This window comes from Pongo pygmaeus, chromosome 3 (assembly GCF_028885625.2).
Source record: "Pongo pygmaeus isolate AG05252 chromosome 3, NHGRI_mPonPyg2-v2.0_pri, whole genome shotgun sequence".
NCBI lineage: Eukaryota > Metazoa > Chordata > Mammalia > Primates > Hominidae > Pongo > Pongo pygmaeus.
The window spans coordinates 85,746,663-85,818,751 of NC_072376.2; the positions used below are offsets into that span (position 1 = coordinate 85,746,663).

The window sequence follows — 72,089 nt, forward strand, 5'->3', positions numbered from 1 at the left end:
GAAGTCCACGGTAGTTACCAGCTGGCTGCTGCTTATGTTCACTCAATGCCCTAGGGCTGTATAATCAGCAGATAGGAAGCCAGCCAGGCTTGTGTCCTTCCCTTCATGGTGGTGAGCTGCCCCAGGCCCTGGGTGAGTCCAGAGATGCTGTCTAGGAGCCAATGCCTGGGGTCAAAAACCTTAGAAATCTACCTGATGCTTTTTATTCTGTAGCTAAGCTGGCATTCAAATAATGAGACAGTGTCCATCCCTCTCCTCCTTCCACTTTCCACAGGCAAAGGAGTATCTCCCTGTGGTCACCAGCACCGCAGGCCTACAGGGGTTAATGCCAGGCTACCACTGATGTTCATTTAAGGCCCAAGCCCTCTTCTGTCAGCTTGTGGTAATGCTGCCAGGCTCATGACTCACCATTCAGGGCAGTGGGCTCCCTCCTGGTCCAGAACCAGTCCAGAAATGCTGTCCAAGTGTTAAGGCCTAAAACTGGGGACCCCACTAGCCTGCTTGATGTTCTACTCCACTGTGGCCAAGCTGGTACAAAACAGAGTCAGTCCCCTTTACTTTTCCTTCTGCTTTTCTCATGCAGAAGGAGTCTCTCACCATAACCAACACAGCTGGGAACATGCTGAGTCTCACCTGAAGCCAACACATTTCAGAGTCTCAACCAAACCCACGGCATACCACCTGAGTATCACTGCTGGTTATTCAGGGCCCAGGGACCCTTTAGTCAGCAGGTGATGAATCCTGCCATGACTGGGTTCTTCCCTTCTAGGCAGTGGGTTCACTTCTGGCCCAGGGTGTATCTAGAAATGTCATTAGGGTTTAGGGCTTGGAATGGGGGCCTCATGACTCTGCCTGGTGCTCAGTCCTACTGTGGGTGAGCTAGTATCCAAGATGCAAGTCAAAATTCTTTTGATTCTTCCCTCTCCTCTCCTCAAGCACAAGGAAGGAGTCACTTTAGCTGTTGCAAGCTGTGCTGCCTATGGTTGGGAGAAGAGTGTGCAAGCACTGCTTTAGCCACCCTGGCTGGTGTCTCATAAGGTTGTGTGCTGCCTAAATCCACTGCCTCTGACCCCAGCACAGCACTAGGGCTTGCCTAGAAGTTGCAATCCTTGTGGTCTAGACTGCATTTCATGTTTTTTTAGCGTCCCAGAGAACTTTAGCCCATGGTTCTGAGGCTTGCTGCAACTCAAATTCCAATGACTAAGACAGGCAATTTCCCTGTGGCTAGGGCTTGTCTAAATGCTCCCGCCATGGATAGAAATTGGATGAATTCAGTCTGGTTCTGCTTCCTACTGTGACAAGGTAGCACTGAGTTAAATGTAAAATCTCATAATCCTTGTGCTCTCCTTCCCCCAAGTGCACAGATTCTCCACACCATACGGCTGCTGGGGGATGGAGGATGGGTGGTTTCTGCAATTCAAGGCTGTCTTTCCTACCCTCTGAATGCCTCTTTCAGCGATACGAAATTAAAACCAGGTATTTTGATTGCTCAACTGATTTTTGGTTCTTATGAAGGTTTTTTCTTTTTTTATTTCTTTGTGTGTGTGTGTGTGTGTCTGTGTGTAAATCGTTGTTAAATTTGGTGTTCCTGTTTGATTGGTGGAGAAGAATGATTGATGGAGGCTTCTATTTGGCCATCTTGTTCTGCCCTTCCCAGCTAAGTCTTAGAAATTTTTCTATTTTGTGATCATATGTATTTAGGTTTTTACTTTTTTTGTCTTTTTTTTTCTCACAAATGTAATTATTTGTTTGTTTGCTTTTCCTAAGGGTCCAAATGGATCAAAAAGTACCAGTGTCTATGGGGAGGTTAAACGATCCCAGAAAATGTCAGTGTAGGATCTTTGATGAGATCTACACTTATTCTTATAAATCATCAAACATATCTAATATTCAAAATAAGAATCAACAAAATAAATTTTCAGGTGCGCACAAAGTTGCTCAAGAACACTGGCCACTCTACACTGAAATTGTCCTTTCTTACCCAGCAGAGAAATCTAATTACTGTAACCCTCAGAAAACCCACCGTAATTACCCCTCTCTCAACAAGCTTTCTGCTTCTCAAGAGCAGAAACAGAAACATGAAATCAAACAGCTTTCAAAGGGCTCAGGTAGATGTGATGGTCTGCCATACCAAGCTGGGAATTGTCTGCCAAGTTTCCACAGTGAACAAAACCCTAAAAGCAACTTGGAGTTTTTGTCTATGCCAATACTGAAAATGTTTGTTGCCAAACTGAATGAAATAAGCTTCTTAGTAAAGTTACCTTCATAAAGGTTTCACCTTTAATCTTTACCCTAAATATGTGATGCTGTATTGGCACCAATACAATATAATGCACTTAAATTAATTTGAGCTTCAAGTGATGATTTGTAATAGTACTTTTTTTCTTTGGAAATCTTTCTGCAAATGACATAAAGAACTGATGTGTATCATTTGGACTTGTTTTTATTTTTCCAGATATTTTTGTATAAAAGATAAAGTAAAACTAAGTGCTTAAAATAAATGAATTATTTTGATTAGAGAACTATAGAAAAAATTAATTATCATTATAATACCCTTTCCTTGAGTTTAAGTAATTATTTTTCCTCACTTCAGTGACTTCAACACGTTCATATGCATTAGTGAAAATTAAATCCAATAAACATTTGCTGACTACTAATGCATTCAATACACTGTGCTAGATACTACAAGGAATAATACAAATATGAATATGATTTCACCAGATCACTAATGCATTTATACAAGATATAAGCACATAAAGAATTATAATAAAAGGCAAATTTCAAAATTCTGGTGTCACAAGAGCAGAGCTAACTGAAACTGTGGTACACAGGAGCTTGAGATCACACATTGTTACAGAGACCAGGAAAGGTAATGGAAGAAGTGACCCTAACCAGGGACTAGAAAATGGGAATGTTTCAACAGAAGGAGATGTGCCAAAGTGTGCAGTGTTTCAGGAAAGGCTGAGTGATTTAGTTTGGCTGGTTTTAAGACAAAAATGACATAGCTGTGGGCAGTAAGACTTAGTAGAAGATAAGGCTACAATGGTGGTTGGGGAATATACTGAAGTTTAATTATAACATAGCTAATATTTATCACATTCTTATGTGCAAAGTGCCAGGCTTTACATGTGTTATTCTTGTAAATCCCCCAACTGTCCAATAAAGTAGGTACTACTATTCCACTTAAAAATGAGGACACATTTTAGAATGGCAGCTTCAGGAAGCATAGTTTAGGGGGAAGCCACAGATTATGGTGGTTAACTGTATGGCTTCTGGAGCCATAAGTTTAAATCCTACCTATTTCTTCTACTAAAAACCTTGGCAAATCTCCTAACTGCTCCATTGCTTACTTTCTTTATCTGTAGCATGAGATTGAAAGAGTAATTTCCTTATGGAATTGTAATGAATATTAAACATAGTGCCCAGCAAATAAGTTATTATTAGTTTGAACAATATGAAATCATTGCCTTTGTAGGTCAAATATTGGCAATTTCAAATGGCTCGATCTAATAGGTATTAGATGTTATTAATTTAGAAGACAAATGAATTTCATTGAAAGGTTTTGCCCTCTGTAACTACATCCTATTTCTTATTCTTTCCCATATATATGCCTCCACCTAATAGTTATACCTGCTATCTTTATCACTTCATCAATTGCATTGCAAGGGGCTTCTTTCCCCTTCAGTTTCAAAAACCAATCTAAATAGCCCTAAACCAAATTAAACAGTAACGACACCTAACTGAATATTTCATAGTAGAGCCAAGAGATAATAAAATATACCACTATATCAGGGAAAAACATATATATAATGTTTAATATTTTTTCAGCTATGGGACCAGACTTGTAATAAGTAATACATACATATGGGGAATTTTATAAAAATATTTCAGATAATTCCTTCACTCATCCATTTATTCTTTCATTCACTTATTTATTCAATCAATTTTTATTGAGCATATCCTACGCACAAGACACAATATTAGGTACAGAAAAGCTATAAAGATAAATGTGACACATTCTTTACCATTAATAATAATGTATATTATCTAAAATTTAATTTGAGCTAATATATAACTGACAATGAAATATTTGGACCACCTAAAACAAGGATAAATGATTCTGTGACAAGTTTATATTCTTGCATTATGCAAAAATGATTCTAAAATAAACTATTTTTTCCCAGAAATTGTATGAGCTATACATTGCTATGTAACAAATTGCCCCAAATTTAGCAGCATAGTACAACAAACACTTCTTATCTCATACAGTTTCTGAGGATAAGGAATCCAGAATGGTTTCCTTGGGTTTTCTGGCCGAAGGTCTCTCATGAAGTTGTGGTCAAGCTATTAGACAGGGCTGCAGTCATCTGTAGGCTTGACTGAGGCTGGAAGATCTACTTCTAAAATGGCTGTTGACAGGAGGCCTCAATTCCCTGCTGGCATTTGACAGAAGGTCTCAGTTCTTCATCATGTAGGTCTTTCCAGGGCTGCTCAGGACATGGCATTTGACTTCCCCCAGAGCAAGTGATCCAAGAGAGAGCAAGGAGGAAGCCACAGTGACTTTTATGACCTACTTCAAAGTCTCACAGTCTCTTCCATTTTCCTGTATTAAAAGTAAGTCCCTAATTGCTAAAAGAGTACATTTTTAAATGTTCTCACCACAAAGAAATTATAAGAGGTTATGGATATGTTAATTAGCTTGATTTAATAATTCCACAATGAATACATATATCATAATATAATATTGTACCTCATAAATACATACAATTATTATTTGTCAATTAAAAATAAAATAAAAAGAAGTAAGTCACTAAGTCCAGCCCATTTTCAAGATGAGGAAGATTAAGCTCCCTCTCTTCAAAGGAGGAGAATCAGACTTTATGGATATAAAACTACCACAGAAGTGATGTTAATGTCTCATTTGAATAATTGATTTGAAATTTTTTGCATTTGGTAGAACTCTGTGCTTGCATGTGCTTGTTACTTTTGAACTGAATGTGCTTGTTACTTTTGAATTGAAACTTTACTATTTCCTGATTTAAAAAGTAACAAATATAAACTATAGAACACTTAATACAGATAGGGAAGTTAGAAAAACATGAATCGCTCATAATTCTACAATGCAGATATAGCCATTTTTAACACGTTTTTGTTTCTTGTGTGTATATATATGCAAATATTAGTGTTCACACACACAAATATGTATATACACACATACATATATAATATATATGCCTTAAGTATATAATAAATATTTAGGAACATGTGTATATGTACATTCTTATTTAGATATATAAGAATTTACCCTTGTAATTAAAGTTATTTGGAAACAGAATTTTAATGGCTACATAACAATATACAAATAAATGTTTATTTCCCTCTTTTTTTTTTTTTTTTTAGAGAGGGAATCTTGCTCTGTCGCCCAGGCTGGAGAACAGTGGCGCCTTCTCGGCTCACTGCAACCTTTGCCTCCCGGGTTCAAGCGATTCTCCTGCCTCAGCCTCCCGAGTAGCTGGGATTATAGGCGCCTGCCACCGCACCCGGCTAATATTTTGTATTTTTAGTAGAGGCAGGGTTTCACCATGTTGGCCAGGCTGGTCTCGAAATCCCGACCTCAAGTGATCCACCTGCCTTGGCCTCCTAAAGTGCTGGAATTACAGGCATGAGCCACCGTCCATGGCCTATTTCCGTCTTTCATCTTTTAAAATAATTTTCTGAACATTTAGGCTTTTTATTTCCTTTTGTCACAATAAATAACAATATAAAACATATCTTTGCAGAATGTCTTTGTATCTCTGGTTATTTTCATATGATAGGATCTTACAAGTAGAATTATAGGATAAACATATTAAATTGCCTTCAAGAGAAATTATATCCATTTGCATTTTTACCAGAAGTTTGAGTCCCCATCTCATGGTGATTTATTGAGTATTTAATGTTATCATTTCTTAATCTTTGCTAATAGGCCGAAATGTGTATTTATTTATTTTATTTATTTATTTATTTATTTATTTATTTATTTATTTAATATTTATTTATTTTACTTTGTACTTCGGCGGCATGTCGGTTTTTATTTCACTGTCTCTCAGCTCCACATTCACTGTTGGTTGCCTGCTCCGTGAAAATAGATATAGGCTCTTTAAATGTTTCCTTTGCAGCTTGCATGATGGCATGCTTTGTCAGTAGAGGGCGCTGGAGACACACTGCAAGAGGAAGGGGTCTTTCCTGATTCCTCCAGGCTGACAGGCCAGGCTCCTGGAGAGCAGGCTTTTTTCCTTCACTACTTTGCCTGGAGTGGTGTCTCCAGTGCTGGTTGCCTGTAGGGTGCAGCTTTCTCCAGCATTTCTCCACTTGCTTCTCCAGCTTTTGCTTTGGGCAGTGGTGGTATAACCTGGAGCCACAGTGCAAGCCTGTCCTGAAGCTCCAATTGCTGTTCTCCATATCTTCTCTTCAGCTGGGTGCACACTCAAACAGAGGACCCTGCTGGGCTGGCCAACTACTGAGCCACTTGCCTGAGCTTTGTCTTGTGCAGTCTTGTCACACACAAAATTATGCTAGGTTCCTGCAAAGTAGGCCCCTCTGGCTCCTAATCCCAACAGTGCCTCGAACAGAACCCCTGACTCCTTCTTTGTGCTCACCCTTTGGCAAAGCCCCAAGTCCCTCTGCATATCTGCCCACCTGCCTCAGCTGGTCCACACCCAGGGGGTTGGCTGTACCAGCTTGTCCGGTATCTGTGGTCCTGCTCTGGCCTGGGCAAGCCAGCAAACTTCTCTCCAGTGGGCTGCAACCACACTTTCTCCAGTGAATTCTGAAACCTTCATTCCTGCCTTTCCTTGTTAGGATTCTTTCCCTCAGCCTTAGGGTACCTTCTCTTTTCATCTTTATTATTATTCTCCTATCATAGCTTAATTATTATTTATATTAAACTTTCCCTGTTTAAATTACTGCCTTGTTTCTGTCTTCTGATTGATACAGACTAACACAGTTGATCACTGTTAAGATACGACTTTTTTCATATACTTAGTAGCCATTTGCATTGTCTCTTCTGTGATTTTTCTTTTCATATCTACCTTTTTTTCTATGTAAGACTTGGTTCTTCTCTTATACATTTCAGTCTATTGAAGATTAACCTTTTGTCATGTTCATGGCAGGTACATGACACTAGTTTTTTTTTTTTAAGTATGTTGAATTTTAACTATTACATTTGCCTCATTTAAGTGAGATGAGACTATTTTCTTATTAATTGACAGGTGAAAGAATAACGATGCAAGCCTCTGGTTTACTCAGTAAGAGCGACTTCTTAGGCTTGAAAAGGCCATAGCACACTTTCACCTTCATCCAGTTTAGGTTTGGTAATACTGAGAAGTAATGCCTTTGTCTTAAAAGTGTTTCATATTTTAATATTGTTAATCTTCCAGTTGGGTTTATTGCATATAATCTCATTCCTTAGTATATGTAATATGATCAAACAATTTACTACAATGCTTATGAGGAATGCAAATGGAATTAGTTTACAGAATGAAAGAATGTTGCATATAACTCCATTTTAATATAGAATTTATAAATAAAATCATAGATTATGCTTATAGCATTTCTTCATTTTTAGTGTTTTTTTTTCAAGTGGGTTAAATGGATCTGTAAGTACCTTGAGAGTTGTCATGTAGAATAAGATGCTAAGAGGGCAGAGTTTGGGATTCCCTACTTAAACTTTGGCTACAACAGCCTTGCTTTATCCATTGTATTCATTCAGCAACAAATAGGTATTTGTGGGCCAAGTCTTGCTTTAGCTGATGTAATATGTCTATGTGTTATAAACATTTTTTTGAAAAATAAATAAAGAAAAAGTTCAATTAACTTAAAAAAGAGCTTAAGAAAAGCTTTGAACTGATGAAAGGTCTTTCATCAGTAGAAGAGAGAGAGAATAAAAGGGCTGGGTGGAGGTTCAGAAAATTTCAATTAGGATTTCTTAACAGAGTCCATAATTTTTCCTTTCCAAAGGCCAGACAGCTTTGATGTTACAGATAGTCAAAAGTCAACAGGCCATTTAAGATAGTCCTAGATTTTATGAAAATGCCAGAGTTTTCAAGAAGCTACTGTCATTATCAGGTAGATTCCTTGATGGTGTAAGACTGTATTTCTTTTTCATTCCAAGAACTGGCAGCTTCTTTTTTCTGAGTCATTTCTGAATCCATTGATTATGTTTCAGTTCTCTTGAGAGTCCAAGGTAAATGAAGTTTAAACTGCTTATCTGAAGACACCATTTAAATTTGAGTTCATTACATGTTTTACTATAAAAGCTATTTGGCATACGCAGTATTCAAGCTTATTTCAGTTACTGAAACTAAACTCAAGCTCATTTTGCCCAACTGTGAACCCTAGTTAACCTCATCACTTCAAAAAGAAACAAGCTTTTTTGACATTCAATTTTCTATGATTCAAGTCTCATATATATTCATATAAATGCAAGTACAGAACTTATGCATTCATCAAATAGTAATATCTCTCAGTTTTTTGAAATGTTTTAGCAATAGCAGCCTGTACTGCTAAACTGTTGTCTCTGTTTTTATTACCAGTTTATTCTGAAGACATTTCAGTATAATTGCCTTTTCTTTATTGAATCTGAAAATGAGAAGAAGAAAGATTATTAAAAATTGGACATATTTTGTGCATTGGACCTATTAAAGAACTGAGTATCCAATGTGCATGCTGTTGACTTACTTTGTTACTATTCTTTGAATCTCTCTTTTCTCTTCTTCATTTAATCTTTGAAGAATGGATTCCAAGAGAGAAAAGTGAAAGTTAATGTACTGAGCCACCTAAGAAAGAAGAAGAAGAAGAAAAAAAGAAAGCAGAACAATTATGCAAGAGGTGCTGAGTCAGGAGGGAGCAAAAAACAGATTCAGGGTGATGGTATTCATACATCACTGCTAATTTCTTCTGCATCTTTATCCATGAGGAAAATGCGAGCATTCTTTTCAGAAGGTCCCTGTAGGAGCCTCTGCAGTAGCGGAATGTCTGTCTTCTTTAGTCGTCTTTGTTCTGCAGTGAAAACAAGAATCAACCACAATCAGAAGTTCATGCTGGAGGAAAAGAAGGAAGATAATTTTCCAATTTATTTTTCTTATTTAACTCACATTGAAAAAAATAACACCTGCAACAGGAGGCAATTATTCAAGAAAGCAAATTAAAATTAAAACTTAAATGAACTTCTTTCTCTTACTGTATCTCAAGGTTTGATTAATGTCTCAAAGAACTCAACCTTCCTTTGATTAGAATGTTCAAACAAATCTCCAGTCTGATAGGCCTTTTATAAAGCAAGATGCCTCAATAATTATTTAGGTTTCATTCCATTATTCCTTCATCCATACAACAAATATTTATTGGTTCTTTCCAAGTTCAGTTGATGTAATTCCATCTTTCCGGTTCTTCAGGTCCAAAACCATGTAATTATTTTCAATTCTTCCTTTGTCTCGCTCCACACCCAATTCTTGGCTCATCTTTAAAAATATATTCATGAGGTTTTTGAGATCAATAATATTCTTATTATTCATTCATCTGTGGGCTTAATCCATTCAGCCATGAAAATGAGATAGAGAAAGAAAATATCTTCCAATCTGGTGTGTTTCCAGAACTTCAAATTTCCAAAAGTTATAATATAAATACTCCTGCTACAAAAGTACTTATAGCTTTCTGTCAAAGTAGTTTCACATCTGGGATTTCATTTTTATCAGAATAAAGCATGAACAAAACATAGTGTCCTTATATTCATCTTATTTCCTCATTCTCTCCCTCACCTTGCTTACTTTCTTCAGAACAGTGAGAACTGTTCTCATTCCCTGAGCTGGACTTATCCCAGGAAAAGAGTCAAGAGACAGTCTAGAACTCAAAAGCCCTGCGTCCCCACAATTAAAGTGACATTACCTATTCCTGTTCACACAGTGTCAGTGTTTACTGATCTAATTATTCTGCCATTTCTGAAGCAGTTGGGAACCTTGACAATTTAGCTCCTCTCATCCACCCACCAGAATCCTCTTTTGACCTTCAGGTCCAATGTTAACTTGGTTTAGCATCCTCTTGCTTCATGATTCTGCTTTATGGGATGATTATTAAAAATAATGATTAAAAAATTATGATGATGATTATTAAAAATGCATATTCCTAGAGTTGTCCTCTGATCTGGAAGGGCTTGGGAATCTGTATTTTAAGTGAACTCTACAGGTAATCTGAATGAACTACAATGTGAGATACACTGTAATGGGCTTTGTAGATATAAAGTTAAAACCCACCTATCTCTGTTTTCCAGATCACAGCCCAAACAGGAGCCATATGCTCTCTTCTTTTCTTTGTTTCTGGTCCATAAAGGGTCCTAGTTATTATTATCCTCAGTTATGGATATATACAAAATTTTGACACAAAATATAAAAGAAAATGGGATTTTTATAGGTGAAATTATGAAGAACTACATTTTTTATAATGAAAGTAGACTTTTTTTCTTGTAAAAACAACACGCTTGTTCGTTCATAGGTCCAGCACCTTGTGTGGAGCCCAAGAATGACTGGAAGGAAACTAAGCCATATTTCTGCTCAACTGCAAGCTAAAGTTAGAGGTGTGAGGAAAGAACGAGGTGCATGTGAATGGAATCCAAGTCTTGGAGAACATCAAAGAGGGAATTTTCAAATCTTGTACAACCTAGCTGTTCAAGTTGTCACACAATCATTTAAGACTTCTTAATAAAACTGCTTTTTTTAAACTTAAAAAAAAATCCCTTCCCCAAACATGCATGCTATTGTAATTGGAACAAACGAGAAAAGTATAAAGCAGGAAGTAAAGCACAACTGGAATTTCCGAGCCCTGAGATACTCTGTATTACCCTTTGAGTGTCCCCTTCACACAACTCATAATACATAAAGGTAATCATATCGTGCTTGCTATTTTTATTGTACACAGCTTTAAAAAAATCATTTTTTCTCTCTTTTTTTTTAGACGGAGTGCAATGGCGCGATCTCGGCTCACTGCAACCTCTGCCTCCTGAGTTCAAGTGATTCTCCTGTCTCAGCCTCCTGAGTAGCTGGGATTACAGGTGTGCACCACCACACCTGGCTAATTTTTTTGGTATTTTTAGAAAAGACGGGGTTTCACCATAGTGGTCAGGCTGTTCTCAAACTCCTGATCTCAAATGATCCGCCCACCTCGGCCTGCCAAAGTGCTGGGATTACAGGCATGAGCCACCGTGCCTGACACCCCCCTTCTCATCCTCTCATCTGCATCTCCCCAATCCCCCACCAGGTAATCTATCTCAATGGTTTTGTATTTATCACTCCATACCTTTCTCCCTGGTCATAAGATCATATATACCACATACTTAAATGGGAGCTTGTAACTGTTTAAAAAATGGAATCTTTTATATATACTTTTAGGCATCTTGCATTTCTCACTTAAAATATATTATGGAACTCCCTCCATTCTATTGGCATAAATCTAACTCATTCCATTCAATGGCAGCCTAACAATCACTTATTTAATCATTTCCCTAGGATGAGTAACTTTGTCTTTAGCTTTTTGTCCTTATAAACAGCACTGCACATAAATCTGTAGGCACTAGTGCTTATATTTTTGTGGGATAGATTCTCACAAGTGGAATGGTCAAGTTAAAGGACATATATACTGTAAATTTTAATAAATATTGCAAGAATAAATTCCAATAAAGAGAAAGTCATATTTTCACCAGTGTTGCATAAAAATATCTTTTTACCCTGATGCATGCCAGCCATGGGTAGAATCATTTTAAAGCATTTTGCCAATCTGAGAAGTGCAAGATAATATTACAGTGTGGCTTGAGCTTGCATTTCCTTAGCTACTTGCATTTCACTGAGTTTAAGACTTTTCTAAAACTATTTAACTGGTTATTATAGTTTTTTCTTTCAATTGTATTTTCACGCTTTTTTCTATTTTTATCGGATTGTTTGTTGTTTTGTTACCATTTTGTAGGAAATTATTGGTATTATAGTTATTAATCTTTGGAGTACATTGACAATATTCTTTGTAATCTACTATTTGTATCTTTTAAATTGTTACACAGTCCAATATTGTTACCATTTATTTTATATCTTTTGGTTTTCTTTCTTTCCTAAACAACTAGAATATGAATATATATGTGTCCTTAGAATTTTCCAAAAAATAGATCTTTAAGCTTTCAATTATAAGAACTTTAATTTTATATATGTTTGGAGATACAGCTTTCATTTTCTTCAGGTTGTTCTGGCATCAAAATGTATTATTTTATTCTAATAAATTTCTGGCTCGAACATTCTGACACTTAAATTATGGCATGAGTTTTTTCTACAAATTGATATATAAAATTTTTCATTTGTGAAGTTTTAAAAACTTTCATTTCAGTATCACTTTAAGTTTTCTCTATTCTCCTATTATGCTCCTGGCATCCCACTTACAGCGCCTTCCCAATGTTCTGCTTCTAACTTTTACCCCCTACCACAAAGTCCTGAATATGCATCTCTACTGAGGAAGAGATAGCACTCCCGCAATGTGTCAGACCCTGTGCTAAAAAAGAGGCAATATCAATGTCAGAGAGAACAGGTATGCAATCATGACTCCTCTAAGATCGACACTCAGAAAGGAAAGCCAAAAAGAAAGTTACAGAGGTGAGCAAAGACAAAAGTGCCTAACAATTCCAGAGGGTTTTGATGTCTGTTTAGATAATTTAATGTCTGGCCAACAAGCAAACTCTTTCATATAATAAACCCTTCAGGGATACCTTATTCTTAAGTTACCTTTCTTTAAAATTATGGACTATAGATAATGTTCTAAAGACCACTCCTTCCTTTTCTCCTACCCATTTCTCCCCTTTCTCCACAGAATGAGGTAAATTGTTCTTCTGCCTTCCCCGTGGGCAGCAAACTGTAACACTCTAGAGTCAGGTACAAAGTGTGATCAAGCTTTCTTACCTCCTGTTGCAAAAATAATGTGAAGAGCAAAATCCTGGGGACTATTTTCAATCTGTCAATGGAAAAAATGAACAAATATAAATTCTTTGTTGTTATATGATGTTTTCTAACCCGACCAGACCAAAATCATGTCTGTTTTCTCTCTTCCATTTTTCACTTTTAGACATAAAATCTTCTCTGCTCTTATGGGAATTATATAATTTTTCAAGGGATAGTTACTAAAAGGTGTTATACAAAGGAAAGAATCTTTCAGTACTCAACATCCAATTTAGATTTACACGTTCATAGATCTTTTTCAGAAGAGTGGATTTGTGTGTTTATAGTTGAATTATATATAATATATTTATAGCTCAGTTAAGTGATAAAGGTTACCTTAAATTTTTGGAGAAGTTGCTTTATTACTTCTTCAGTTCTCATGTTACTGTTTACTCTGACCTTAGTTTCTGATTCAAAGGCTGGAATGAAAATTGATGTCTAGAAAAAGAATTGTCACATAAGTCTTTAAAATTATATTATATTAAGGATATTCAATATCTTGAACATAATCTTCTTATAGGGCAAAAAAAAAAAATCCAAGGTCATTCATTTAAAAAATTTGTTTTGTTTTTGTTTTTCTTTGTTGTTTTTGAATCTTATGTGTTCTTTTAAGGAGCTTTATATTGTTTCTAGAGTAAATTAGGTAAAACACCACTTGAAGATGCTTATAACATTTTCACTGGACAATTATACCCCTCTTTAGTGCAGTTTAAGATTTCAAAATAAGTAAGAATGTCACCAGATGTGTATTTAAAAATGGATAGAGATATTAAGTAAGGATTTATTTCCACATATTTTATTTATATGCACAATCTCCAAGTATTCCAAGGTTCTGTAGAAATGGGATGGGTTCGGCAGATGTGGAGATGGGTGGGTTTTGGGGTGGCTCATTGGAATGTTAAAAAGATAAGTCCTATATTGAGAGATCAGCAAATTAACATCAAAGTATATAGACACACACATATATAACACCCACACTGTAACACACACACACACACACACACACACATGGCATTTGTGTGAGCAAAAATATGGATATGTAAATAAGTTTTCTGAGAAGATGTGTGGAGAATGTCTAGGATAAATTTTTATAAGTATGAGAAAATTCAATATTTTAGACATTTTAGAGCATTGATAAGTTATTCTGTGACATTTACGATTTCTATGGAGCCCTGAAAAACCGCATGTTCATCCTGCACTAAGGTGAATATATGTTGTACATGTGGTTTGATGTTGTTTATGTGAAGAAGCTTCTTGCAGTATGACAATAACATGGATTACCATTCAGGAGAACTAGATTTTAGTGCCCACTAAATGCCCACGAACTCCAACTTTGTCAACTCACTTAAGATCTTTATTGACTCACTTAACATATATTTGATAAATGACTTCATTTATAAAATAAGAGAGTAAGACTAAATAATCTCTAAGAGTTCTTCTAAAATGTCAACATATAGTGAATTTGTTTTTCAGAGCAGTATTTTAAATCTATAGTCTTTATATCAGTTGTGTTGGCCAAAACTTATAATGAAACCTGCTATCATTTACTATTGCAAGGATAGAAATATACTACTGGTCAAGTTATATTCACCATAACTAATCTCCAGATATGACAACCTAAGCCTTTAATATGTGTGCTATTTATAGCCTAACAATATTGGTGTTAACAAGGGGCTTCATAGTATAAAAACATATCTTACGACACACAGCAACTTAAGAAACATATCCACTAAAATTCCTAGATGTCCATCATTGTATAATTGTTGATAGAATGATTTGTTTTTTCTTTTTTGTTTGTATTGTTTTCTGCTAGTTATTAAATTGCAGTGAATGACATTTGTGTAAAATATCTATAGTCCCAGCTTGAGCTCATTCAATCAACAGCAACAACATAAGCTAATGTAAACTGAGTTCTTCTTTTGTGCCAGGTACTATTCTTATGCTGAACTTACCTCATTTCATTCCATCCCATCAACAGCCTTGTAAAGTAAGAAGAATGAAACTTGCTCAGCAAGAATGTAAAACCAGGCCCTCAAGCTCCAGGGCCCAAGCATTTAAACACCATTCCGTGCTGCCAACCTAGTGTCAATTTCATTTTCAGCACAAGTGATCCAATCTGAAAGCCACTTGCTTCGAGCAATGTGGCTTTCCTTCTTCAACACAAATTACCCCACAAGATAATGACATACAACACAATTTCTGAGAAGAGGGAAACAGGACAATTGGTAGGTGCCTCTCTGTGGGGGACTATCAATGCTACTCTATAGCTATGAGAATGATTCTGGAAACCTAAAATTCTGATATGAATAAATAATTGAGAAGAGAGGTTTCTCCCCACCAGGCTCCAAAGACACACTATCGTTACCTCCCAAGGGTAGAAGAAGAAGAAATAAAGTAGAAATCCTTACAGGAAAAAGCCTACAAATCAATGAGTTCCTATTTCTTATTAAAGGCCTCAGAAGATACCTGGCACAGTGTAAGTGCTAAGTGTTTATGAGATGGAGCGATGAATGATTGCTAAAGTACATCACATGAAAAATATTTGAGTTCTGGAAAAAATGATGATATATTTCCTACCTTCAGCAAAATGTAATGTCTTACAAGCACTATGGAAAGGCACATATAAATTTAACACATATTCAGTGAAAAATCAGAATGTGAATTGTATCTAAACTACAACTACACTTATATAAAAAGGGTATGTGTATAGGTAAAAACCTGGAACATGGCAACACGAGAAGTTCGGTTTATTGGAATAAATTGGCCTGTGGCTTTTTCCTTTTATTTAAATGTTCACGTTCAAATGTCCTTTGATCCAACCACTTTGTAGCACTTACATTATTCCAGTATTATTGTTGGTATGTTGGTTTCCCTGCTCAAGCCCTGAGCTCCATGCTGACTGAGACATCGGCTGCCTCATCTGCATGCTTTTAATGCTTGGCACAGTGATAGAGTTCACCCATCACGGTGGTTAAAAACTTGGGTTCTGGAGTCAGACAAAGCTGGGTTCAGATTGAGAGTTACTACTTAAGAGCAGCATAATCTAAGACAAATTGCTTAATCTCCATGAGCCTCAATTAGCTTATATGTCAAGTAAAGAAAATAATGGTACCTATTTCATAGGATTGTTTTAGTGATTAATAAGATAATTCAGTAAAAATCTATTTAAAACACATTTACTTTAATACTTAGCACATAGAGAGTGCCCCCAAGATGTTACACATGCTAGTGTTATTATTATGACTTTAAATTGTGAATTGAATTGAGTGGTATTGTTAGTGAAACAGGGAACCTTATTTTATATTACATTAATGGAATTGTAACTTACTTACTTCATGGTTATAGAAGTGTCCATTAATAGAGGCTCTATTTTTCTGTCTTTCTTTTCTGTCCATCATCAGAGGCTTCATCCTTTTTCTCACCAGGGCTGCTTCACTCATGGTTCTATAGAGCACTGGGGAGTCTGGTTCACCCTCTGCATGTGGCTTCAGGGTGTTGCTGTGATAAGATAAATAGTCTGGGAAGAACAGATTATAAGCTCATATCATTTAGCTGCCTGTCTCCTAGCATCCTGAGTGGATTTGTGTATGCCTTCATTAATTTTAGAAATGTTGCTATTTTCCGGCTGTGTAAAAGCATTATAGTCCACTGCTTAGCTGCATATTTACTTATTAAATGTTGCCTGAGACTGACTCAGCAAATTCTGCCAGTATCTCATATAAAATTCTTATGTCTCATTCTTACGTTTCATAAGAAATGATGACGATGATCATGTTTGGGGTTTGAGCATTCCTTTAATCTTAATTTATTGGGGAGTGCATTTTGTGGCATTTCAGAGTGTTAGAGCTGGAATAAACCTGATACTTTATCAGGTTTGATCTCTTATAGGTAAGAAAAAGTACAGTGAGTTGAAGTGGCTTTCCTATGGACATAGTACGCATAAATGATAGAATCAGGTCTGGATCCTTATTATATGTTGGCCCAAGTTCATTGGAGCTTTCCCTAAAAAATAAACACTGGGCCTTAGTTTTCCTATAAAACTACAGAAAGCTCTTTGACAAACTATTTATATGGTATGTGGAGCATTGAAAGATTTTGTTCCCATCTTTTATAAAAGCAAAAGGAAGAGTATGCTTTGGACTAGTCCTACTATTTGTAATATATCACAAAGGTAATTCACATTATATTCTTTTTAGAACATTCCAGAAGTATGATATGAATGACTTTTTCACTTAGTTGTCCACTATCCTATTATTTCTTCTCATTGAGTCATGTATATTTAACAATGATTCATAATTTATTAGTCAAAATTTGGTTATTGAATTATTACAATTTCTATAGCAGATTTTAGAGTATAAAATTATGGTGTAGCGTTGAAGAGCTCTAGTATCTATTGAGTAGGCAGAAGGTGTTTAAATGAAATTGAATTGAGCTACAATGTGTTATTAGCCTAAGATGCAGAAGATTCAAACCTGCCTTCTGCCCCCACTTTCTGCTTGTATCCAATTGATAGTGCCTTTTTCAATTTCCTCTCCTATGCATATTCATATGTAAGAATAAGACCATGTGGTGGCATTTGTGTTTTATTTTACTTTAGGATTTTAAATAATTTTCTACTGTAATTAGAACATCATCAAATAAGCATGAGATATTTCTTCCTTCTCTAGCACTGCTGTTTAAATACAAATATATTGTCTTTGATGCCAAGATACTGGGATTTCCTTGGGTTTAATATATATTTCTAAAAGATAATTGGAAGGGCCCATATTTAACAAGATGTAAAGATCCCATGGGATAAAAAGATAAGGGAACCCTGGAAGGAACATCATGTTTGTCACAGGATCTGGGTTCTTGTGGAATAGCAGAGGAGGCAGAATTGAGAATGATTTGAAAAAAAAAAAAGAAAACAAACATTGCAAGTTGCTGATAGGCTTATGAAATCAATGCTAGTGGGATACCCTTGTTCACACTGAACCGACTTCGTAAATCACAGCCCCATTTCAGGCACATGAACACTGTCCACCACCCCTCATTCTAGCTTCAGTCATCAGCATCCACTACTCTTTGAATCTTATGTGCTTATGAGAATTACATGAAAAAATTCATATAAAATACAAAATATTATGCCTGATACTTACCAGAGTCTCAACAGATTACAGCTATCAATATCATTATTATTACTCTCACATCATCACCATTATGATTACAACTACTAATGTCACACATCCCTGGAGCTGGCATTTCCCATTGGTTTGCCAAGTTCAGTATGGATCCATTTGATCCTTAAGTATATTTCTGTTTTAAAAAGATCTCTGAAATAACTCCATCAAATATAAAATTGACTCCAGCATATCTGTGTCTTTCTGAGAAGTAATGTTATTGACATATCTATTAACTAACTAAAATGTTCAACTTCTAAAAAGATACAGAATTAGGTCTGATGGGCTTAGCCTAATGTATAAAGCTATTGAGAATAATAAATGACTCTAATCTTTGGGGAAGATATTTTACAATTTTATGAATACAAACTTTATTAAAACTATTAGCTCTCCCTATTCTAATAAATCTAAGTGACGTAATATAATTTTTTTAAGAATTATGTTTTTATATACCAAAGTAAGGTTCTTAAACATCATACAAGCACTATAGTGACTTAAGTTACTATGCTCCTAAGATATTTAAAAATATATATACATATAAAACAAGAGTTTATTGTGTAGTAGTATGAAAAATGTTAGATTTCAGGGAAACATATGGAGTCATACTTCACATTAATTAAAAATTAAGTCTCCCAATCAATAAGATTTTGATACTGACCTTCCTGGGAATTCCTTGTTTCAGACATAGGAATCTGGGTCCTGTCCAGCTCACTAATACGATAGAGATCATCAAATTCCCCCCAGCGTGTCATTCTGAAAAGTAATACATCTTGTAAGTACATCAGTTCCATTCATATTGAAGCCTATGATGGTTTCCAGATTTACAATATTAATATAGTAACACTGTGGGCCTCTGTAGGTGGATATATTGTCCAAAGTTATAACAATTTTATGATATTATTAAAATTATATTCATACCAAAGTGGTCAATATATGTTTTAAATGCTTCCTGTACTTTCATAGAGCATATATTTTTGACATAATAATTCAGTTACATACTGAAATACAAGTTATGTAGATTCTGTAAAACACATGCCCAAAATGAATTAGTAGAAACCAAGATGATCAATTGTTATAAAGATATTTCACAATACTCTTAGGGGAGTTTAGGTATAAAAGTGTCCTTTATACATTCTGTCAATATGTATTGTACCTTTTGCATTCAAAACATTGTTAGGTAGAGTGGCTCTAAAATAATAAAATATGGTGCCTATCTTTTAAGGCCCTTGACTACCATGAAGAATGTAGTTTACAAAGGAGGAAAATGTATGAGAATTTTGCCAGAAAATTATGATTTCATAAAGAAACTAGTAATTTTAAGTGCATTTTAGTGCTCAGAATACATGAAACATGACAAATGTTTATTTTTACAGCAGGTCAAAACTCAATTTTATTTTATTTATCTGGTCTTAAACAAGTTTCTTATCCCCTCTGTGCCTGCGTCCTCATCTATAAAAGAAAAATGATAATAGTATGAGGTAGGATAGGGTTGTTTTGAGGATTAAAAGAGTTAATTTGTATCAAATTCTTGAAACAGTGCCCTGAAAATAGTAAGCACTCAATTTAGATTAACAATAATTATAATTATCCTCATCTCCATTGTCATCATCATCATCATCATCATCACCAGCATCTGTATATATTTCATTCCTGATGGGCCAGGAACCATTAGGGACCCAAGGTGTTCCTGGATCTCTCTAGGCAAATGGTTGCTATTATCTAAGAATCTCTTCAATAATGTCTGTTTTTCTTATGACTAAAATATATTCACTTATAGGGAATTTGTGGCATTGACTCTGCCCAAATTTCATTGGTGGCAACAAAAAATATTTATTAATACTAATGGTAGTGAATATGAAAAAAGTCATCCCTTATCCTCTTTACTTTTGAATTCTTTTGAAGGCTGTTTTATGGCTACTATATCATTTGAGTCTCACAATAGCCTTATGAGGTAGAGAAGGTAATCTTAATATATTTGTTATTTTTCCAGCAAGCTGTACTATTCAGAATACAGCCAATCAAAACAAATGTCATAAAGCCCAACTATAGGTAATAACTTTAACTCAAAGGAAAACTACCAGGTCCTGACTCAGAATCTAGTTAGTCTTATGGCAGATAAAATTACCCATTTCCCCAAATCTATAGCAGCTTAATAATCAGAAAGTGGCAGACATAATTATCATAGATGGAGGGTTAGGAATGGAAAAGTCAATACCAATGAAAAACAGAAACTAAAAATGCAAAGTAACCTGATGCTCTGTCATAGGGCTAAAGATAAGAATCCTGAGGATGCCAGTCAAATTCTCAGTGACCCTGGCAGACATAACACCTTAGTTTTGTCACACAAATATAGGAGGCCAAAAGTCGTCCAATATATTCTGTGTTTGGACCCTTATTTTTTTCTACCATCTACAGCAGAAAACACCAGTTTTCTGCTCTGGATTGTGTAATTTGAAGCATCACCCCATACAACTGTGCACATGACTAAGCTTCAGGGCAGTTATCCAGAGTTTTCAAGAGAAAACTGGTTGGAACTTTATGTAATATCAAATGGTTTAACTTGCCCAAACATGGGACTTCTGTTGCTCTGAATAAAGTTCAGGATGTATATCATTTGCAAATTTAAACGATGGGGAGGTTTTCTAAGGAGTTTAAAAATAAAAAGGAGGTAGAAATTTGATAGACAAATAGAATATGGTCACTTCCCTACCCATATTGTAAGAAAAAAAACACCACTGACGTTATTCAAATGTACACCTGTTCAGTTTGTGCTCTTTATGTTATTCTGTCATGACTTGTCCAAAATATGCAAAAGCTGAGTTTGGAAAGATATTAAAAACGGAAGTGAAAAATAATGTAAGCAAACACAACCTTAACAAGGCTGTTCTTCTCTTTTGTTATGAAAGATTTCCAAAACACTTGTGCCAGATATGAGAGATCAAAGTACTGCCCATAGAATTGTTTCCAGAAAGAAGAACAAGTGGTCAGAGCTCAAATAAACTGATTTTTTAAAAAGCTTCTTCACTCCAATTAAGCTGATACTTCCTCTGTGTGACTCATTTCAAACATAATTAAACTAACATGACAAGACCAATGATTCTGTCAAAGAGAGAACTGAAAGACACAAGATTATAGCCCTTCCTGCAGCTGAAGTTCTATTGTCATTTACCCCACGTTTACCCACTGCAGATATAAAATCTGTCACCCTGCAAGAGCAGAGGTGTAAGTTTTGCCTAGAGGTGCCCAGTATGGGAAAAAGAAAATAGGAGAAGTTTAAGAGTAAGAAAACAGTCAATTTGTTTTCACAATTAAAGGCTGAGAATTTAAATAGATGTTATCTTAAATGAGACAACCAGAGGGAGGGTGTCTAGAACTGGATTGAAACAACAAAAGTGATACCTTAGGTGGCTATGCACCCCATTAGTGAACCAGAAACCAGGGAAAAGCCATTTCAAATTGTGCTGTGCCTTCCTGCCTGAGTGTTCAGCTGGCTCCCAGGAAGTACTCTTGGCTAATTAATGACAACCAAATCTAATCTTGCTCTTGTTTGCATGTGGCTCTGTGTGTATGTAAAAGGAATGGGATCTTTTTCTGCCAAATGTTCTACAGTTAAGCTTGTTACTGGAAAAGGACAAGACGGTGAAGGTTTCTAGGTAATTTTTCTCAACTTTAAACAAAAAGAGCCAATTCCTGTTTGCTTCACAGCAATGTACTAATAAACAATGCAAAATGTAAATGGATCCTATAGCAGGTGTATCATGAGGATATTATTTTAGAACCTGTGGCAGTATATGGACAAGCATATTCCCTTGTCTACCTGGGCTCTTGAAACTCATCCAAAAATTCAGAATTGCTAGGAACAACTGTTTTAAATTTGAGAAGTTAAAAAATATCGTGGTTAATAATAATATATTATATATTTCAAAAGAGTTAAATAAGAGAATTTTTTATATTCTCTATTCTCACCACAAAAAGTGATAAATATTTGAGATGATTGATATGTTAATTAGCCTGTTTTGTTCATTCTACAATGTACATATGCATAAAAACATGTTGTATCTCATAAATTTATAGAATTATTATTTGTCAATTAAAAATAAAATAAAACTTAAAACATATCTTGGTAAAGCCATACAAAATAATGATGGTTTAAGGTGATACTAAAATTACCTTACATTATTTCTGTGACATTTTCCTTTAATGTTCGATATTTATTACATTTTCATGAATTAAAAAATTAAAATGCATCAGATAGATGTGACTGCTCAGAGAATTTTGCAATGAGGTCTTAGGTAGTATGAAGTATGGTAGTTAATTTTATAAATTCATATCTTGTACAGTTTTCTGAAAGCAGAGCCCAAGACTAATTTTTCCTTTTAAATGATGCTCCTTGTCATTTAGAATCATAAGCCCCATCAGTCATCAGGTACCTGAAGTGAGAAATGTGGGGCTCTCTCAGGCTGCCGGAGGCTGCTGCCTCCCTTCTGTTCTTCCTTAGGCCCTGAGCCCTAAGCTCCTTGGCAATCCTTAGCTTGGATGGGAGACGAGATAGATAGAGGGACCAAGTAGTCACAGCAAAGCAGAGGTAATTTAACCAAAGGCTTCTGGGGATTTTGCTCTATACTATGTTTTGAATCTCCTTTTTGTGCCAGGCACACAGTTGGGCACTGGGATGAATAAAGCAAATAAAGCAAAGATGAATAAAGCACATTCCCTACCACCGGGAAGCTTGCACTATAGACAAGGAGATAAGTATACAAAAATATAATTGACTGCTTGTGTGTCAAGTGATATAGAAAAGTTTTCAGTGAGCCTAGTATAGAATGAGGGGTCAGAAATGGCTTTCTGGAGAACATGTTACCTCACCTGGGTCTTAAAGGATTGGTGGAAGAGAGTCAGCCAAATGGATGTGGAGAAGCAGGTAGACTTCTAGGCAGAATCAGGAAAATCAGAAATTGCATGAAATGTGTAGGGAATTACAAAACATTCAGCATGGGGGTAGCATAATTTTTGAGAAATATTGGCAAGGTGAAAATCATTGTCAGGCTTAAATATTTTTTCCAAAGGAAAAGCAGACTTCTTTCAAGGTGATAATTAATTTTTCCTAGTTGTGGCCAAATATCACATTGGGCAAATTGTCCTGGAAGCTCCTTCTCCATTGCCTCCTCTGATAGAATGCCAGCTCATCTAACAATGGATGGGAGGATGAATGGTAGGAAAAGAAGGCTTGGTATCTCAATGTATATACACAGTGGGCTGAGCTGGAGAGGTAAGGACTAAAAAGGAAGAAGGGATGGAAAAAAAGGATGAAAGGAATGTTTATACAGGTATGTTTCTTGCTGAGAATATTTATTAATTTTTCTAAAACTTGTAAAGGGGTAAGGAAAAAATCAGCCCAACCTGTATATCCAAGGGACACTTGCATAAACCCACACAAGGGACTGTTTTGTGCATTTATTTAACTTCAAATGCATTTTGGGGTGCTCTGTTGAACAGGATTGGGACAATCAGATGGAGCATCATTAAGTTTCCTTGGTAGAAAGCACGATGAGCCCTTTGTTCCAAGGAAAGAAGACATTTAGATTTTATCCTCTTATTTTGGAGACCAGGCCAGGGTAAATCAAATTCTGCCTTTACATTTTGCCTTTTCCGATGAAGGAATGCAGTCTCCAGGAGAGAAATAACAGAGCAGAGGAGTCAAGACCACAGGCTGTGGAGCCGAGACAGAAGTAAGGCCCAGTCCAGTTCTGCCACGTCGTAATTGGGGATCTTGCACAAATTAGCTAATCTTGAAGAGCCCTGGTTTCTGAATACCTACTTCATTGAGTTGCTGGGATTTTTTTTTTTTTTGAGACAAACTCTCACTCTGTTGCACAGGCTGGAGTGCAATGGCGCGATCTCAGCTCACTGCAAACTCCGCCTCCCGGATTAAAGTGATTCTCCTGCCTCAGCTTCCCAAGTAGCTGGGATTACAGGTGGCTGCCACCATGCCCAGCTAATTTTTGTATTTTTAGTATAGAGACGGGGTTTCACCATGTTGGCCAGGCTGGTCGCGAACTCCTGACCTCAGGTGATCCACCTGCCTTCGCCTCCCAAAGTGCTGGGATTACAGGTGTGAGCCACCATGCCCAGCATTGCTGGGAAATTAAATGAGATTGTGTGTAATCAGTTTCACACAAGCCTAAGTTTCCCTCCTTAAGAGTGCACACAATAAAACTAGATATGAAGATCATCTTCTGAGGAATTAAAAACGTGAAAGATAGCTTACCCTTTGCTGGAGAAGACGTCTGATGACTTCATACTAGTAAAAGAAGAGAATGGCTTCTCATCTTGTATTTTTAGCTGTATAGGTCGTTTTACTCCCCAGAAAATGTCCAGCATTCCTTCAACAATTAGTTTGCCATCTTCAGTCTAAGGAAAAAATGAATAATCCCCCAATTGTTTTTGTATTATTTATAGACGGTAAATGTTTCAACTGAAGATGTAGAAATTAAGTGCGTAAGAAGCCTTAATAGATTAAAAAGAAATGCCAGGGTTATTGTTTGGCTTTCCAATTTATCTACAAAGCAATTCTATTTTTAAAACATTCTTTTATTTTTGAAAACAGCTATACCCAGCAAAGTGAGTAAATCATAATGGTAATGGCATGTCCACCAGAGGGCACAGTATGTCAAAATGCTTTCTGAACTCTAATTCTTCCATTAAGTGGAATTTTAATTCTCTAATTTTGTTTAATTTAAAATTAAAGCAGATTTAAAAATTATACTGAACTAGAAATTAGAAAAAAACAGCCATTTAAAGATTTAGCAGCTATTTCCTCATTGCTGAACAGAAAAAAATTTAACTCACAAAGTTATGCAAAACAAGCAAAATAACACGTGTGAAAACTATAAAAATTCCCTCTCCCTCTCCCTCTCCCTCTCCCTCTCCCTCTCCCTCTCCCTCTCCCTCTCCCTCTCCCTCTCCCTCTCCCTCTCCCTCTCCCTCTCCCTCTCCCTCTCCCTCTCCCTCTCCCTCTCCCTCTCCCTCTCCCCTCTTTTTTCGGTCTCCCTCTCCTTCTTTTTTCGGTCTCCCTCTGTTGCCGAATCTGGACTGTACTGCCGGGATCTCGGCTTGCTGCAACCTCCCTGCCTCGGGCTCCTGTGACTCTCCTGCCTTGGCCTGCCGAGTGCCTGGGATTGCAGGCGCGCGCCGCCACGCCTGAATGGTTTTTGTATTTTTGGTGGAGACGGGGTTTCGCCGTGTTGACCGGGCTGGTCTCCAGCTCCTGGCCTCGAGTGATCTGCCTGCCTCGGCCTCCCGAGGTGCTGGGATTGCAGACGGAGTCTCGCTAACTCAATGCTCAATGGTGCTCAGGCTGGAGTGCAGTGGTGTGATCTCGGCTCTCTGCAACCTCCACCTACCAGCCTCCTGCCTTGGCCTCTTAAAGTGCTAAGATTACAGCCTCTGCCCCACCGCCACCCCGTCTAGGAAGTGAGGAGCGTCTCTGCCTGGCCGCCCATCGTCTGGGATGTGAGGAGCCCCTCTGCCCGGCCGCCCTATCTGGGAAGTGAGGAGCGCCTCTGCCCGGCCGCCCATCATCTGGGATGTGAGGAGCGCCTCTGCCCGGCTGCCACCCCGTCTGGGAGGAAGTGAGGAGCGCCTCTGCCCGGCTGCCCCGTCTGGGAGATGAGGAGCACCTCTGCCCGGCCGCCCCGTCTGGGAGGAAGTGAGGAGCGCCTCTGCCCTGTTGCCCTATCTGGGAAGTGAGGAGCGCCTCTGCCTGGCCGCCACCCCGTCTGGGAAGTGAGGAGCGCCTCTGCCCGGCTGCCACCCCATATGGGAAGTGAGGAGCGCCTCTGCCCAGCCGCCCCTTCTGGGAGGTGAGGAGCGCCTCTGCCCAGCCGCCCCGTCTGGGAGGTGAGGAGTGCCTCTGCCCGGCCGCCCCGTCTGGGAGGTGAGGAGCGCCTCTGCCTGGCCGCCACCCCGTCTGGGAGGAAGTGAGGAGCACCTCTGCCCAGCTGCCCCATCTGGGAAGTGAGGAGCGCCTCTGCCCGGCTGCCGCCCCCTATGGGAAGTGAGGAGCGCCTCTGCCCGGCCGCCCACTCTGGGAAGTGAGGAGCGCCTCTGCCCGGCCGCCCACTCTGGGAAGTGAGGAGCGCCTCTGCCCGGCCGCCCACTCTGGGAGGTGAGGAGTGCCTCTGCCCGGCCGCCCCGTCTGGGAGGTGAGGAGCGCCTCTGCCTGGCCGCCACCCCGTCTGGGAGGAAGTGAGGAGCACCTCTGCCCGGCCGCCCACTCTGGGAGGTGAGGAGCGCCTCTGCCTGGCCACTCCGTCTGGGAAGGGAGGAGCGCCTCTGCCCGGCCACCCCGTCTGGGAGGTGAGGAGCGCCTCTGCCCGGCTGCCACCCCGTCTGGGAGGAAGTGAGGAGCACCTCTGCCCGGCTGCCCCATCTGGGAAGTGAGGAGCGCCTCTGCCCGGCCGCCACCCCATACGGGAAGTGAGGAGCGCCTCTGCCTGACCACTCCGTCTGGGAGGTGAGGAGCGCCTCTGCCCGGCCGCCCCGTCTGGGAGGTGAGGAGTGCCTCTGCCCGGCCGTCACCCCATCTGGGAGGAAGTGAGGAGCACCTCTGCCCGGCCGCCCCGTCTGGGAGATGAGGAGCACCTCTGCCCGGCCGCCCCGTCTGGGAGATGAGGAGCACCTCTGCCCGGCCGCCCCGTCTGGGAGGTGAGGAGTGCCTCTGCCCGGCTGCCACCCCGTCTGGGAGGAAGTGAGGAGCACCTCTGCCCGGCCGCCCCCTCTGGGAAGTGAGGAGCGCCTCTGCCTGGCCGCCACCCCGTCTGGGAGGAAGTGAGGAGCGCCTCTGCCTGGCTGCCCCATCTGGGAAGGGAGGAGCACCTCTGCCCGGCCGCCACACCGTCTGGGAAGTGAGGAGCGCCTCTGCCTGGTCGCCCCGTCTAGGAGGTGAGGAGCTCCTCTGCCCGGCCGCCCAGTCTGGGAAGTGAGGAGCGCCTCTGCCCGGCCGCCCTGTCTGGGAGGTGAGGAGCGCCTCTGCCTGGCCGCCACCCCATCTGGGAGGAAGTGAGGAGCGTCTCTGCCCGGCCGCCCCGTCTGGGAAGTGAGGAGCGCCTCTGCCCGGCCGCCCCCTCTGGGAAGTGAGGAGCGCCTCTGCTCGGCCGCCCCAGTGAGGAGCGCCTCTGCTCGGCCGCCCCGTCGGGGAAGTGAGGAGCGCCTCTGCCCGGCCGCCCCGTCTGGGAGGTGAGGAGCGCCTCTGCCCGGCTGCCACCCGGTCTGGGAGGAACTGAGGAGCGCCTCTGCCCGGGCGGCCCCGTCTGGGAAGCGAGGAGCGCCTCTGCCCGGGCGGCCCCGTCGGGGAAGCGAGGAGCGCCTCTGCCCGGGCGGCCCCGTCGGGGAAGTGAGGAGCGCCTCTGCCCGGCCGCCCCGTCTGGGAGGAGAGGAGCGCCTCTGCCCGGGCGGCCCCGTCTGGGAAGCGAGGGGCGCCTCTGCCCAGCCGCCCTGTCTGGGAGGTGAGGAGCGCCTCTGCCTGGCTGCCCTGTCTGGGAGGTGTACCCAACAGCTCCGAAGAGACAGCGACCATCGGGAGCGGGCCATGAGGACGATGGCGGTTTTGTTGAAGAGAAGGGGAGGAAGTGTGGGGAAAGGAAGGAGAGATCAGATTGTTGCTGTGTCTGTGTAGAAAGGGGTGGGCATAGGAGACTCCATTTTGTTCTGACTAGGAGAAATTCTTCTGCCTTGGGATGCTGTTGATCTATGGCCTTTCCCCCAGCCCCCTGCTCTCTGAAACATGTGCTGTGTCAACTCAGGGTTAAATGGATTAAGGGTGGTGCAAGATGTGCTTTGTTAAACAGATGCTTGAAGGCAGCATGCTCTTTAAGAGTCATCACCACTCCCTAATCTCAAGTACTCAGGGGCACAAACACTGCAGAAGGCCGCAGGGTCCTCTGCCTAGGAAAACCAGAGACCTTTGTTCATGTGTTTATCTCCTGACCTTCTCTCCACTATTATCCTATGACCCTGCCATATCCCCCTCTCCGAGAAACACCCAAGAATGATCAATAAATACTTCAGAAATTAAAAAAAAAAAAAAAAAGAAAACTATAAAAATTCAAAACAGATATATTTTTTGTAAAAACAATAGCATTTGAAGAATTTCTTTAAAATTAGAAATACTGTAGTATAACAGAAGAAGGAGACAAACTTAACATCATGAATTTTGTGGAAACTTTTGAATTAAAGTATAAATAATCATTATATATATGAAAGTGCTTTTCCAATGTTAAAGTAATGTTTTCTGTTATAGAAACTTTGGAAAATGTAGAAACTAACAAAGGTCATATGCCAGCCACCCAATACCTATTTTAACATTCATTAACTATTATTAATATTATGAAGAATCGTTAGACAACATTTAATAACTCAATTCTTATTTGAGAGCATAATGAAAACTCCAGACTCTGGAATCAGACAGACCTGTGCTCAAACCCTGGCTCTGCCACTTCCTAGTTGTGGCCTTGGACAAGTCGCTGGCTACCTTTAAACTTGGGCTTTCTCATGTGAAAAACAGACATTATAATAACCCCTAATTCACAGCACCTGGCATTCAATAGGTGCTCTACATTACTGTTTATTATTTCTTTGGCTGATAAACTTGCTTTGGAATCACTCCTGAAACAAAGTTTTGCACTTCTTCCACTTTTGACTTTACATTTCAGATTACTAAGAGGTCAGGTTACCAATCAGTTGTTTTCTACAATCAAACACAATTTATTCCTTGAAATGACTGTATATGATATAGATTATATAGTTAATGGTGGATAGCATTCTTTCTCTGCCTAACTAGAACTCAATTAAGCCTTTGTATCAAAAACTCATAGAATCTCTGAAAAGAAAAACAAAACCCACTACTCTGCTGAGGTTGTTAAATTCTTCATTGCTATATCTCCAGCTTTTAAAATGGTGTCTGGTACATGGCAGACATTCAATAAATATTTGTTTAGTTAATTGATTAATTAACCAAAGATGAATAAAGCCACATATTGTCATCCAAGGACTGCCCCTTTTAAACAGTGTCAGAAGATTTGAAAAGTTCCGAATTATGACTTTATTGATCAGTGTGTAAAGATTGAAAGGTCTGGTAGCCTCACTGTACACTTCACCTCATACAGTTTTTAAAAATTATATAAAACATGAAACTATTTTAAAAAATTAAATAACTTTTTTTTTTTTTGTGACAGAGTCTCCCTGTGTCACCGAGGCTGGAGTACAGTGGTGTGATCTCAGCTTACTGCAATCCCCATCTCCTGGTTCAGGTGATTCTCCTGTCTCAGCCTCCCAAGTAGCTGGGATAACAGGCATGCACCACTATGCCTGGGTAACTTTTGTATTTTTTTTTTTAGTGGAGACAGGGTATTGTTATGTTGGCCAGGCTGGTCTCGAACTCCTGACCTCAGGTGATCCACCTGCCTCGGCCTCCCAAAGTGCTGGGATTATAGGCATGAGCCACCGCACCTGACCTGAATAACTTTTGTATTATAAATGGAGCACTGATGTACAGAATTGGAAAGAATATGCCTCAACTTAAATGTTCATAACACCAAAACTCAAACATTCACCTAAAGGAAACAAACTTAACATCATGAATTTTGTGGAAACTTTTGAATTAAAGTATAAATAATCATTTTCCTAGTTTTAATCTTTTCCTACATTTTATATTTGTATAATTATATATATTAAAGATTTAAGATATAGGACAATGTTGAAATAATTTAAAATTAGGCTCACTTCTTTATAAAGGGATTAGTTATTTAATTCCATATATTATTGAATTTGGGAAAGTAACTGAAATACCCAATTGAACTAAATCATTTAAGCTTAATAGGAAAGGCCAGAGTGCTTTGTAAATTTCCTTCTGTCCAAACTGTAGATTTAAGCCAAATCATGGTTGCCTAAAGTCCATGCTGTGCCATGAAATTAAATCAGGAGTAGAAAATTCTAATGTCCCCTTTGGCCAGGAAGATATTGTAAATATGTAAAGTGAGCCCCATCAGAATACAAGGCTGAGTGAAGAGACGTGTGGAGAATGAAACACTGAAATTAAATAAAAAGAAAAAAAGTAAACATAAGGCCACTTTGTACAGTAGCCTGCCAGTGGCACTCCTAAAAATGCTTTTGAAGAAATAAAGGACGTTCAAATAGCAAGAGAGGAAGTCAAACTATCCCTGTTTGCAGATGACATGATCTTATATTGAGAAAACCCCATCATTCCAGCCCAAAAGCTTCTTAAGCTGATAAGCAACTTCAGCAAAGTCTCAGGATACAAAATTGATGTGCAAAAGTTGCTAGCATTCCTATACACCAACAACAATCAAGCCGAGAGCCAAATCCCAAACAAACTCCCACAGAAAGAATAAAATACCTAGGAGTACAGCTAACAAGGGAAGTGAAAGACAGTTACAAAGATAACTATAAGTCACTGCTCAAAGAAATCAGAGATGACACAAACAAATGGAAAATCATTCCATGATCATGGATAGGAAGAATTAATATTGTTAAGATGGCAATACTGCCCAAAGCAATTTGTAGATTCAATGCTATTCCTATTAAACTACTGTTGACATTCTTCACAGAACTAGAAAAAACTATTTTAAAATTCATATGAATCCAAAACAGCCTGAATAGCCAAGGCAATCCTAAGCAAAAGAACAAAGCTGGAGGCATCACACTACCCGACTTCAAACTATACTACTGGACTACAGTAACCAAAACAGCATGATACTGGTACGAGAACAGACACACAGACTGATGGAACAGAGTAGAGAACCCAGAAATGAGACTGCATATCTACAGATATCTGATCTTCAACAAATCTGACAAAAACAAGCAAAGGGGAAAGGATTCCCTAGTCAATAAATGGTGCTCAGATAACAGGCTAGCCATATACAAGAAACTGAAACTGGACCCCTTCTTTACACCATATACAAAAATTAACTCAGGATGGACTAATGATCTAAATGTAAAACATAAAACTATAAAAACACTGGAAGATAACTAGGTAATACCATCCAGGACACAGGCATGGGCAAAGATTTCATGATGAAGATGCCAAAAGCAATTGCAACAAAACCAAATATTGGCAAATGGGATCTAATTAAACTAGAGCTTCTGTACAGCAAAACAAACTATCAATAGAGTAAACAGACAATCTACAGAATGGGAGAATATTTTTGCAAACTATGCATCTGACAAAGATCTAATATTCAGCATCTACAAGGAACTTAGACAAATTTACAAGGGAAAAAACCAAACAACCCCATTAAAAAGTGGGCAAAGGACATGAGCAAACACTTCTTAAAAGAAGACGTACATGTGGCCAGCAATCATATGAAAAAGCTCTACATAACTGATGATCAGAAAAATGCAAATCAAAACCACCATGAGATGCCATCTCACACCAGTCAGAATGGCTATTATTAAAAAGTCAAAAAATAACAGATGCTGGTGAGGTTGTGGAGAAAAAGGAACCCTTATACACTGCTGGGAAGTGTAAATTAATCTAATCATTGAGGAAGACAGTGTGTTGATTCCTCAAAGACCTAAAGACAGAAATACCATTTGACCCAGCAATCCCATTACTGGGTATATACCCAATGGAGAAAAAATCATTTTATTATAAAGACATATGCACATATATGTTCATTGCAGCACTATTTATAATAGCAAAGACATGGAATCAACCTAAATGGCCATTAATGATGGACAGGATAAAGAAAATGTGGTACATGTACACCATGGAATACTATGCAGCCATAAAAAGAACAAGACCATGTCCTTTGCAGGGATGGAGCTAGAGGCCATCATTCTTAGCAAACTGATGCAGGTATAGGAAACCTAATATTGTTTGCTTTCACTTATAAGTGGGAGCTAAAGGATAAGCACACATGGACACATAGAGGGGAACCACAGACACTGAGGCCTATCAGAGGGTGGAATTTGGGGGGAGGGATAGGACCAGGAAAAATAACTAATGGGTACTAGGCTCAGTAGCTGGGTGATGAAATAATCTGTACAACAAACCACCATGACACATGTTTACCTATGTAACAAACTTGCACTTGTACCCCTGAACTTAAAAGTTAGAAAAATGCTTTCTAGCTTCAGGACTTTCCTGAATTCTTTAATATTTCAAAATTTTTATTATTTTGATATAGTGCACATCTATTGGAATCTAATGCATTCATTTTAAAACCCAAATCAAATTTGACATTACAGATGCATCATAATTTATTTGAATAATCCCTAATTGATAGAAACATCTTCAGTTTTCTGCATTACAAATGACATCACAATGAACACCTTTCTATATACATTCTGATGCATTTGTAAGAAAGTATTGTGATAGATTTTCAGTGGAAATGCTGTTAAAATATTCATATTCTATTTTTAAAATAGAAAGAAAATATGTCGTTAAAATTTTTAAATGCTTTTCTATCTCAAAAATGCTTAGAAAGTCACAAGTGTTCCAAGCCCAAGTCTAAAAGAATCATAATCAAGTTAAACTTTCACCTCTTTCTTCCAGAATTGTGTGTGTGTGTTTGTGTGTGTGTGTGTGAATAACACTGGATTGCCTTTCTTCAGTGGGCTTACCTCTCCATATAAAATATGCAGATTTTTCTGGTTCTCATAAAAAATGTTATAGGTCTTCAATAAAGAATTAAGTTGTTCCCTAAAAATAAAAAAAAATTAATTACAATCAGTCTTAGAGTTTTTAAGGTAAAAGGTGATAATGGTACTTTCATAAAGGTATGAGATAGAAAGTAGTTTAATGGAATATCTACTGTTCTGTCACTTTAACTTAACATAGGTCGTTGGAAGTGGAAGCATTCTTAAAATATCAGCAAATGTTGAAGGTGCTAATTCATAAATAAATAACCAAAGGTGGGAAATGACTGAGGACAAAAATGGTGAGAACAGTGTTCTGTAGCAGGAGGCAGCCACAAAACAGGAATTTGGTTTCATATTCCTTTTTGTATTTCAACATTTTTAATCAACCTAAATTAAGCACTGGTGTGTGACTGATACCATCTCTCTATACACTACTCCCTCCTGTGTGCCCAGGGCATGGGATGGGACACCAGTGCCCCAACTCTCCAAATCTGTGTTACCTTGTGTAAGTCACTTAGTATCCCTGAATTTCCACAGCTGTGAAATGAAGGTGATCTGTCCTACTTGCCGGGGCTGTTTAGACTATTAAAGGCAACCATAGAAGTCAAAGATCCCAGCTGGCTGGGTGAAGCAACAGTGAGCAAAAGCTCATTGTTACTGTGGCAGGGGAGCTTCTCTCCTGGCCTGCCCCACACAGCTGACAATGGCAGGCTCTGGCCAGGAAAGTTTGTAGGGGAGGAGCCCTCTACATTTCCGCCCTTCCAGCTGGGTATCAAGATCTGAGACCAGATGTGCTGGTGAGTGACTCAGCGCTTTCTTGCCTGGAAACTCCTCCCTGTGTCTCCCACTGGGAACACAGCTGTGGTAAGGAATGCTCCTGACTTATCTCACCCTTTGTGGCAGGTGGGCCCTGGCAGTGGGAACACTGGCTCTTACCATACCTCTATTCTATCTTTCTCTCAGTGTCTCTACATCTTGAGATGCTCCTCTTGAGATGATCATCATTTCTCACTTGGATTATTGCAGCAGCCTCCTAAAAGCCTCCCCGTATCTGTTGTTTACTCTCAACAGCAGAAACTATTTTAATGCAAGCCTGACCATCTCTCCTCTTTGCTCAGAACTCTTCAATGTCTTCTTGTTTTTCAGATTAAAAGCCAACATCCTTACAATGGCTTAAAAGGCTGGATGTGACTGGTCTTCTGTTACCTCTTTCATCTCATTTCTTCCCACCCTTCCCTCACTCCATGCAACCACCAGCCTCCCTGGTGTTCCTTGGCCACTCCAGACAGACGCCCATCTTGGGGCCTTTGCACTTGCTGATCCCTCTGCCCAGAATGATCTTCCCCCAAACGTTCACCTTGCCAGCTCATTCATCTTTAATTATTTAATCAAAAGTCATCTTCTCATGAAGTCCTTTCTGATTACCCAATCTAAAAGTTCACCTTCTCCCAGCATTTCATATCTTGATTTTCTCCTTTGCCCCGTCCCTGAGTCACCTTCTACACATTTTACTTATTTCCTTATGTTCTGTCTCCTCCATTGAATGTAGCTCCAACAGGGCAGGGGTACGTACACATTTTGTTCACACTGTATCCTGTGCCTGGAAGAATACTTGGTACATAGCAGGTACTTGACAAATTCTGGTTGACTAAAATTATCTGGAAATACTCATTTCCTAAACAACAATAAACAAAGGAAGAAAAGCTTTCTCATACAAGCAGTTTTATTAAAAAAAAAAAGACCCAACAAGCCATGATATTAAAATTCCAAGTATTTCAATTGCTAAAATCCCTTTGATCCTCAATATCTGTCTCTGTCTCATAGGAAAATGAGAGGGTAGGGAGTTTGGTCCACTTTATTCACTCCTGTGTTCCTGGTTCTCAGAGCAGAAACTTGCTCACAGTAGGCTCTTCTTCAATAAATACTGAATATTGAATGACAGAATTTATATATACTGACTGTTACATGTTTGAAATCACGTAAGCATATATGTTGCCATTGGCTTTTTCTCACTTGTAATTTTCAAGGTGTATGTTTCCAAGGATCAATACACTCCACACAACTGCCATAAAAATGATTCTCCTGAAGTCCTCCATACTGTCGGTCCATTTCCCAAATGGATTACTTTCAATTTTTAATGTTAATGAACACATCTCTTCTAAATATCACTGGTCACACTGATTTTGTTCTCCTGGCGTCATTGTCACAGGATATCTCCTAAAAATTATACTACTGGCCAAGAACATGAACATGATTTATAGCATTCATTGTTTAGTGCCAGAACACTGTTAAGAAATTTCACCATAAAGAAATTTTACTGTAAATAAATTTCAGGGACACTTGGGATGCAACTCCTGATATGCTGAGCTGTGAGAGTCGCTATGAAAGCAAATGGAGCCTTACATAATCTTATTCCCTCAGCTTCTGCTTCTGATAAAAGTACATTATATAGTAGAGTATGAGAGGCCTTTAAAGTGTTTACTTCAGGATCATGTGCAGTTGGAAAATGTTTCTGAACCTGAATAGAGCCTGACTAAATCCTCAACTGAAATAAGTCTACAAATGACATAAGGAGTTGGCAGACGGTGGTCCCAGGCTGCCTGTTTTTGTAAACAAAGTTGTATTGGAATATCACCACACTGATTTGTCTGCTCATTGTCTATGGCTGTTTTTCTGTTATAACTGCAGAGATGAGTAGTTGTAACAGAAACCATATGACCTACAGAGCCTGAAATATTTCTAATCTGGCTCTTCATAGAGAAAGTCTTCCAATCTGTAATCCACTGTGTAATACAGGGTAGCTGGATACCATAGAAGTCTTCCGTATTTTTCTCACCGTGAGTAGAATCTTTTTGATTATTAAGGACTTTGAAGGATTCTGGAGTGTTGAAGATTAGAGCTCAGTAAACTAAAGTATTGGAGTAAAATTAGGTAAATTAGTGGTGCAATACAAAGCAAGGAATTAGAAAAAAAATTTAGAAGTTGCCTGAACAAATTATAGCAATGGTGAATGTTGTCCAAACATTTCTTTTAATCGTGTGTACACCTTACCAGAGAAACTTTTGAAGATGATTAGTTTATGTACCTGATGAAACAATATGTCTAATATAACCTTGAAAATAAAATGTATGTCTGTAACATTCTAATTTAACTTGGCATTAGGGGAACAACAAGGTGAAGAATTACTGTTAAGTTGATCATCTCTGTCTATTCACATCACACCATCCCACAGAAGGTCATTTATTCAACATGATACAGTTGCTGTGTGAGCACAGTCAAGAGGCCTCAGTCATGCTGGGAGGGTGGGTGAGAGCTTTAAGGAATAGATGTTGCCTACGGTGAACCTTGTTGGTGAAGATTAAACAGGAAAAGAAGAGTGTAATGAGTTTACTTGGCAAAGAAACAACATTAAAAGGGACATGTAGCTATTTCTATAGTTCTCAGAAAAAACCCAAGAGTTGGGATTCCAAGAATGCAACACGTAAAATGGGGAATGCTGAGCAATGAACGCGCCCTGTGAACCATTTTAAGAAACTTGGAATTCACTTCGCAGGTAATGGGCAGCTATTGAAGATTCTAGGCAGGGGAAAGACATGATGATACCAAGGATCACTAGGTAGAAGGTGGAAGATAGATTTCAGTACGAGACAAGATAGAGGCAGCAAGATGAGTGAGACCACTGCAACACTAGTGTGATAGAGGTGCAGAAATGAGGCTGATGTTCCACGGAAAGGTGAACAAATATGCCATGTCTATAGAAGGTTCTAAAGTCCAGAAAGGACCTATAATAATTACAGGCACTGTATGGTTTAGAAGACCCAAAAGCAATCACTAAAGTGTTATCTGGGCAGTCCCTAGTCAATAAGAGGAGCCCTGATTTAATATACACTGTGGCCTGTCAGTGGTAATTTTAACAGATTTTTTTTTTAGGGTCCACCTAAGTGTTACATGTGGACCCCCTCAAAAAGAATTTGTGCACCTTTCCCCCTCAAACCCGTAAAAGTTCACCTTCCAACATGATCAGACTGCTTAGCATAAACTGTTTGATGGCCCTTAAAATACTTTAAAATGGGTGATAAGAAATGGATTCTATGTCCAGTTTTCCAGTTTACAAGTATGTGATGTCCAAGGCACGCCCAAGAAATAGACACAAATTTCGGCCGGGCGCGGTGGCTCATGCCTGTAATCCCAGTACTTTGGGAGGCCAAGACGGGTGCATCACGAGGTCAGGAGATAGAGACCATCCTGGATAACACGGTGAAATCCCGTCTCTACTAAAAATACAAAAAAATTAGCCGGGCGCGGTGGCGGGCGCCTGTAGTCCCAGCTACTCATGAGGCTGAGGCAGGAGAATGGCGTGAACCCAGGAGGCGGAACTTCCAGTGAGACGAGATTGCGCCACTGCACTCCAGCCTGGGCGACAGAGCAAGTTTCCGTCTCAAAAGGAGAAAGAAAGAAAAAGAAATAGACACAAGTTTCTCACACTTTTATATGTGAGACATAAAAAATTGATTTTCTAGGAAAGGGCCTTGGTTTTTGGAACATGAAACACTGTATCACAATATGTAACAAGAGTGTTTTTAAACATCGTCAAACACTATATAATAAGGATGGTGTTTTCACTAAACTGAAGAAAACCAAACTTCCATATAAACTGGACTTCTAGCTAAATGAACATATAAATTATAAGTTTCTCCAGGATGGAAGTTGGCACCCTGCCACAAGCAGTGTGGAGAGAGAATCCTGGTATAAGCTGATGAATACTCAGGATTCTTCATCATGGCCCTGGAAGAGAGCTAGCCAGTGAGTGACTGACCTTGGTAGGGGGCAGGTCAGCGGGAGGGATGCTGAGGCGATCCCAGGGTCCTGTTCCTTTAAGGCTCCAGCTTGGTTTTAAAGAGTAATAGTGGACCCAGAGTTTACTGTAAAATGCTCTGGTGTACTTTGTACTTTGTGGCCTGAATTGCAGCTGTTCAGCCGATGGGAATTACCCGCATTCTGACGTTTGCCATGAATAATGTACTTAGCATGAAATGAGTTCCTCAATCTTATCAGGTATTTGTCTGGCTGGAAGAAACTTTTTATTTAATTTTATAAAACTGTAATATACATGAATGTGGGACAGGATTATGGGTGGAAGTGAATTATGTCTCATATTCATAGATAGAGTGGATGTCAAATATTAGTTGTACTGAGAGATTTTTTTTCTCTTGTTTTAATAATGACTTACAGCATAATTAAGTGGCTATCCTAGTCCTTCCCTAAAAGGCAAAGAACCCTGTCCTAGTCTTTACAAAGTGATTCTTACAGTTTGAACCCACTAAGGACAAAGCATAAACATTGTCATATGCCATCACCCTACACAAACTTGAAAGACTTCCGTGTGATACAAATGAACCTCAGGGGAAAATACACTCAACGAAGCTGCCAAAGGCATATTTAGCCCCTGGCTGTGCTTCCTGAGTTTGTGTTACTTCTGCTTCTTGGAGACTCGCTGAAAAATGTTCATGGTTCCAATTAGGCAGTCACTGAGCTGCTTAGTGACAACAGCATTAAGAACAACATTCCATCCCAGCACTTTGGGAGGCCGAGGTGGGCAGATCACGAGGTCAGGAGATCGAGACCATCCTGGCTAACATGATGAAACCCCATCTCTACTAAAAAATAGAAAAAATTAGCCGAGTGTAGTGGCAGGCGACTGTAGTCCCAGCTACTCGGGAGTCTAGGCAGAAGAATGGCGTGAACCCGGGAGGTGGAGGTTGCAGTGAGCGGAGATCACGCCGCTGCACTCCAGCCTGAGCGACAGTGAGACTCCGTCTCAAAAAAACAAAACAGAACAACCATTCCACTGTGTGTGCTGCCATGTTTAAGAGCAGGAGCCAAGAATATTTGAAACAGACTTCAGCAGGTGAAAAACTGAGGGAGAAAAGGATAGTGCTAATTAGTTCTCTTGCACAGGTTTTCTTTTTCCCATTGATTTTGTTCACAATATTAAATTTTAGCAGTGAGGCTATTTAACAATTTCATATGTCAGGTTCAAAAAGCTGAATTTAGAACTTTATATTTTTATAAAATAACTACGAAATATTAAACATATTAAAAATTACATTAAATATGTAAAGGTAACAAACTGATTATTTGCTGGGAATTAAGGTTGTGATTTTTATTTTCTATGTTGTAATTCTATATACCTTATAAATTCTTTTCTTTCTTTTTTTTTGTTTTTTGAGATGGAGTTTCGCTCTTATTGCCTAGGCTGTAGTGCAGTGGTGTGATCCCATCTCATTGCAACCTCCACTTCCTGGGTTCAAGTAATTCTCTTGCCTCAGCCTCCCGAGTAGCTGGGATTACAGGCAGCTGCCGCCAGGCCAGGCTAATTTTCATATTTTCAGTAGAGATGGGGTTTCACCATGTTGGCCAGGCTGGTCTCAAACTCCTGACCTCAGGTAATCCACCTGCCTTGGCCTCCCAAAGTGCTGGGATTACAGGTGTGAGCCACTATGCCTGGCCTGTAAATTCTATATAAGAAATGTGTGATACTTTCATGATATTTTTTAGGTTCATAAAAATGTAATATATACTCTTGTATGTTTTTGGAAAGATGGAATCAGGAAATATGAGGACACAGAAAAGAAGTGAATAAAGCCTTGTCATCAAGCCATTTGCCAAGACAAATCATCATTCCATATTAATGATGTCTGTAATAGAAGCAGAATTCTCCAAACCCATTTTATCCTTTATTCCTGTCCATTTGAATCCTGGAATTAAAATTACAAATTTTGGCTCCTCTTTCATAAACAGCCATGGCTCCAGGTCTTTTCGCTTTTGGCCTCATCTGGTTCAAATGATGAAGAAAGAATGCTTTTCAATCTTTGCATAGAGACCCTCCTCAGCTAGGAAAGTAGGTTATTCACATTTCCTTTGCAAATGAACGGACTGAGTTCCAAAGTCTGGAAACTAAGAAATTTGTGGAGAAGTAGTCTATCTCGATTGAAGTAAAAATGCAAACCCTAAATGATCAGAAAGCTCTGAATTCTATCTCACTCTTCCAACATCAAATACCTGAGGATTTTTCCCTTTTTTCTGCAGCGTCGCCAACATATGTTATTTTTTGACTTTTTTATAAAAGCCATTCTGTCTGGTGTGAGATGGTGTCTCATTGTGGTTTTGACTTGCATTTCTCTGATTAGTGACAATGAGCATTTTTTCATGTTTGTTGGCTGCTTGTATGTCTTCTTTTGAGAAGTGTCTGCCCATGTCTTTTGGCCACTTATATACTGTTGGTGGGAATGTAAATTAGTCCAGTCACTGTGGAAAGCAGTTTGGAGATTTCTCAAAAATCTAAAAGTTGAACTACCTTTCAACCCAACCATCCCTTTACTGGATATAGACCCAAAGGAAAATAAAGCATTCTACCAAAAAGACATACACACCCCTGTGTTTATCACAACACCTTTCACAATAGCAAAGACATGGAATCAACCCAGGTGCCCATCTGTGCTGGATTGGATAAAGACAATGTGGTACATAGACAGCATGGAATACTCTGCAGCCATAAAAAAAGAGCAAAATCATGTCCTTTGCAGCAATATGGATGCAGCCGGAGGCTATTATCCTAAGTGAACTAATATGGAAACAGAAAATCAAATATTGCATGTTCTTACTTACAAGTGAGAGTTTAACACTGAGTACACATGGACATGAAGATGGGAACAATGTGCACTGGGGACCACTAGATGCAAGAGAGAAGGAAGGGGGCAAGGGCTGAAGAGTTATCTATTGGGTACTATGCCCCCTACTGGGATGATGGGTTCATCTGTACCCCAAACCTCAGCATCATGCAAGATAGAGAAGAGGGAGTGGAGCAATTAGGCTGGTACTTAGCTCATATTTGGGTCTTGTTTCTCATTTGTCTGTGGTTTAGCCTTTCATTTCCTGTTTTTCTGAGACAAGCCTTACAGTTTGTTTTTTTTTTAAAGCCAGTTGAAAAGTAAACACAGGTGTGCCACACAACAGCAATCATTATGGGAGCAGATGGAAACTTGCTGTAAAATTACACCCTTTGTGTATGAACAGATAGGGACTTCTGTGCTTATTGAGAATGAGTACCTTGACTTCACACTCTGATGCCCCTTGCTCGCTTGGGAGGGAGACACTATCCTATTTAATGAAGTCTTTCATTCATTGTAGCGATATGCCTTTCGGCCCCCCTGGACATTTGGGATTGTTACTAGAGGGTCTGAAACACAACAGGGAGCCAGTGATTCCCAGGGCCATCAACCTGAGCACGAGCCTGAAAATGGCAGCCTTCCTGACACACAGGCTCTTACACTCACTGGCTCTGCCTTTGTTCTTACACTCACTGGCTCTGCCTTTGTTCTTCAGTAATGCTGCCATGACTTTCACCACTGGTTATCTTTACATCCAACAAAAAAATAATAAGCAAACTCCTTGCTGCTATTCAGGGGATCCTCCAAACATTCTCCACACTAAATCCAGAGTATGTAGAATGTATCTAATCATATCATCTGCTCTGTTAACATCTTTAAATGTCTTAAATGTCTTTCCATTGCTCTTGGGATAAAACCCCCACATCCTTATGGCAGGTTAAGTCCTATTTGGTCTCTCTCCTGCCTTCCTCTTCAGCCTCCTTTCGAGATACATTTTCCCTGTGTCCTGCACCCTAGCACCCTGGGCACCTTTCACTTGTTGGAACTCTTTGCTACATGGCTGTAAGGATTTCTGGCAGATTTCCTGTGTCAGAAACACTCTTCCACCCACTCCCCTGAACTTTGATAACTTCTTCTTAGTCAGATCTCTGTACAAACATTGTTTCTAGGGAAGCCTTCTTGGAATTCTTGTCTAAACTAGGGCTTTGTTCTTTCATAGAACTGGGTTCCTTCCCTCAGAATACATGTCAGTTTGTTTCAGGCCTTTAGACCTATGTGGATCTCAAAATGTGATACCCAGACCAGCAGCATCTGTACCACCTGGGAACTCAGACATGCAAATATTCACCACACCCTAGAACTCCTGAATCAGAAACTCTGGGGATGGAGCCTAGCAATCTTTCTTTTAAAGAACCCTCCAGGTGGTTCTGATAAAGGCTCAGGTTTGAGCTACAGCTTCGGATTGCAAGCTCCACAAGAGTAGGACAGCTACCTCCTCTCCTCTCCTCTCCTCTCCTCTCCTCTCCTCTCCTCTCCTCTCCTCTCCTCTCCTCTCCTCTCCTCTCCCCTCCCCTCCCCTCCCCTCCCCTCCCCTCCCCTCCCCTCCTCTCCTCTCCTCTCCTCTCCTCTCCCCTCCCCACCCCTCCTCTCTACTCTTCTTCCTCTCCTCTCCTCTCCTCCATCCCCTCCCCTCCCCTCTACCCCCTCCGCTCCCCTCTTCCTCCTCCTCCTTGCTTATGATATGCTCTCAAAAGTTATTTGTGTAGGGAATACAGTATAGAAAATTCACACATCCAGAAATTGAAGTAAATTCCATACATGTAATATATTTCTGGAGTCTGAATTTCTGGAGTCTCATAGAAAATCATTGGATTTTCTCTGAGAACATTTTTAGATTATCTTGGGCAGACAAATGATCTCATTGTTTTTAAACCTCCTTAATTGGTAAAATAGGTAACTGCAAAGTAGATAAATTTTACTAGGAATAACAGATTATTAAGTCATATTGATATGCTCAATGACTGTTGACAATATATGCTTATTGAAAAATATCAGATATAAAAAAATCTAATGAATGTCCTTCTTTCACATATGTCATGATGACGTTATTGACCTTTTTGTGACAAAATAACAGATGTGATACCCAGTTTCTCATAATAATTTCTTTTCATTTCACTGGATCATCAAACATGAATAATATGAATTTTTAAAAACAATCCCCATGTGGACAAAAATTCTAATTTTTAAACTAGATGCTCCTAAATATGTGGTTAAAATCCTCTGTCTCTGGCTTATTTTAAAATTCTAACTTTTTATACAAATACGTCAGAACAGGCGCTCTTATACTTTAATTAAAGACAGGTATTCAGCGTTCTTCAGGAGAATGATGCCGTCCTCTTAGAAACTTACCTTCAGGACTCACAGGGGCACACAGTGTTTGCTCCGATTCCTTTGATCAGGAGAAGATCCTGTATATGAAACCTGGGCAAACATTGCCTTCTGGCTGTACTGGCCAGGTAGAAGGCAGCCTCTGGAACACTGGCTCTTTGTGCTTAATTTGTGCTTAGAAGTGCAGGTGGCTGGTTCCTTTGTTTCAACAAAGGTTGCTGGCCAACATGCTTGGAAAAAGAAACTGTTTGGAATAATGCACTTTCTGCTAAAATTTATTACATCATGCTAATTAAACTTATTTACTAAGGACAGGATTGTACACGTGCCTTTTGAGCGGCCCTTAGAAGAGGCATAGACTGCAAAGTTTATATTAGGTTACTAAGTAGCAGAAAAAGTATGATAGGTTCTGAGAGTGAAATCTGATTGGCATTCTAAAACTGGATTTAAACTTCTCCATTAACTTTTTTTAAATACATGGTTAGCATTTATTCACCTCTAAAGTGCCCAGATTTCAGCCTATGACCTAAGGTGAAAATACTTTGAAGGTAACCATAAAAAACATTTATTTTTATTTTTTTCCACCCAGCTCACTATGTGAAGCAGTGTGCAATGATGACTCCAGGCAATAAAACAGCAACTGGAAGCTTAGTCATTTCAGTACACAGCTAACCTGTGCCAATACCCTTTGAACAGGGAAGTTTCTAAACTCAGAGAATTCTCATCCAGTAGTAGGATATAAACGTTATGTTGCCTACTATGCTATTATTAATATCAGGACCTCTTATTTTACTGATCATATGTAATCCTCATGAAATTTGCTGAAACCAAAATTTTGATTATGAAGATTCTGCTTAACTATTAATTTCCATTCTTTTCATGTAGTTCTGTGCAGGAAAATAAAAATACCTCAATAAATTGCTAATTTTTGTCTTGTTTACCACAACAATGCCTAGTAAAGAGAGGGAGCTAAAAAACTACTTGCCAAGTGAATAAATGTGTAGGGGTGTTTGCCAGATTTGTGGTATGCTGGATATCATAGTTGGTCAGTGGCATTGTTATAATTTCTAGTGACAGCCTGGCAGAGATTTCCCCCAGCTCCAGGAATTTTGTTTATGTTAGGAGGTCAGAAGTTCTCAGAACTTTAATCCTTTCCTACTGTGAGAATTTGTTCTCAATACTTCAGTATGCATCAGAAACACATGATTAGTTCTGGGGTGAAGCCCAGGGTCTATACTGTGAACAGGCATCTGATTCAGAAGCAGGTTGTCCATGGACCTCATTTTTAAGAAACGCTTCTTATTCAATCTCAAATGTAATGTGTCCAGAACTGAATTCCGGATCCTCAACTGCAAACCTGCTCCTCCTGTAGCTCCTGCTTCTCCTCATGATTTCAGAAAATGTTAACTCCATTTTTCCAGATCAAAATTTTTAGAATTATCCTTGGTTATTCTCTTTCTCTCATACCCATGTCTAACCCTTCTGGAAATCCTATTGTGTTGGTCTTCAAACTATATCCAGAATCTGACCATTGTTTTCTACCTCTACTGCTGCCACCTTGATTCAAGCCACCTTCATCTCCACCCTGGACTTTCAGCTCCTTGGTAACTTCTCTGTTGCCACTCTTGTCCCCTCTCTACTCTGTTCTTAACACAGCAGCTAGACTGATATTGCCACTCATGTGCTCACTATCCTTCCACAGCTTCTCATCTTATTTAGTGGGAAAGATCAAGCCTCATAAAGGCCTATCAAACCCTACATGTTCTGGGCCCATTTGGCTTCATCTTCTCCTGCTGTCTTTCTACTTCCATTTCCCCACACTGTCCTCCCTGACCCTTACAAATATGCATCTGCCTTAGGGCTGTGGAATTGCCATTCCCCTTGCCTGGAATACCTGCGAAACCTGCATGGCTTGCTTTCTCCCTTTCTGTGGGCTTTTCCTCCAATGCTTCTTGCTCACTGAGGAAGGAACTAGGTTATATGCAATGAGAAGCCTTTCCGCTCTCTATCTCCAGCTCTCTTCATTTCCTCAGCATTTATCTTACGTATTGACTGTATCCCGAATTTATGGTGTAACCCCATGAGAGTAAGGGTGTTGTTTGGTTCATTACTGAATGCTCAAGGTCCAAAAAAACACCTGTTCACAGTGAGCAATCAATAAGTGTTTGAGGAATAAGTCAGTGGATCCTTTATCTTTTGCGTCATGTCTTTTTCCCATTGCTTATAGTTCATCCTCATCTTTCAGCTGTGGCTTTATTTCCATATTTGATCATATTTGTTTCCTTCACTTTCCTACTGCCCAACCCTGCATCATTCACTTCCCCTTCTCTCTATCATTTATTTGGCTTTATTCCTTTTTCCACACCCCCCATAAGATTTGGGTCATATTTCAGTACCACTTGTTTTTTCATGATTTCCTCTCCCCTCAGCCCTCAGACTCGCTGTAGCTTGGCCAGTTTCAGTTTTCATCTCTACTCTTATAGCTTTTAAGCCCCTACTCTATTGTTCCCAAAGCAATATGAGATACTGTTTGCTGCATACAAGAAAAGTTGTGGATGTCGGCCATATATTGCATAATCTAATGTCAAGAGGGAACCAGTAAAAATAAAGTGTCATGAGGAGCAAGGGAGGGAGAGGTTAGGACAGGACATAATGTTTTTGGCCCTGGGGTTAATTCTTTAGAACTATCATTTATGAGAAGCCTTAGATCTTTCACCTAATGCTGCTCTTCAGTATTATCCCAACTATTAAAACAGAAATGTTGCTTTTAATAAAGTAAAACCACCGTTAAACAAAATATTAGTGATTGTTCCATGAGAAAGTAAATTTGAGAGTCTTTAGGAACATACTTTTCCAACTTCTTATCTAGTATCTCTACTGATGATTCATATTATTGATCTTGTTGATCATACATCATGCTAGAAAACTTTGAATGGTATACTCCACCAATGACTGGTGAGTAGGACAATGTATAAGGTGTGTGGTTACCTGGTTATGAATGTCTTCTCATTAATGAAGATCCAAGAGGGGTACTGGTGAGCCATCATACTCATCTTTTCCTCCTTTTTGAGATGGTCTGAGGATATCCTAAACATGAGAATAATATTAATGATTTGTTCCTATAATGCATTCATAAATTACTTTCTGATTTAAGTTGAGTGTTTTGTTGTGTCTCTAGAGTATAAGAAGGTTTTAGAAAGTTTTTAAGTAGTATGTCATGTGTGAGCAAAAATACAGAAAAATTTATTATGTAAATGAAAAACTACAGAAACAGTAACTCCAGACACGGATGGATTGAACAATTTGGTAAGTCTGTTTTAGATATATTTCTAGCAAAATAAATATGACTCTATTGATTTATATAATTCTGTATAAGGGATCATATTCCTTCTATTGCAATAACTCACCCAAACTGGCTGAACCTTGCCCCAGTCAGCAGAACACGAACACAACTGCAATTCTAGGCAGCTAAAATCAAGCTCTGACTTGAAGAGTTGATTAGGTATGATGTAATATTTTTCAAGTCTCCTTCAAGCTCTGGAAACTGTGGTCAGATGTGAATAATCTCCTCCTTTATATGTTCATATAAATGGCATTAGGGTGTGACCAGAGATGTAAAGTATAATATTTTCTGTTCATTCCACTTTGCAAAAATTGAATATTCAGTTATCATGGCTCCAAGCCTATAAGATTTTAGGGGATAGAGCCAAAATAAAAAGATGGATGAGAGAGTTCAGTTTTCTTTCTTTTTTTTTTTTTTTTTTTTTTTTTTAAAAAAAGGTTGTTTATAAGGGGGTGGATTTCCTCCTTTTCCTTTCAAATCAGGTTATTTGGGTTGGGTAAGATGAATAAAAATTAGGAAATTATATGTTCTAACTCTTCAGAATACCAAAAAAAAAAAAAAAAGAAAACAGGAAAGCTATTCTTCTATTCTCATAAAATCTCTGATGCATATTTTTCTTTATAGCATGTTGTTAAACTCACCAGGTACTTTGTTACAGTTTTCAGGGTGAATGCTTGGCTGGAGTCTCATTTTAGGCTTTTATCATTCTGATCATCCCATCACCTATTTGGTCACAAACCATCTTGGTATCTTTCTTAATAAAAACAGCCCAAGTCCCTTAACCTGACTTTCAGACTTTCTTCAATTCCACCAAAACCTACCTTTCCAGGCTCCAAATTGAAACATTTCTTCAACACCAGGCCTTGTAATCTAATGAAATTTCATGTCATTGAGTCTCTTCTCACCAATTTCCCCTGGCAGCAGAGGGCCCTCCTCACTGCAGGTCCAGATATCTGGTCCCCTTTAGTCCCCAGTGGGACATCTTTAAGTCTCCCCATGGCCTTTGAATCCACACTGTTGTCATCATTCTGCTTTCTACCTTGTATTGTCATTATTGATTTATACCTTACTTTCTTTTCTATCGCTATCTTCTTGCTCAAAGAATGGTGCTTCTCTAGTTGGAAATGGCATCCTCTGATAGCACATCATTGGCAGGTCTCATGCAGGATACCTGGAGGACTCATGCCAGAGAGACAGAAGCTTAGCCACCAGGCAAAGTAATTCTATACGTCAGAAGCCACATGGGCATTTTATGCTGCCTTGGGCACATAGACACAACATGCTCCATGAGCCCAGTGTATCCCAGTTACTCATTCACAGGATTTGGTATGGGCAATTTGGTTATACAGGTTACACAGGTTACTCCAGCTTCTCAAACTTGAGTTTTGCCCCTGGATTTTGTCATTCTAATAACCCACCCAAAGGGTTATTAATGTCCCCTAGTGAGATCCCCCAGTGATGACCCTGGGGTCCAAACACTTCCTTCTTCCTCCTGGATCCAGATTATTTATCATATATTCCTTTAATTTAGCCCTACTTCCACCTCTCCACCTATGTTCCAAGAGCCTATACCTTGCCAAAGGGTTCACTTCTCTCCTCATTTCTCCACTTCTTAGCAACATTTGATAAGATTGATTTTCCTACCTTTTAAAACACTTTCTTCTTGATGCTTTTGAGACAAACCACGAATAACAATCACGTTGCTCTATTTTGCTGCTATCTCACAGGCCTCAACACTAGTCTCCTTTGCTGACTCCTCCTTTGTATGATCACTAAATACTGGCTTGTTTGAGTGTCCATTCTCAGCCATCCTTTCTTCTCTATCTATACATTCTTCCAGGTAATTGAATCCGTCTCCATCCCATAATCTCTGCTGAGCTCCAGACGCATGTCACCACCTACCTAATCTCTACTTAGATATGTACCAAGCATCTCAATATCTACATGGCTGAAAAAGAACCACTGACTTTCTCCCATGCTCTAAAATTTCCTCCTCCACAATTCTTTCCCATCTAGGCATCAAAACTAACATTTAGTCTCATTTTTTCCCTCTTTCATCATAAGCCGAATTCAATCCAAAAGTAAGTCCTATTCACTGTACCACTAACATAATCCAAATTCGAAAGCTTTGATTTCCACTGCTACTACCCTAAGCCAAGCCACCATCATCTTTTTCCTGGATTATTGCATCAGCCTACTAGAGGGCCTCCCTCTGTTGTGGTCTGAATGTTTGTGTCCCCACAAAACTTACATGTTGAAACTTAATCCCCAATGCAATTGTATTAACAGGTGAGGACTTTAGGAGGTGATTAGGTCATGATAGTGGAGACTTCGTGAATGTGATTAGTGCCCTTATAAAAGAGACCCCAGAAGCTGCCTGGACCCTTCCACCATGTCAGAGCATAGCAAGAAGGCCATCTAAGAACCAGACAGCTTGCTTCCCTCACCAGACACTGGGGATATTTGGAACTGAAGAACCACTGATAGCAGCTTCTTATAATCACAAAGTGAAAATTGGCAGTGATGGACTGAAAAATCATTGCAGTGGCTTTCCAACTGGCTCACTCTTTATTTCCATTCATAAGAAATATCAAAGATATCATTAAAGAGGGCAAATAATTGCAATGTAGTTATAGTGACACACTTGTGATCTATGCTGAGGTAACTCATAGCCAGCTTCAGAAGACTTCAGAAGATGTGATGAAAGGATTTCCAAGGCTCTTACATTATTCTCTGACTTTAGCAAGAAAGACAGTTGAATATAATTTAATGTAAGAAAATAAAAACAGGATAAAATTTTCATTCATAGGCAGCACATAATATTTGAGTAGGAAATAATATTGTTCATGTCTGATCCACAAATTGGGTAAATAAAATATTCAAACAGTTTAAATATCTGAAAGGTAAGAACATGCTTTGGTATAAGTCCCATTGTTAGTATTAACAGTGAAGTGAAATACAAAAGTTAGCCAGGTGTGGTGGCACACACTTGTAATCCCAGCTACTTGGGAGGCTGAGGCCCAAGAATCACTTAAACCTGGGAGATGGAGGTTGCAGTGAGCCAAGATTTTGTCCCTGCACTCCAGCCTGGGTGATAGAGTGAGACTCTGTCTCAAAAAGAAAAAAAAAGAGCAAAACAAATAAACAAAAACAATGAAGTGAGGCATAGATCTATGAATTCAAATAGTTTTTCATCCTCATCTTCCCATTCCCATTCGCCATGATTCATAGCAAATTAAAACCTGCTAGGGCCCTTGTGAAAATCTTCTAAATTATAAAGACTTGGTAGATATAAGCATCTGAGCAAATTTTCTCAAAGACTTAAGAGGAGAATAACAGAGAAGTCATGAATAGCAAAGAGGGAGAGAATTTATGAAGAAAGAAAAAATCAGAGTTCTAGAAGCCTGGAGGTCTTACTTGGGATGTTCAGTTATTTTGGTAGAACATAATAAACTAAAACTTGAAGAGGAAGATGGTTGTTACAAATCTATGCAGGCCCTGGGGCCAGAGATTATTGACTTAGATTATGTGTAAAATAAGATCATTATTTAATAAGTTTGGTTATTTACTTTTTCATTTTGTCCAGAAACGATGAAGCTGGAGAAACAGGGAATTAGATAGGTCAGCAATTAAGTCCTGGAGAAATCAACAGCACTAGAAGTACTAGGAGAGGTAGAATTGGTCTGAACAAGCCAATGAGATCTGGATGGAGCCTGAGGAGGCAGTGTTGGGCAGCATTAGCGTGCCAGCAATGCTGGGACGTGGTTCACCTCCCCCTGCTCTGCATTCCTGCCTAGAGGTGGGCTTGCCTGGACTTACCAGTTGCCTTGTGACCAGAATGAGGCCAGAGGACAGGAAGTGAATTCTAGTACAAATTAAATCAAATGGGTCAGTCATTTAAAGTAACTTCCTGTTATCCAAGCATGAGTTAATTAAATGGTTACATGTCTTAAAAGTGGAAAATTTGCTTCACTCGTTTGTAAATTCAACAAATATTTCACGAGTTCCTTCTCAGCACCTGCTACCGTGCTAGGCACAGAAAATATAGCCTGTATCTATATCTATAGCCTCTTATTTCTGAGGACACAAGGTGCACAAAGTGTCATAATGCTAATGATTTTACAGAGAACTAATATATATACATAAATCTATATCTATCTATCTATCTATCATCTGTGTGTGTATATATATATATACAGGTATATATATACATACATATATATACCTGTATATATATATATATATACATATACATATATATGTATATATATATATACATATATACAGGTATATATATGTATATATATATATATACAGGTATATATATATATATATATATACAGGTATATATATATATACAGGTGCTAACTTCCCTGTATTTCCCAGCCAAAGACATTTCTCTTGCTTCTGAAATTTCACAGGAAATTGTCTGTAGCTTTCTAATTACTTACTGCTTTCTCTCTCTAACCATATTTTATTTTACTTAATTTGACTACTAGGTCCTTTAGGACAGAATTATTGCTATTTCATTTTTGTGTCTTCTAAAGTGAGTGAATATATGCAGGCATATAGATAAAACATACACAAAATATTGAATACATCTAACATACAGAGAGGTATATTATAATATTAAGGGTAAAATTAAGAGCTAAGAGATTATGTGTGATAATTATTTCTTTTTTTGTTTTGTATGTACTTTCTAAATCATAGACAAGGAATATATGTTACATCTCTCTCACCCACGTCCCCAGTAAAAGCTACTTAAAAAGAGAACAGAATGTATCACACTAGAATAGCAAGTGTGTATTTCAATTATGAGATAAGAGTATGTTAAGGGCTGTACACACGGGAGAGTCTTTTTAATAAAATATCATTTCAGCTTGAAGAAGCAATAGAAAGTTACAATTATGTATTCATCTCCAAAATGAAGCTGTTGTCTCAAAGTTATGACCTGGAACCTTGGAGTAGAGAAGAGCAGAGTTATATGCAGTTACATCACTTCAAGAAAATGAGACAAAGCATCTATAATTCCATCCAGTATCTAGTTCTCTAAAAATAGGAAAAAAGTTAACAGAGTGATGGTTTCTGAGAAACATTTGGCTCCATACTTTTTCTTAAAATGTGCTTTATTTGCAGAGACAGTAAAAGTCAAGAGTTGGCATATATACAAACTATCACTTAATTAAGTTATATTGGTAGCAGTCAGTGATTATTGGTTTTGAGATAGAAATAATGTATTATAATCATTGAATCTAAGAGAGGACTAAGCAGAATATGAATTAAACACATTTCTATGTGAGCATGCCACTGCCCTCAGTTCAAGTGGAATCTAATTGGACAAAAAACCAAACACCGCATGTTCTCACTCATAGGTGGGAATTGAACAATGAGAACACATGGACACAGGAAGGGGAACATCACACTCTGGGACTGTTGTGGGGTCGGGGGAGGGGGGAGGGATAGCATTAGGAGATATACCTAATGCTAAATGGCGAGTTAATGGGTGCAGCACACCAACATGGCACATGTATGCATATGTAACAAACCTGCACATTGTGCACATGTACCCTAAAACTTAAAGTATAATAATAATAATAATAATAATAAAGAAATGCCAAATGTTTACTATTCTATTGCATATTTACATGGTACTAATGCCATGCATGTTATTCTGCTCAAGGTGCCCTCAGGGAGATAAAGAAAGAAGAAACAGTCGGAGAAGCAAATTTGTATTAAGGCACTTAAGGCAGCTTGCCACCACTGGGTCTGGGAGGCACTGCTCAGTCTGCCAACAGCATCTTCTGGAATTACTGGTATGGTGGAGCTCAAGGATTTTCTGCTTCACCTGAGCTTCCCAGTAGAAATTCTTAGGCTGACATCACAAAGATCACGACTCATTTTTCCTGTTTGCATATTGGCTGCAAAAGAATCGACACTCTCTCCTCTTAAGCTCCTTTACTAGGCTCTAGGTGATGATGAAGTTTTCCTTTAAGTTAACATCCTTATTACTTAAATAGGAGACACTTCATGTTCAACGCCTGAAAGCAGTGGTATTAGTTAAGTTTGGTTGTTGAGATTATGTTATGAAAGTGATGAAATCACTATAACTGATCATTTTAAAGATACAAATTAATTTTTGCAGCAGAATAACTAACTGTAGTGTAAAAGGAAAATATTCAGAATTCCTTTCTCAGAGGTTGTATTTTCAAATGGCCTATACTTGAATATTTTAAAAATCTAAGCTTTTATATGAAGCCCATGTATCTCTAGTAACCGTGAATTCCCCACCTACATTGCAATCAATGAATCTATATAAGCAAATGGACTGTTAGCATTGGGTTTCTATCTCAGTTAAAAGTATAGGATGCTTCTTATTTTAGGAAATTAAAACAAGAATCAGGTATAGAACTTTTAATTACATGCTTAAAAGACTTGTTACATACATGTTACACTATTTTGAATATAACTGGAAAAGTTAATTTTTTCTTAATCATTGCTGGGTCTCTCTGTGTCACTCTTTTCTCTCTTTCTCTCTCTCTCTGATTGACCAAAACATTTAATAGTTTATAATAAAATGTTATACACATGAGAAATAGTAGAATAAATGCAAATTCAACACAATATTCTAATGTATAGATACAAAGTTGTTATCTATATCCCTAACTATCTATCTATCTATCTATCTATCTATCTATCTATCCAAACAGATTTTAACTAGGAAGACTTACACCCAGTTAAGGTTAAATAGATTAATCTCAAATGAATTTCAAATATGGTTAAATAAATTTATCTCAATTGGGGCTACTATTCTTTATTTAGACATATGTTTATTAATAAATATAAAGGCAAATAACTTGGTTTAAGGATGTATAACAATATGTAAATTCAGCATAAAAGTATATTTCATTTTTGAAAAATGTTTAATGAATATTGGAACCCTAACTTATTCTAATTCAATTTGATTCCTTTATAAGTTTTTAGCTAAACTGTACTAAACACAATCAGACCCCAGAGGGAAATAACATAGTAAACTTCAGTTAGGTTGGGTTTAGAATTCTATCCACAATTCTCCAGTCAATATCTAATTGTAAGCACACTGAAGAATTTCAACTCTGCAATTTGTAAAAAGAATCCATTAAAACACCGATGATTTTAAGTTAGGGTATACTGCAAACTCTTTGATTGTTTTATTTAATAAAATAACAAGATAAAAATGACATCAATGGAAATTACTAGTCATAGACACTAAGTTGGTCCCCTCAAGAAAATTAGCAACATTAATAACTAACAACATTGACAAAAGTGCCCTTTAAATGAAACTTCATAAAATAAAGCCACTTTCCTGTAATTTAAGCTTAAGAGGTAGAGACTGACAAAATACAAGTATTATTCCTTCATGTCTCTTGTCCATCAACACAAATTAAAAACAGCACTTCAATACAAACAATTCAATATGTGCTGAAATATAAAGACATGGATTATATGGTCTAAATTGATGAAAGTTATTCAAAAGCGGTCTCCTTTATAAAACCCAAATGGCATGAATTCCACAATATGAGATTGTGTGTAACTCTCTTACTCTAAAATTCTATTTTCTTTTTAGGAATAACAGATTAATGTAAATTTGAATTTTCCAAAAGAAAAGTGATTGAGTAGCAAATATGTCTGAATTTGCCACCACATACTCTATCTGAAAAAAGGAAAGAAGCCAGGTCATTGCGTTGCTACCCAGAGAGATGATCCTAGCACACCTGTCACCTGCTTGCCTGTCCTGGATCCACTCTCTGGGAACCAGTTCAGTTCCAGCATCCTAATACACACTGTCTGGTCTCCCTAGTTCAGCTGGCCCTCCCTGATAACGGCCCCTTTGGCAGAGCAGCTTATTCTTAATGCTAACAGTAGGTATCATTTACAGAACACTTAATGAGTGTTCAGTTCCCATCAAAGAAAGCCTTATGTGGCAGATCCTTTGATGATGCTTGTTTTATAGACAAATGTTTGGGGCCTAGGTTAAGAAACTTGCGGTGGGGCAAACTAATAAGTGGCAAAGCCGAGCTTTGAACCTACCACTGTCCTGCTTCAGAATTCATATCCTTAACTCATGGACTCCCTTTTAATTATTTATGTTTATTATTTCATTGTTTGGCGAGTGCTTATATTAAAAATTCGTGTTTTTTTGGTGGGGGGCATGCTTTCTGTCACTTTGCAGAAACAAATAAAAGTAGAGCTGAACCCTCAATTAAGATCTTTCCAGTGTGATGATTCAACACAATATTCTAACCATAAGGATACTCAGAGGAAGGAGAATGCCATCCAGAAGTCTAGTATCTTTGTAAGGCACGATTTTTGCCAGGCACAATTACAGGTAAAGGGCTCATTGAACTAAAGGGAGGAGGGGTCCTGTGGTCACATTTACCTCCAAGCCCTTCTCCGCATCCTTTCCCTCCCTTCTTTCCCCTCTCTCCCTCCCACCCTAAAAGCTTACCTTGGTTAGGAAAGCATATTGTGAGAAAATCAAAAGGAAAAGGGATGTGTGCGATTCAGGCTGCTATGACACACACTCACACTTAACTTTGCTGCCTATGGATTCTGCTTTCTAATAACTTGCCCTCAACATGACCCCAGGGAGTGGATTAGAAAGTTTTTCCCCATTCCCATTTTTTTACCTGTTATTCACACTGTGAGCAGGAGGACCCTTTTCACCATCGTTGTTGGGCTGAACTTGCTCCGCGGTTTGTTCTCGGCTGGGTCAGGAACTCTGGTAGAGGGAAACCAGTGCCCTGTCTCTGCCGGGCTGGGACTTCGCTAGGCACTCACCTGTAGGGGAGGTCCGAGGCCCGCGCGGGCGCAGGGGCGGCGCGTGTCTCCTCCCAGAGCATGGCTCAGCTGGGCGCTTGCAGTGCCCCCGACGCGATCAGCGATCCTAGAGCCCCAGGAGCTGTTAATTATTTCTCCTTTTCGCCACAGCAGGGAAATCTTAAGAAACCTGAGCCACTCCCTGTGCCTCAGTGCATGTTGGGAGTGTTTACTTTCTTAGGAACAGCTGATAGGTACACTCCTTTGCTCTCTGCCACGCTTCTTGACAAATGAATGGACATTCTAGTTAACGCTTTAACCACGGGATTTGACTGATGTTAATCTCTATTCTCTAGTCCACCCAGACTGCAGGTAATTGGCCTGTGAGAAATGACACCAACCAAGACTGAACGCCATTATTCACATCTTTGTTTTTAAGATTTTTCTTTTCCAATTTGAGATTTGTTAACTTTCTTTTCCTTGTTATTTTGCTAACACATTTCCCTGCTAGCACTTTTTTTCACCCAGAGCAGCGTTTCGCGCTTCAGGGTGCACCAGGACCACCTATGTATTCTGCTAAACCCAGCTACCATCAACTGTGAGACTCCGATTTAGTAGGCCATGCGTACGCTTTGGGTATTTATATTTTTTATAAGCTCCACAGAAGAAACTGGTAGACATCAAAGTTTGAAAATGAACATAATGAAACAAAACAGATGAAATAAATAATAATTTAGCCATTATCTACTGAATTGGATTTGGGGGCTTTGTTTTTTCCAATATCTCCAATTTCAAAAGGACACCAAAAAGGCTTGGAAACTTAAATGACAGATGCTGTGGAAATATGAAGTACATTTATACACACACACACACACACACACATTTTTAAGGATCATTGTTATTTTACTGGTTTCCTATGTAAAGCAACTATTCATAATTTTTTAAACATAATAGGTTATTTTACAAGTGTAAACCTGAGAGCCCTCAAAAGAAATTCAATCTGATTCCTACAAAGAGTTCAGCAGGCAGAGTTAATACTGGTATCTTTCGTGTTCAAATGCCAGACAAACAGAATGACTCTAGATGTTCAGGTTATATGTTTGTCATAGCACTTTAAGTAGGATCCTATATGTTCAAAAGGTGAGGCAGGCCAGGTGCAGTGACTCACACCTGTAATCTCAGCACTTTGGGAGACCAAGGCTGGTGGATCACTTGAGCCCAGGAGTTCAAGACCAGCCTGGACAACATGGCAAAACCCTGTCTCTGCAAAAAATACAAAAAAAAAAAAAAAAAAAAATTAGCCCGGCCTTGTGGGGCATGCCTATAGTCCCAGCTACTTGGGAGGCTGAGGTGGGAGGATCACTTGAGCCTGGGAAGTCGAGGCTGCAGAGAGCCAAGATTGCACCACTGCACTCCAGCCTTGACAAAGCAAGACCCTGACCCCCCCCCCAAAAAAAAAAGAAAAAAAAATTAGGCAGTTTATCTATTTAACCTGTGGTGTGTGGAGACCAGGAACTATCAGATTTATCATTATTTGAGCAAATGGTTTTATTGGATCACAATCAAAGATTTTACAATCTTATGTAAGGACAGATGTGACTCAGTATTACTTGCAGATATTAATTTGATCGTCATGTTGGCTCCATAACTCTCTGGTATGTGGCTGCTGGTGTGGACTGACCTTTGAATGATGACTAGCAGAACCTAGAGTAGTTACAGCTCTAGGTTCCAGGATATCTTGCTCAAATCCATGCTCCACCTCCATTGTCTGTGCTTGAAGTGGGTCATTTGCTTATTGTGAGCATCAAGGCAACATTCTTTTGCATCTTTTATCTGCAAGCATTGGATTTGGGGGCTTTGTTTTTTGCCAATACCTCCAATTTCAAAAGGACACCAAAAAGGCTTAGAAACTGTTAAATGGCAGATGCTGTGGAAACTTTTATTCTGATGACTGCTTTCCAACTGGTTTTCTAAAGAAAAGTAAACTTAGAGGCTTAGTGACTTCTTTTGTTTTTTAGTGTTTTGTCTGTTTGTAAATATGTAATTTTTATTTGATAATAATAAAAAGTATATAATTGCACATGTGCAATGTGGAAAATCTGAAAAACACAGAAATGTAGAGGACAAAAAGCACCTATAATTCCATCTCTCAAATATAATCATCATAAACAATTTGTTGAATGTCTTTATTAACTTATTTTCCCTGTGGCTGTTTATCAAAATGCTATTACATTTGGTTTGTTGGTTTATAGCCTGCTTTCATCACATCAAACATAGTATGAACAATTTACTATAAATCAGTCAGTTTTTTTCCTGCAATGTAATTTTAACTAGCTACTCTGTATTGCACCAAATGAAAATACCATTACTTATTTAATCATTATGGTAAAGTTATATTGCTATAAACAACACTGCAGTGAATGATTATATATGACTCCACACAAGCATGACTATACCTTTTAGATACATTTCAAAAATTGAAGTTGCCAGATGTAAGGCAATGTGCATTTTGAAGAATTTCCCTCCTTAAAAAAATCTTTGTCAGTTTTATACTGCAAGGGCAGCTAACATGGGTTATTATACTTCTTTTAAACATTTATTAATTTGAAATGTAAAAAAATCCGTATCTTATTTTAAATATATATATTATCGTACCTGTAAGTTTGGGCTTTTTAGACTTTGCACTTTTGCTTTATTGTTTATTGGACTGGTTGCTCATCTTTTTTCTTATTGATTTATAAGTCCACTTTATATATTAAACATATCAACTCTTCATCATGTATCCTGTGACTATATTTTCAAGGTGATTTGTTTACCTTTTAGTCTTGTCTATGGTATTTTTAACATATAAAAGTTTAAAAATTTAAATGGTCAAATCTATTATTTTTCTTTATCAGTTACATCACAGTTTTATAAAAGCTTTTGCATCCTTAAAGTATATAAAAATGTACATATATTGTTTCTTCTAGTTTTTCTAAGATTTGGATATTATTTATTTATTAAATTGAACATTTTAGCCCATCTAGACTTTATTTTGTTAAAACTCCATGAAATTTAGATCTAACTTAATTTTTCTAAGTTATTAGTTTGTTAACCGAGTCACATTTATTAAATAACTATAGATTATAAAATTTATGAAGGCAAGGACCTTCATAAATTCATAATGTCTTATCCTCTATTTCAACCACTAAGCTTAGCACAGTGACTGGCAGGCCCATGGTTGCTCAGATCAAATGTTTAACTAGCACTCTTGATTTCTTTCTTTCCGTCTTTCCATGCCTAGTAAATGAGCAAGTCCTGATGTTGTATCTCCATGGCTACCACCTTACATCAGGCCAGCATCATCTCTTGCTTGGATACCACAAATGACCTCCGAACTGGGCTTTATGCCTCCCCTCTTATCCTACTACAGTCCATTCTCCACCTGTAGCTAGCGTAATCTTTTATAAGCAATATCCAGACAACAATACCACTTCTGATTTTCTTGGTTTAAAGGCTTTCTAGTGGTTGCACCTCACATCTGGAATAAAATCTAAATCTGAACTGCTTACTATGCCCTAAAATGTCCCACATGACTGGCTCATCCCTGCTTCTTCAACCTTTTTGATTTTCTGCTTCCTTGGTACTAACTCTAAACTTGCTACCCTGGTTAATTTTTACTTCTGGAACAGGCTAAACTTCTTCCTGTCTCACTGCCTTTGTATTTATTATTGATTCACTTAAGAAAGCTCTGCTTTGGTCATGGGTAGTTTCTTTTCATTACTATTTTTTTTTTCCTCAAATATTACCTCCTTAGAAAGGCTTCCTATGATGACTGTATTCGAAGAAGACTTCCCATCTTTCTCTATTATAGCACCTTGTTTTATCTTATTTGTGGCAATTATCATTAGCTAATTATGTTTTATTGTTTGGGGTTACCTCTTTCTTTTATGTCTTCTGTCATTAAAATATAAACTCTAAGCGATCAGGAACCTTGACTTGTAGGTTCACTCCTCTATGCTTGGTGTCTAGAACGTGTGGCCCCTGAGGGTCAAGAAACACAGGGTCAAGAAAAAATAGTAACAAGAAATAAGCGTTGAGTAAATAAATGTAGATCACACTCTTTCTTGATTTGAAATGACACTTTTATCAAATACTGAGGGCATACATATTTTTTGCCTTACACTTCATTTCATATCTGAGGCTGTACTTAAAGAATATGTGCTATGGAAGGAAAAAAGGAAGCAGAAGCAGTGTAGCTCCAAACAATGAGGGGACTCCCAGTAAAAACCCAGCTGGAAAATTGCCTTAAAGAGGAAGCCAGGCCTTCACAAGGAGGCAATGTGTTAATTACATTTCCGATGTGTAAAGCTTAAAATAAATATATTTTACAACTGGAAATTATTGCCATAAAGATTTTAATAAATTACAGCAATCATAACAGATTAAGATTTTTGGAAGATCCCAACATTTATCTTGAACTTGAAGAATCAACCATCACTTCCTGTTTCAATTGAGGAACATGTACTGCTTTTCTGTGAAAACAGACAAGAAATTTAATTAAAAAAAAGACTTTGTTGAGAAAAATAAGGGAGGAGAAATTTCCGTTAAAAATGTATACAGAACTTTAATTAAAACAATGCTATTATTGATGTACAAATCATTTTAAAACTTTTAGATAGTTGATGAATTTTTAAAAAGCCTCACCTTTCCATGGTTACGTATCATAAGGTTCAACAGTGACTTTTGAGTAAGGCCATGATTTGTCATGATGATGGGGATAAGTGCAACACAACCATTTTTACAACTTGAACAATGAAGATTATTTTCATTAATTAATGAAGTTAATTTTTATTTCCAAAGCTTTTTCTTCTCTAAGAAAATTTCTTGCCTGAGAAGCTCTAAGAGACAGTTTCTTATCTTCAATATAGACTGTTTTTCAATAACATAATGGATAGTGGAAATAATCTAGTTTAGTCATTTCTTGAAAAATTAATCTTTTCCAGGCAGATGCAGAGATGGTACAAAGACAAATAAGACAAAATCTCCTCTCTCAAGGAGCTGACAATCTTCAACCTCAAGAGAAGAAATTTAAAAGCACACATACTTTCAAAATTCAGTGACAGAAAGAAACCCAGATTGTAATGATGTTTTGATAGACTCTAACAAGTACAAAGAGAAATAATGTGAAGAATCATTTTTTTAAATGTGAAGAATCATTTTTTTAAATGTGAAGAATCATTTTCAAAAAAATGAAATGGGCAGTAATCATTTTCCCACCCCCAAAGTTACTGCCTTTTAAAATTGGTTATTGTATATAAAACATAAAGAAATCCAATGAAATGTAACAGTGATTGCTGTTTTTCAAAATATGACACTTAATCAATTTAGATTTTTTAAACTTTGTTGATTTTCTTATTGCATGTTTGATTTCTGTTTTCAAAAATTACATTTTGTTGTGTATATTTGAGGTTTACAACATGATGTTACGGGATACATATGGATAGTAAAATAGTTACTATGGTTAACAAACCTACACAGTGACTTTTTTGGTGACAAGCGCAGCTAAAATCCACTTATTTAACAAAAATTCCGAATATAATACAATTTTATTAACTATGGTCCTCGTGTTGTTCATTAGATCTCTAGACCCGTTCATCATACATATCTACTACTTTGTATTCTTTGACCTACATCTTCCCGTTCCCTTTGCCCTGCCCCTCCTGTCCCTGGCAACTACTGTTTTATTCTCTTTGTATTTTGACCCTATTTTTTTCCTTTTTAGGTTCTATATATAAGTGAGATGGTGAGATTGTGCAATATTTTTCCATCTGTTTCTGGCTTATTTCACTTAGCGTAAGGTCCTCCAGGTACTTCCATGTTGATAAAGTGTCAGGATATCCTTTTTTCAGGCTGAATAATATTCATACACACACACGTATACATATAACATTTTTTCTGTCCATTCATGTATTGATGGACAATTAGGAATTAGATTGTTTCTATATCTTGGCTATAATGAATAATTCTGCCTTGAACGTGGGAGTACAGATACTTTATGGAGTGGTGATTTCATCTTATTTGGTTATATACCCAGAAGGGGAATTCCTGGGTCATATGGTAATTCTATTTTTAATTTCTTTAAGAATCCCCATTCTGCTTTTTGTAATGGCAGTACTAATCTATATTCTTATCAACAGTGTAGTAGGGTTTCCTTTTCTTGACACCCTTACCAACATTTGTCATCTCTTGTCTTTTTGGTAATAGCCATCCTTATGAGTGTGAGGTAATATCTCATAGTGGTTTTAATTTGCATTTCCCTGATGGTTAGTGACAGTGAGCAATTTTCATATACCTGTTGGCCGTTTTTATGTCTTCTTTGGAGAAATGTCTATTCAGGTCTCTGACCCATTTTTTTAATTGGGTTGTTTTTCAGCTATTAATTATGAGTTCTTTATAATATTAATCTGTTATCAAACATATAGTTTACAAATATTTTTTCTCAATCCATAGGTTTCCTTTTCAGTTTGTTGATTTGTTTCCTTCACTTTGTTTAATACAATTCCATTTATTTATTTTTGCTTTTATAGCCTGGGATTTTGGTGTGACGCACAAAAAGTCATTGCCAAGGCCAATGACAAGGAGATTTCCCCCTATGTTTTCTTCTAAAAGTGTTATGGTTTCAGGTCTTACATTTAGGTGTTTTATCCATTTTGAGTTGATTTTTGTGTATGGTGTAAGATAAGGATCCAATTTCATTTTTTTTTTTCGTGTGGAAACCCAGTTTCCCAGCGACATTAATTGAAGAGACTATTCTTTCCCCATTGTGCTCTCTTGGTGCCCTTATCAAAAATTAGCTGACTTTATATGTTTGGATTTATTTCTGGGTTCCATATGCTGATCTATGTGTTTCTGTTTCCATGCTAGTACCACACTGTTTTGAATATTATAACTCTGTAATATAAATTTAAATCAGGAAATATCTAGCTTCCAATTTTTTTTGGTCTCAGTATTGATTTGGCTATTCAGGATTCTTTGAGGTTCCATACAAATTTTAGAATTTTTTTTTCTATTTCTGTGAAGAAGGCCGTTGGTATTTTGTTAGGGAATGCGTTAAATCTGTATATTGCATTGGGTAGTGCAGACATTTTAATAATGTTAATTCTTTTCATCCATGGACATGACATATCCTTCCATTTATTTGTGTGTTTTTCAATTTCTTTCATCAATATTTTATGGCTTTCAGTGTACAAATCTTTCACTTCCTTGGTAAATTTATTCCTATGTATTTTTTTTTTTTGATGCTACTGCTTACAGTATTTTAAAAAATTTCTTTTTCAGCTAGGTCATTATTTATTTGTAGAAATGCTATTTGATTTTTTTATGTTGATTTTGTATCTTGCAACTTTACTGAATTCATCTATTCATTTATTCATTTATTAGGTTTTTGGGGACTCTTTGGGGTTTTCTACACTTAGGAATAGAAGTTGTGAGAGTGGACATCGCTATCTTGTACTAGATCATAGTGGAAAATTGTTTCTCATTAATTGTTTCTCATTAATTATGATGTTAATGGCATTTATTATGTTGAGAAATTTTCCTTCCCTATCTAAACCATTAAGAGTTTTTTTTAATCAAGAAATGATGCATAACTTTGTCAAATGCTTTTCCTGCATCACTTGCCGTGATATTGTGGTTTCAATCTTTCAGTCCGTTAATGTGATCTATCACTGTGATTTATTTTTTTATGTTAAACCAACCTTCATGCCAGGGATCAATCCCACTTGATCATGATGTATAATCTTTTTGATGTGTTGTTAAATTTGATTTGCTAATATTTTCTTGAGGATTTCTGTATCAATGTTCATCAGAGATACTGACTTATATGTTTCGTTTCTTATGGTGTTTTTATCTGGCTTAGGTATCATAATGATGCTGGCCTTTTAAAATGTGTGTTTGGAAGTATCCCCTCTACCTTTATTTTTTGGAAGAGTTTAAGAAGTATCACTAATAATTCTTTAAATTTTTGGTACAATTGATCCATGAAGCCATCTGGCCCTGGGCTTTTCTTTGTTGGAAAGTTTTTAATTACTTCTTCAATCTATTTGTTCTTGGTCTGTCCAAGCCTTCTATTTTTTCCTCCTTCAATCTTGGTAGGCTATATTTGTCTGGGCATTCATTTATTTCTTCTAGGTAATCCAATTTGTTGCCATATAATTGTTCAAAATAGTCACTTATGATTCTTTTTATTTCTGAGGCATATTTAATAATGCCTCCACTTGCATTTATGATTTTATCTATTTGAGTCTTCTCTCTCTCTCTTTTTCTTTCAATCTAGCTAGAGGTTTGTAAATTTTGTTAACTTTTTCAAAGAACCAATTTTGTTTTTTTGCTTTTTCCTATGGTTTTTCTTGTTCTTTTTGTTATTTCTTCTAAAAAAAATGGGATACATGTGCAGAACATGCAGGTTTATTACATGGGTATACGTGTGTCATGGTGGTTTGCAGCACCTATTGACCTGTCCTCTAAGTTCCCTCCCCTCATCCCCCACCCTGCAACAGGCCCTGGTGTGTGATGTTCCCCTCTCTCTCTCCAAGTGTTCTCAATGTTCAACTCCCACTTATGAGTGAGAACATGTGGTATTTGGTTTTCTGTTCCTGTGTTAGTTTGCTGAGGATGATGGCTTCCAGCTTCATCTATGTCCCTGTAAAGGACACAATCTCTCATTCCTTTTTTATGGGTGCATAGTATTCCATAGTGTATATGTGCCACATTTTCTTTACCCAGTCTATCATTGGTGGGTATTTGGGTTGGTTTCATTTCTTTGCTGTTGTAAATAGTGCTGCAATAAATGTACGTGTGCATGTGTCTTTATAGTAGAATGATTTATAGTCCTTTGGGTACATACCCAGTAATGGGACTGCTGGGTCAAATAGTATTTCTGGTTCTAGATCCTTAAGGAATTGCCACACTGTCTTCCACATGGTTAACTAATTTACATTCCCAACAACAGTGTAAAAGCATTCCTATTTCTCCACAGCCTTGCCAACATCTATTGTCTCCCCATTGCTTGTTTCTGTCAGGTTTGTTGAAGATCAGATGGTTTATTTGATACATATCAGCTCTTATCTTACTTTTTGTCTTTTACTAACTTTCAGTTTAGTTTGTCCCTTGTTTGCTTGCTCCTTGAGGATAAAGTTAGGCAATTTATTTGGGATCTTTCTTCTTTAATGTAGGTATTTATTGCTATCAACTTTCCTCTTATAACTTAATTTGCTGCATGTTGTAGGTTTTGTTATGTTGTATTTCTATTGTTTGTTTCAAGATAGTTTTCATTTTTTAAAAAAATTCTTCTTTGACTCATTGATTGTTCCAGAGCATGTTGTTTAATTTCTGCCTGAGGGGCAGAGTGCAGCAGCAACTGAGAGGGGTGGGGCACAGCAACTTGCCCCCACAGGATAAGGTGTAGAAGCAGCTTGTTTCAGGAACGGCAGGCCACCAAGTGGGGGTGATATAGCAGTGACAAAGCCTCAGGTATGAATATTCACCCCTGAAGCAGGAATACTCCAGCAGTAGTTCTAGTTCAATAAGGGCATAGCACAGTAGCCACACAGACCACAGGGAGTGGGACACAGTGTTGGCAACTTTTCAAGGGGCAGTGCATCTGTGTGGACTCCAGGCAGCTCCCTCAGCTGGGCTCAGCTCCTGAGACACTGCAGGAGTCCCCAGTGCTGAAGGATTATACATGCCCAAGGTAGCGATGGGGTCTGCTAGGTTCCTTTAGTTTACCTTTTCTCTGCAGGAGGAAGTACCTTGTTATTTGGAGCTGACTGGGGAGTGGGGTGGCAGAGGCTATGTGTTTCTTTCTCTTTTCTATGTGGCCATCCTGGGTTTCTAGGCTCTACAAAATTTCTGCTTCTCCTTTGATGTATTCAAGTGGTCTCCTTTAGTTATTTTCATCAAAATATAGTTGCTTATTTGTTGTTTTTGCTGTCTTTGTGGGATAAATGAGTGCAAGAGGTCTCTACTTGGCCATCTTGCTCTAGCCAGTTTTGATTTGTATTCTGTTTCTCTATTCCTTCATTTTAAACACACACACACACACACACACACACACACACACCACTTTTTAATATCATACAAGATAACACAAACTTTTGGGGAAATAAAATAAACAATAATATATTATATAAAACACTTAACTCCAAGGGCCAACAGCTTGTAAGAAATGTAAGTCAATGTACTTTTATCTGAATATCAGCAGTTGAATGATACTAAATGTCATCGTAGACTGAAAATTCCTTAGGAATGTATTGTTATAGTGACAATATTTACAAACAAAAAATTGGAATACTTTGTTGGTCTTATATGGTCTGAAATCTGAGATAAAATACATGAAATTAGTATTTCACTAGGAAATCGTTTATCTAATCATCCTGTTGCTTATAGTACACACTTGACTCAGTAGTTATACTTGAAGCTATGTGTGTGGGTATGGATTTTTAATTGTTTTTTTCGTTTTTAATTTAGAAGTGCTCATGCATATTGACACACTTAGAATGTTATGAGGACTTCCAAGATGGCAGATTGAAGGCAGTGTTAGCATGTCTTTCCCATTTGGAAAGACAGAATAGCATACAGAGATTCACACTGTAACTTTTTTCTAAGAAGCAACACAGAAACTTAACAGGAAAACTGAAAGAAACCAAAAGACACTTTGAAAGAAGTGGCAGGCTGTAGCCTACATCATGAACTAGGTAGAAAACAAAAAGTCCCTATAGTGTGAGAGGGAGATAAACTGCGTCCAGGATATACACTCCCCCTGGGAACCTTGCAATCTAGGCTGCAGAGGAAGGCCTTAACACTACCCAGCACTGGAACTGATTTAGGGAGCAGTGGGGAATATAAAAGTAGGAGCAGCACAGGAAGAGCCTTGTGTGCATTCCCAGTCTCCAGTATGGACAGAGGGAAGCTATTTCTGATTCTGCCTCAAAGGGGACCTCACAAAAGTCTGCAAGCTATATCAGGCTGTGGTTACAGGTTGAGAGAAACTCCCAACTGAAATTCATGACATATTCTCAAGTGGTAATAAACTCCCTTTGTCAGAACCGGGTGGCAAGTGGGAAGTGTGCTGCAGCCATGAGCACAGGAGCTGGGCACCCCAGCTTTGCAGACATGACCTGAAGCCATGGTTGTCTCCCCAGGAAGGCTTATGGCCTGGGGCAGATTTGAGTTCTGAGTGCAGACTGCTTGGAACCTAGTTAGCTGTTGCCAGTGGAACACTGAGGGTGTGGGATCTCCCTTGCCAAAATCTTAGGAGCTCGGTGGGGCTTACTACCCTCTGCTACTCCCCACTCCCTGTGCAAACTCTTCTGTGCAGCAGAAGCAGTTACACACTCCCCTCTGGAACATTACCCCAGTGGCCAGAGCACTACATTCCAACCCCCACAGGTGCCACTGCTTTCCTTGCACACACAGAGCCACAGCATAGACCTGCCTGACCCAGCCCCAACCTGGCTTTACCCCTCCATCCACCCTGGTAGTCTAACACAAAGGACAGAAAATTTTGGGTGCTCCATGGCCTCACCTATCACCTGAGAAACCAGAGTACCTCCCTGGGTAACAAGGCAAGAACAAATCCTACTGCTACAACTGCAGCTGGTGCTCTTTTGCAAGTGCCACCTCTTGGCTAGAGGCCAACTGGCACAGTCCATTACAGCATCTCCAGGTAGACTAACACTGTGCCCAGTAAAGAGAAAACATGTGTGACCTCAGCTATCACCATTGCCTGCAGCAACCTGACTAACCAAGAGGTCCTGAGTCTGTCTATGTGACCACTTTATTACCACTACAACTCGCATTTCAGAAAGTCAACTCAGTAAGGCTATTTATGACCAAGGAATCTCACAGAATGTACATCACTCCCCTGCTACCCTCATCAGAGCTGGCACTGGTACCTGTTGTTGGGAGATTAGAAGACAGGTCACATCACAAGATCCCTTACAGACATTTGGCAGCTCCAGCCTGGAGTGTAGCATTCCCACTAGATGGCTACATCCAGAGGAGCAGCAGCATTCACAGTAGTCTGGCTCTCAGGGACTCCTACTTCTATGGGAAGGGGGAATGCACCATGTCAAGGGACTGCCCCATGCATGGGACAAAAGAATACAGATAACAGGCTTTTTGAGTCCCAGAACTTTCTGTGGATGGGAAATTGCTTTCAGCAGAGGAACAGGTGCAGTGCTGGGCTCAGTGGGGAAAGTCTGCAGTTGTACCCCAAAAGTCAGGCAGCCCAGGTGCTTCTGAAGGATCTTGGAGAAGGAAACTTTTTTTTCTCTCATTGTCCACCACTGCAGACACAGTCGAGGCTTTGCCTATGGGAGCTCAGCATGATTACACCTACAGGTAGCCTTTTTGGAATGCTTCAGGGTGACTGCATCCCCTGCTACAGAAGGAGTACCTTTTGGGTTTAGGCTTGCATGAGGGGTAGAGTTGCAATTTCTCTTTACTTGGAACATCAATGCTTCTGCAAATTAAATAGGTGTTCTGATCTGAATAGCCAGAACCCTGGGTAAGGAGTATGTCTAGGAGGAGAATAGCTTTCCTGCTGGACTGGCAGGAGAGCTGAGGTGGCTGCCACCATTCCCCCTGATAAGACCTCAGTGCATTTCACTGAGAGCTCCCCCAGACACCTCTGTCAAGGCTGAGACCTCTGCCCAACATTGAGCATTGCATCTACCCACCTGCATAGCCAAAACTAGTTTCCACACAGGGACACCTCCCCTACTGGCCTGAAGCCTAAACTCTTCAACCCAGTATATAAAATATTGGGGAAAATGAATTTAAAAAGTACACACAATGGGAGAATGAGATAAACTTCAAAAGATCTCTGCCATTCCAACTCCATAGGAGAAAGTGAACTTGCTCTTGCACTGTGCACATTGCTACTACAACCGGCATCTGAGAAAGTCATCATCCAAAGACTTTCTATAATCAAAGAACCCATACAGACTCTTCATCCCTGAAAGCACCAAGAACTGAGTTAGGCCACAATAAATTATAAACATTAAAGTCACATCCTTAAGGGGAAAATAAATGGAACTAAAACACGGTCAATAAAAAAAAATTAAGAATAATCAGAATAAATAGTCTACCTAAATGAGAAGGAATCAGGAAAATAAATCTGGTAATATGACAAAACAGGATTCTATAACACTCCCAAAAGATCACACTAGCTCTCCAGTAATGGATCCAAACAAAGACGAAATCTTTGAAATGCCAGATAATGAATTCAAAAGGTTGATTATTAAGCTATCAGAGATACCAGAGAAAGGTGAAAACCAATGTAAAGAAATTTAAAAAAATTGAGAATATGAATGAAAAATTCTCTAAAGAGTTTAATATTGTAAAGAAAAACCAATCAGAACTTCTGGAAATAAAGACACATTTAGGAAATTACAAAATGCAGTGGAAAATTTTAACAATAGACTAGAACAAGTAGAGAAAAGAATTCCAGAGCTTGAAGACAAGGCTTTCTAATTAATCCAATCAGACAAAAATAAAGAAAAGAGAAAAATAGAAATGAACAAAGTCTTCAAGAAATATGGGATTGTGTAAAATGGCCACACCTAAGAATAATTGGTGTTCCTGAAGGAGAAGAGACAGCAAAAAGCTTGGAAAACTTATTTGAGGGAATAATTAAGAAAACCTTTCTTGGCCTTGTTAGAGATTTAGATGTCCAAATACAAGAAGCATAAAGAACTCCTTGGAGATTCATTGAAAAAAAAAAAATCACCAAGGCATGTAGTCATCAGGCTATCTAAATTGAAAGAAAGAATTCTAAGAGCAGTGAGACAAAGACATGAGGTATCCCATAAAGGAAAACCTATCAGACTAACAGCAGACTTCTCAGCAGAAACCTTAGAAGACAGAAGGGATTGTGGTCCTATCTTTAGCCTCTTTAAACAGAAAAACTGTCAGCCAAGAATTTTGTATTAAAAAAAACTAAGTAGCATAACTGAAAGAGAAATAAAGTCATTTTCAGACAAACAAATGCTGAGGAAATTTGTCACCACCAGATCAACCCTACAAGAAATGCTAAAAGGAGTTTTAAATCTTGAAATAAAAAGTCAATATGGACCGGAATAGAACCTCTTGAAAGCATGAAACTTACATGGCCTATAAAACAAATAACACAATGAAGAAAACAAAGAGTCTAGGTAACAATTAACATCATGACTGGAACAGTACCTCACATCTCTATATTAATGTTGAATGTAAATGGCCTGGCCTAAATGTTATTTAAAAGATACAGATTGGCAGAATGAACTTAAAAAATCACAAATCAAATATCTACTGTCTTCAAGACACTCACTCAACATATAAGGGTTCATAAAAACTCAAGGTAAATGGATAAAAAAAGATATTCCACACAAATGGAAACCAAAAGTGAGTAGAAGCTATTCTTGTATCAGGTAAAATAGACTTTAAAGCAACAATGGTAAAAAAGACAAAAAAGATCATTATATAATGATAGAAGGATCAATACAACAAGAACATATTACAATCCTAAATGTGTATGAACCTAACACTAGAGCTACCAGATTCATAAAACAATTACTACTAGACCTAAGAAATGAGGTAGACAGCAACACAATAATAGTGGAGGACTTCAACACTCCGCTGACAATACAAGACTAATTAATTATCAAGACAGAAAGTTAACAAAGAAGCAATGAACTTAAACTAAATTCTAGAACAAATGGACCTAACAGATATTTACAGAACATTCTACCCAAGAACTGCAGAATATACATTCTTCTCATCAGCACATGGAATATTCTCCAAGACAGAACATATGATAGGCCACAAAACAATCTCAATAAATTAAAATAAATTGAAATCATCAAGTGTCTTCTCAGACCACAGTGGAATAAAACTAGAAATCCACTACAAAAGGAACTCCTAAAACTATACAAATAGATGGAAATTAAATAATCTGCTCCTGAATTTTTGGGTTAACAATAAAATCAAGATAGAAATTTAAAAATTCTTTGAAATCAATAACACAAGTTATAAAAACTTCTGGGATACAGCAAATGGAATGTTAACGGTAAAGTTTATAGTGCTACATACCTACATTAAAAAGTCTGAAAGAGCACAAATTGACAACCTAGAATCAAGAGAAACAGGAATAAACCAAACCTAAAGCTAGCAGAAGAAAAGAAATAACGAAGATCAGAGGACTAGAATCAAGAGAAACAGGAATAAACCAAACCTAAAGCTAGCAGAAGAAAAGAAATAACGAAGATCAGAGGATAGCTAAATAAAATTGAAAGAAAAAATACAAAATATCAATGAAATAAAAAACTGATTATTTGTAATAGTAAATAAAATTGATAGATCGTTAGCCAGAATAACCAAGAAAAAGAGAGAGAAGATTCGAAGAAGCTCAATTAGAAATAAAAATGGAGACATTACAAATGCCAATACAGAAATACAAAAGATCATTTGAGAGTACTATGAACACCTCTAGGCACACAAATTAGAAAATCTAAAGGAAATGGACAAATTCCTGGAATCATACAACCCTCTTAAATTAAATCAGGAAAAAATAGAAACCCTGAACATACCAGTAACAAGCAGTGAGATTGAATCAGTAATTTAAAGCTTGCCAACAATAAAAAAAGCCCAAGGCCTGGTTAATTCATAGCTGAATTCCACCAGACATTCAAAGAAGGGTTGGTACCAATCATACTGAAATTATTCTAAAAGATAGAGAAGGAGGAAATTCTCTCGAATAATTCTAGAAGCCAGTATCACCCTGATACCAAAACCAGGAAAGGACATTAGAAGAAATGAAAACCACAGACAAGTATCCCTGATGAACATAGATGCAAAAATCCTCAACAAAATACTAACTAACTGAATCCAACAATACATAAAAAAAAATACAAAATGATCAAGTGGGTTTTATCCCAGAGATGCAGGGGTGGTTTAACATACACAAGTCAATAAATGTGATACATCCCCTAAACAGAATTTAAAACAAAACCATATAATCATCTCAACAGATGCAGAAAAAACATTTGATAAAATACAGCGTCTCTTTATGATATAAACCCTCAAGAAACCCTCAAGAAGCATAGAAGGGACATACCTCAAAATAATAATAGCTATATTTGACAAGCCCACAGCCAACACTATACTGAATGGGAAAAAACTTGAAAGTATTTTCCCATAGAACAGGAATAAGACAAAGATGTCCACTTGCTCTATTTCTATTTAGAATAGTACTAGAAGTCCTAGCCAGAACAGTTAGGCAAGAGAGAAAGAAAGAAAGAAAAGAAAGAAAGAAAGAAAGAAAGAAAGAAAGAAAGAAAGAAAGAAAGAAAGAAAGAAAGAAAGAAAGAAAGAGAGAGAGAAAGAAAGAAAGAGAGAGAGAGAAAGAAAGAGAGAAAGAAAGAAAGAAAGAAAGAAAGAAAGAAAGAAAAGAAAAGGGAAGGGAAGGGAACAGAAGGGAAGGGAAGGGAAGGAAAGGAAAGGAAAGGAAGAGAGAGGGAGGGAGGGAGGAAGGAAGGAAGGAAGGAAGAAATTCAAATTGGAAAAGAGGAAGTCAAACTATGACTGTTCATCAATGATATAATCATAGACCTAGAAAACCCTAAAGATTCTTCCAAAAGACCCCTAGATTTGATGAATAAATTCAGTAAACTCCCAGGTTACAAAATCAATGTACAAAAATCAGTAGCATTGCTATATACCAACAATGACCAAGCTGATAATAAAATCAAGAACTCAATTCATTTTACAATAGCTGTCAAAAAATAATTCTTGGAATATACTTAACCAAGGAGGTGAAAGATCTTTAAAAGGGGAACCACAAAACATTGCAGAAAAAAATCACAAATGACACAAATAAATGAAAAAACATCCTATGTTATGGATTGGAGGAGTCAATGTCATAAAAATGACCATACTGCCCAAAGCAATCTACAGATGCAATGGAATTCCTATCAAGATACCGACACATTTTTTTTTTACAGAGGTAGAAAAAACAATCCTAAAATTTATATGGAACCAAGAAAGAGCCTGA

The 72,089-nt window shown here is 38.2% G+C and overlaps 1 protein-coding gene across 3 annotated transcripts; it reads right to left on the bottom strand.

Annotated features, from left to right (window-relative positions):
* Positions 1-3,911: 3,911 nt before the first annotated feature.
* RASSF6 (Ras association domain family member 6) lies at positions 3,912-55,248 on the bottom strand. Of its 3 annotated transcripts, none has more exons than XM_054485595.2 (11): positions 55,037-55,243; positions 45,865-45,963; positions 32,801-32,879; positions 24,426-24,568; positions 18,816-18,910; positions 16,331-16,515; positions 13,335-13,436; positions 12,963-13,014; positions 8,921-9,039; positions 8,719-8,816; positions 3,912-8,619 (listed from the first exon to the last, which is right to left on the bottom strand). In XM_054485595.2, exons 1-11 carry the CDS (start codon positions 55,096-55,098, stop codon positions 8,544-8,546), a joined length of 1,110 nt encoding a protein of 369 aa, XP_054341570.1. In that variant the 5' UTR covers positions 55,099-55,243; the 3' UTR covers positions 3,912-8,543. The 3 variants fall into 3 exon arrangements, with proteins under 3 accessions (XP_054341570.1, XP_054341571.1, XP_054341572.1); XM_054485596.1 differs by having other exon boundaries at positions 54,886-55,165; XM_054485597.1 differs by lacking the exon at positions 13,335-13,436 and having other exon boundaries at positions 55,037-55,248.
* Between the last annotated feature and the right edge of the window lie 16,841 nt (positions 55,249-72,089).

What these genes read in the sequence shown, in the direction of transcription:
- RASSF6 (XM_054485595.2), bottom strand. Translation starts at nt 55,098, where the DNA reads ATGCTCTGGGAGGAGACACGCGCCGCCCCTGCGCCCGCGCGGGCCTCG. An exon ending in AACTTCTCCAAAAATTTAAG is followed by an intron (nt 13,015 to 13,334) that starts GTAACCTTTATC and finishes TTCCATTGACAG; the next exon opens with ATTGAAAATAGTCCCCAGGA. An exon ending in CAGAAGAAATTAGCAGTGAT is followed by an intron (nt 8,817 to 8,920) that starts GTATGAATACCA and finishes CTTCTTTCTTAG; the next exon opens with GTGGCTCAGTACATTAACTT.